At 46.4% G+C, this 71,236-nt stretch overlaps 3 protein-coding genes across 10 annotated transcripts in view; 1 reads left to right on the forward strand and 2 right to left on the reverse strand.

The window, feature by feature from the left end:
• The first annotated feature begins 12,400 nt into the window (after positions 1-12,400).
• On the forward strand, positions 12,401-37,313 carry ccdc187 (coiled-coil domain containing 187). Of its 6 annotated transcripts, none has more exons than XM_046365700.1 (12): positions 12,401-12,530; positions 13,689-13,807; positions 21,706-21,768; positions 21,878-22,016; positions 23,297-23,390; positions 27,852-27,927; positions 30,669-30,784; positions 30,903-30,986; positions 31,192-31,326; positions 34,261-34,349; positions 36,626-36,732; positions 36,830-37,313. In XM_046365700.1, the coding sequence occupies exons 2-12, from the start codon at positions 13,759-13,761 to the stop codon at positions 36,976-36,978; spliced, it is 1,101 nt and encodes a 366-aa protein (XP_046221656.1). In that variant the 5' UTR covers positions 12,401-12,530; positions 13,689-13,758; the 3' UTR covers positions 36,979-37,313. The 6 variants fall into 6 exon arrangements, with proteins under 6 accessions (XP_046221656.1, XP_046221657.1, XP_046221655.1 ...); XM_046365701.1 differs by having other exon boundaries at positions 12,417-12,508; XM_046365699.1 differs by lacking the exon at positions 12,401-12,530 and adding an exon at positions 12,628-13,044.
• Positions 37,314-38,768: 1,455 nt separating this feature from the next.
• tnfrsf9a (tumor necrosis factor receptor superfamily, member 9a) lies at positions 38,769-44,122 on the reverse strand. 2 transcript variants are annotated; one of them, XM_046365704.1, is made up of 8 exons: positions 43,365-44,122; positions 42,946-43,090; positions 42,416-42,535; positions 42,146-42,289; positions 41,885-41,957; positions 41,549-41,673; positions 41,318-41,458; positions 38,769-41,160 (listed from the first exon to the last, which is right to left on the reverse strand). In XM_046365704.1, the coding sequence occupies exons 2-8, from the start codon at positions 43,079-43,081 to the stop codon at positions 41,048-41,050; spliced, it is 852 nt and encodes a 283-aa protein (XP_046221660.1). In that variant the 5' UTR covers positions 43,082-43,090; positions 43,365-44,122; the 3' UTR covers positions 38,769-41,047. The 2 variants fall into 2 exon arrangements, with proteins under 2 accessions (XP_046221660.1, XP_046221659.1); XM_046365703.1 differs by having other exon boundaries at positions 42,946-44,116.
• A 10,592-nt stretch (positions 44,123-54,714) lies between these two features.
• Positions 54,715-71,236, reverse strand: part of LOC124045909 (segment polarity protein dishevelled homolog DVL-1-like) — a 67,835-nt gene continuing 51,313 nt past the window's right edge. For both annotated transcript variants that reach the window (XM_046365706.1, XM_046365705.1), the window contains exon 15: positions 54,715-56,529. In XM_046365706.1, the coding sequence (XP_046221662.1) occupies positions 55,967-56,529 (563 nt within the window). In that variant the 3' untranslated portion in view covers positions 54,715-55,966. The remainder of the gene's footprint in view (positions 56,530-71,236) is intronic.

Consider the following 71,236-nt stretch of genomic DNA (forward strand, 5'->3'; position numbering starts at 1 on the left):
CTGACTCTCTTCTTACAACAGATGAAAGACGTTACAGAAACACCCACCACTCACAGACCGAGCAGCGTGTGAACTGGCAGGAGCTAAAGGAGGACGTTATGGACAGCAGAAGCATGGAGAATACGACGTGGGAAGAAATCGACAGGTGGGCGGCCGACCCAGAGCGAGTGCTGGAGCCCGCCTGGGATTCGCTTCAGCAGTACGAAGAGGGCTACAGGCGAATCAAGTCAAAGAAAAAGACACGTCGGCTAAAACGGAAAGGCGCTGGTTTAAACAGGCAGCGACAGCTGGAGCAGCAAAGGGAGGATGAATTATTCAGAAAATGGACATGGGAAGACGTGTTGGATGGTAAAGGTTGTTACACTTGGGAGGAGATATTGGCCGGAAGAGATCGCCTCCCATGGGAACAGGTGGAGGCACTAAGGAGAGTAGAGGCAGCCGGAGATAGGAGCCAATGATACGAGGGAACACGGTTGGCAAGGAAACCGGAAAAGCAGCCCAAAAAGTTATTGGGGGGGGCTAGAAGGGAGAATAGTTATGCCAGGTAGGAGACCTGCGCAAACTCCCTGTGCTCACCGGTGGGCTAGAGAGACCGGGCAGGCACCGTGTTATGCTATGGAGCGCACGGTGTTTTCAGTGCGGGAGCATAGCCCGGTGCGGCACATACCAGCTCTTCCTATTGGCCGGGCTAGAGTGGGCATCGAGCCAGGTAAGCTTGGGCAGGCTCGGTGCTCAAGAGCTCCAGTGCGCCTGCACGGTCCGGTCTATCCAGAGCCCCCTCTACACACCAGTCCTCCGGTAGCAGCCCCCCGCACCAGGCTTCCTGTGCGTGTCCTCGCGCCAGTACCACCAGTTCCAGCACCACGCACCAGGCCTCCAGTGCGCCTCGCCTGTTCAGCGCAGCCAGCGCTTTTCTCCTCTCCTGCGCTGTCGGAGTCTCCCGCCTGTTTAGCGCAGCCAGAGCTTTTCTCCTCTCCTGCGCTGCCGGAGTCTCCCGCCTGTTTAGCGCAGCCAGAGCTTTTCTCCTCTCCTGCGCTGCCGGAGTCTCCCGCCTGTTTAGCGCAGCCAGAGCCTTTCTCCTCTCCTGCCCTGCCGGAGTCTCCTGTCTGTCCAGCGCCGCCAGTGCTCCCAGTCGGCCCAGCGCGGCCATTGCTCCCAGTCGGCCCAGCGCGGCCAGTGCTCCCAGTCTGCCCAGCGCGGCCAGTGCTCCCAGTCTGCCCAGCGCGGCCAGTGCTCCCAGTCTGCCCAGCGCGGCCAGTGCTCCCAGTCTGCCCAGCGCCGCCAGTGCTCCCAGTCTGCCCAGTCTGCCCAGTACTCCCAGTCTGCCCAGTGCTCCCAGTCTGCCCAGCGCCGCCAGTGCTCCCAGTCTGCCCAGCGCCGCCAGTGCTCCCAGTCTGCCCAGTGCTCCCAGTCTGCCCAGCGCCGCCAGTGCTCCCAGTCTGCCCAGCGCCGCCAGTGCTCCCAGTCTGCCCAGTGCTCCCAGTCTGCCCACCGCCGCCAGTCTGCCCAGCGCCGCCAGTCTGCCCAGTGCTCCCATTCTGCCCAACGCCGCCAGTCTGCCCAGCGCCGCCAGCGCCGCCAGTCGGTCCAGCGTCGCCAGTCTGCCAGGATCCGCCAGAAGTGCCAGTCTGCCAAGATCTTCTAGATCGGCCAGACAACCTGAATCATCCAGTTCCACCAGCCAGCCAGGATTTACCGGAGCCTACTACCTGCCTGAGCTTCCTCTCAGTACTGAGTTTCCTCTCAGTACTGGGCTTCCTCTCCGTACTGGGCTGCCTCTCAGTACCGGGTTTCCCCTCAGTACCGGGCTTCCCCTCTGTACCGGGCTTCCCCTCAGTACCAGGCTGCTTCTGTCCCGAGCTGCCCCTCAGTTCCGGGCTGCCCCTCTGTCCTGAGATGCCCCTCTGTCCTGAGATGCCCCTCTGTCCCGAGCTGCCCCTCTGTCCCGAACTGCCCCTCTGTCCCGAGCTACCCCTCTGTCCCGAGCTGTCCCGAGCTGCCCCTCTGTCCCGAGCTACCCCTCTGTCCCGAGCTGCCCCTCTGTCCCGAGCTGCCCCTCTGTCCCGAGCTGCCCCTCTGTCCCGAGCTACCCCTCTGTCCCGAGATGCCCCTCTGTCCTGAGATGCCCCTCTGTCCCGAGCTGCCTCTCTGTCCCGAACTGCCCCTCTGTCCCGAACTACCCCTCTGTCCCGAGCTGCCCCTCTGTCCCGAGCTGCCCCTCTGTCCCGAGCTGCCCCTCTGTCCCGAGCTACCCCTCTGTCCCGAGCTGCCCCTCTGTCCCGAGCTGCCCCTCTGTCCCGAGCTGCCCCTCTGTCCCGAGCTGCTCTTCAGTTATGTGGGGATCTGGGTGAGGACTATTAGGCCATGGTCGGCGGAGAAGGTGGATGATCCCAGGACGCGAAGGGGAGGAACTAGGACCTTAATGGAGTGGGGTCCACGTCCCGAGCCAGAACCGCCACCATGGACAGACGCCCACCCGGACCTTCCCTATGCTCTTGAGGTGCGTCCGGGAGTCCGCACCTTAGGGGGGAGGGGGGGGGTTCTATCACGCCTTGGTGATTGTATTTTGTGTTTTTGGTATATGTTTGGGTAGGCCAGGGTGTGACATGGGTTTATATGTTGTGTTTCGCATTGGGGTTTGTAATATTGGGATTGTGTATTGTGTAGGGGTGTGTCTAGTTAGGCTTGGCTGCCTGAGGCGATTCTCAATTGGAGTCAGGTGATTCTCGTTGTCTCGGATTGGGAACCGTATTTAGGTAGCCTGAGTTCGCGTTGTATTTTGTGGGTGTTTGTTCCTGTCTCTGTGTAGTGTTCACCAGATAGGCTGTAATAGGTTTTCACGTTCTGTTTGTTGTTTTTGTATTTATTCAGTTATTTCATGTACTGCGATTATCTTCATTAAAGTCATGAGTAACCTACACGCTGCATTTCGGTCTGACTCTCTTCTTACAACAGACGAACGACGTTACACACTTAGGTTGGAGTCATTAAAACTTGTTTTTCAACCACTCCACAAATTTCCTGTTAACGAACTATAGTTTTGGCAAGTTGGTTAGGACATCTACTTCGTGCATGATACAAGTCATTTGTCCAACAATTGTGTACAGACAGATTATTTCACTTATAATTCACTGTATCACAATTCCAGTGGGTCAGAAGTTTACATGCACTAAGTTGACTGTGCCTTTGAACAGCTTTAAACCAACAAATTATGGAATGGTTTAGAAGCTTCTGATAGGCTAATTGACATAATTTGAGTCAATTGGAGGTGTACCTGTGGATGTATTTCAAGGCCTACCTTCAAACTCAGTGCCTCTTTGCTTGACATCATGGTAAAATCAAAAGAAACCAGCCAAGACCTCAGAAAAATAATTGTAGACCTCCACAAGTCTGATTCATACTTGGGAGCAATTTCCAAACGCCTGAAGGTACCATGTTCATCTGTACAAACAATAGTACGTATAAACACCATGGGACCACGCAGGCGTCTTACCGCTCAGGAAGGAGACGCGTTCTGTCTCCTAGAGATGAACGTACTTTGGTGCGAAAAGTTCAAATCAATCCCAGAACAACAGCAAAGGACTTTGTGAAGATGCTGGAGGAAACAGGTAGAAAAGTATCTATATCCACAGGAAAACAAGTCCAATATCGACATAACCTGAAAGGCTGCTCAGCAAGGAAGAAGCCACTGCTCCAAAACTGCCAAAAACTACGATTTGCAACTGCACATGGGGAACAAAGATTGTACTTTTTGGAGAAATGTCCTCTGGTCTGATGAAACAAAAGTTGAACTGTTTGGCCATAATTATCATTGTTATTTTGGAGGGAAAAGGGGGAGGCCTGTAAGTCGAAGAACACCATCCCAACCGTGAAACACAGGGGTGGCAGCATCATGTTGTGGGGGTGCTTTGCTGCAGGAGGGACTGGTGCACTTCACAAAATATATGGCATCATGAGGAAGGACAATTTTGTGGATATATTGAAGCAACATCTATCTCAAGACATCAGTCAGGAAGTTAAAGCTTGGTCCCAAATGGGTCTTCCAAATGGACAATGACCCCAAGCATACTTCCAAAGTTGTGGCAAAATGGCTTAAGGACAACAAAGTCAAGGTATTGGAGTGGTCATCACAAAGCCCTGACCTCAATCCAATAGAAAATTTGTGGGCAGAACTGAAAAAGTGTGTACAAGCAGGAGGCCTACAAATCTGACTCAGTTACACCAGTTCTGTCAGGAGGAATGGGCCAAAATTCACCCAACTTATTGTGGGAAGCTTGTGGAAGGCTACCTGAAAAGTTTGACCCAAGTTAAACATTTTAAAGGCAATGCTACCAAATACTAATATGTAAACTTCTGACCCACTGGGAATGTGATGAAAGAAATAAAAGCTGAAATAAATCATTCGCAATACTGTTATTCTGACATTTCACATTCTTAAAATAAAGTGATGATCCTAACTGACCTAAAACAGATAATTCTTACTCTGATTAAATGTCAGTAATTGTGAAAAACAGTTTAAATGTATTTGGCTAAGGTGTATGTAAACTTCTGACTTCAACTATATTTCAGGATGTTGTGTATTCCTGGAAGTAATCAGAATTCATGTAAACATAGCTTGTCCGGGTATAGGGTACGTTTAGCAGTGGGACAAGGTAAATGAAGCCTTCTACACATTTCTGTTCTGAATGAAATATTACCACAATCACAATCACTTTTTTGTCTTTTAATAATTTGAATCATATTTTAACTCTGGCTTAACACCAAACAAACGCTTTGTGCTTTTTTTAACACTTTGAACATAGTCCAGGCAGGTAGTTACGTTATATCCCAGGGATAATGCCTTGCATTACGCCTGGGAAGAACATTTGCTCAACTTGCAATTGGCTCAACCATTGGCTCAACTTACCCCATGGTCATTGGCTCAACTCACCCCATGGCCATTGGCTCAACTTAACCCCATGGCATTGGCTCAACTCACCCCATGGCCATTGGCTCAACTCACCCCATGGCCATTGGCTCAACTCACCCCATGGCCATTGGCTCAACTCACCCCATGGCCATTGGCTCAACTCACCCCATGGCCATTGGCTCAACTCACCCCATGGCCATTGGCTCAACTCACCCCATGGCCATTGGCTCAACTCACCCCATGGCCATTGGCTCAACTCACCCCATGGCCATTGGCTCAACTCACCCCATGGCCATTGGCTCAACTCACCCCATGGCCATTGGCTCAACTCACCCCATGGCCATTGGCTCAACTTAACCCCATGGCATTGGCTCAACTCACCCCATGGCCATTGGCTCAACTCATCCCATGGCCATTGGCTCATTTACTTAATTAGCAGGATGCACTTTCATGCTAGGTTAAGGACCTCATATTGAAGTGTATAGAGACCCCAACTGATTTATAGAACAATCTTAAAAGTATCTACTTTAGATACAAGCATCATGAAACCTCTTAACATAATGAATTCCTTTAACTTGGTGAAAATGTTTTTTTCGACCTAACTTACCTCTTTTGGTATAATATTTGATCAAATTATTTATTTTGTGTATGGTTTCCGAGAAACAAGGGTGGCTTAATTTACCCCTTTGGCTCAACCCACCCCAGGATTGATGTGTTTATGAATATCAGTTTATGTGACTCTCTTGGTGGAGGTGTCATGTTGTTGTCTCACATTGGATTATTTGGACTATTCATCAAGGGCCCGATTCAGATTTAGGAAATGAACACCTTTCCTACGGTTTAGATTTAAGCACTTCTCAGTATTTTGGTATTCAGACTTATACCGGTGCGCAACAAGCTCTTTAGGAGTGGCTCCCTTATGCACACTGAGTGTGTGACAATAAAACATCCTTTTCTTCTTCTTTTTTTAACTGCTGAAAACCCTCCCACTTGCCTTCAAACAGATTTCCTCATGGAGTTTTCATTTAATGGGGTTTTCAGTACATTTATCAAAAGCCATCACTTTAAATACAGTGTGTAGCTTCAATTCGTATTTTCTCGAACAGACTCAATAATATATAGAGAGAACGGGTTCAGCAGAGCATCTGCTAAATGACTCGAATGTAATCAATGACAGAAAGCCATCAAAATATAGGCATGTGCATATCTCCGTTTCAGCAGCAATTGGTAGATTCAAAAATTCTCTAATCTTGTAGATTATTTATGGTTACAAACGTACACTGAACAAAAATATCAATGCAACATGCAACAATTTCAAGGATTTTACTGAGCTACAGTTCATAAGGAAATCAGTCAATTGAAATGTATCCATTAGGCTATGGATTTCACATGACTGGGAATACAGATCTGCATCTGTTGGTCACAGATACCTTAAAAAAAACGGTAGGGGCGTGGATCAGTAAACCATTCAGTATCAGGTGTGACCACCATTTGCCTCATGCAGCGCAACACATAGTGTTGATTGTGGCCTGTGGAATGTTGTCTCAATCCTCATCAATGGCTGTGCAAAGTTTCTGGATATTGGTGGGAACTGGAAAACGTTGTCGTACACGTCAATCCAGAGCATCCCAAACATGCTCAATGGTTGACATGTCTGGTGAGTATATAGGCGGGAAGAAGTGGGACACTTTCGGCATCCAGGAATTGTGTATAGATTCTTCCAACATTGGGCCGTGCATTATCATGCTGAAACATGAGGTTAATGGAAGCAGATGAATGGCACAACAATGGGCCTCAGGATCACATCTCCCATCTGCCCGGTACAGTTGGACCCGGCATTTATCTATGAAGAGCACATTACTCCAGCATTCCAGTGGCGTCGAAGGTGAGCATTTGCCCACTACAGTAAGGTCAAGACCCCGGTGAGGATGAAGAGCATGCAGATTAGCATCTCTGAGACGTTTCCGACAGTTTGTGTAGAAATTATTTAGTTGTGCAAGTTTCATCAGCTGTCCGGGTGGCTTGTCTCAGACGATCCCACAGGTGAAAAAGCTAGAATGGAGGTCCTGTCCTGGGCTGGCGTTGTTACACGTAGTCTGCGGTTGTGAGGCCGGTTGGATGTACTGCCAAATTCTCTAAAATGATGTTGGAAGCTGCTTATGGTAGACAAATTAACATTAACAGCTCTGGTGGACATTCCTGCAGTCAGCATGCCAATTGCACACTCCCTCAAAACTTGAGACATCTGTGGCATTGTGTTGTGTGACACGGCAGGGTAGCCTAGTGGTTAGAGCGTTGGACTAGTAACCGAAAGGTTTCAAGTTCAAATCCCCGAGCTGACAAGGTACAAATCTGCCCCTGAACAGCCAGTTAACCCACTGTTCCTAGGCTGTCATTGAAAATAAGAATTTGTTCTTAACTGACTTGTGTGGTTAAATAAAGGTAAAAAAAATAAAAAAATAAACTGCACATGTTAGAGTGGCCTTATATTGTCCCCAGAACAAGGTGCACCTGTGTAATAAACATGCTGTTTAATCAGCTTCTTGATATTGACAGCCACTGTTGTCAATGGTGGATGGATTATCTTGGCAAATGAGAAATGCTCACTAACAGGGATGTAAACACATATGGAACATTTCTCGGATCTTTTCTTTCAACTCATGAAACAAATCTTTACATGTTGCGTTTATATTTTTAGGAATATGCAGGTATGCTTCAGTTTGCTGCCATATGACTGGTTTCACATTTGTTTCCAGCGATCATAAGGTAAAATGTATCTATAACAATTGTAATTTATTTACTATTATGCAAACTGATTACTCATTTACCTAACTCTTATCAATAGCTCTTATGGAGAATGGTATTATCTGAAAATAAGATGTTTTTCTACTTGAAACCTAGAGGTTGCTCGACTTTATTTATAGTTTCCTCGCACAGAGAGCTCCACGGTGGAGGTGTCATAAACATCCCCATAAATACCCATAAAACCAAGCAGAGAAACAGGGTAATGGTTAGGGAGAAAAGTGCATTAAAAGGGAATTCAGTTCTATTTAAGTGTAACTCAGGTCTGAATTCCCCCTGAGTTGCACTGGGGCTGATGTTAAAATGTATGCAAACTTCTCTTAAAGTAAATCACATTTAACACATAACACATAAAAAAATATTTATATTCATTTTGATATTTATACTACAATACTATATCTGACTGAAATGTCCTACAGATCTTAATTTGCAACAGGAAATGTGGATTATAATTCATGGATATTTTTGTAGGGGTTGATAAAAAAATTGTAAGAGAAAATCAAGTCTGAAATTTCAAAGTGGAAATTACAAACTTTTTTTGTTTGTTTTTGTTTAAATTTTACCCCTTTTTCTCCCCAATTTCGTGATATCCAATTGTTTAGTAGCTACTATCTTGTCTCATTGCTACAACTCCCGTACGGGCTCGGGAGAGACAAAGGTTGAAAGTCATGCGTCCTCCGATACACGAGCTGTGCTTCTTAACACAGCTCGCATCCAACCCGGAAGCCAGCTGCACCAATGTGCCGGAGGAAACACAGTGCACCTGGCAACTTTGGTTAGCGCCCGGCCCACCACAGGAGTCGCTAGTGCTGGATGAGTCAAGGATATCCCTACCAGCCAAGCCCTTCCTAACCCGGACGACGCTGGGCAAATTGTGCGTCGGTTGCGACGGAGCCTGGGCGCGAACCCAGAGTCTCTGGTGGCACAGCCACCACTGCGCCACCCGGGAGGCAAAATTACAAACTTCAGTAGCCTTTAATTTCATCACCACTTATCCTGGAACGTGGTGATGAAATTCAGATCGTCTCGAGCTTGATGATGAGTTTGGAAGGTTAAATGCTGACCTGTAGTCGATGAACAGCATTCTAACATAGGTATTCTTCTTGTCCAGATGAGTTAGGGCAGTGTGCAGTGTGGTTGCGATTGTGTCGTCTGTGGACCTATTTGGGCGGTAAGGAAATTGGAGTGGGTCTAGAGTGTCAGGTAGGGTGGAGGTGATATGGTCCTTGACTAGTCTCTCAAAGCACTTCATGATGACGGAAGTGAGTGTTACGGGCCAGTAGTCGTTTAGCTCAGTTACCTTAGCTTTCTTGGGAACAGGAACAATGGTGGCCCTCTTGAAGCAATATCCCATAATGTCAAAGTGGAATCATGTTTTTAGACATTTGACAAATTAATTAAAAATGAAAACTGAAATGTCTTGAGTCAATAAGTATTCAACCCCTTTGTTATGGCAAGCCTAAATAAGTTCAGGAGTAAAAATGTGCTTAAAACCTGCGTGGGATAGGGGGGTGGTATTTTCACATCCGGATGAAAAGTGTGCCCAAAGTAAACTGCCTGCTACTCAGGTCCAGAAGTGAGGATATGCATATAAACTGTTAAAATGATGTCTGTGAGTATAACAGACCATATTTGGCAGGCAAAACCCTGAGGACAAACCATCCAGGAAATGTTTTTTTTTTGTTGAGGTGACTGTGTTTTCAATTGCTTTTCTATGGGAATCTAGATTTCTGAGGCATCTGGTTGCAGTTCCTAGGGTTTCCACTAGATGTCAACAGTCTTTAAAAATTGGTTGATGTTTTTCTTTTGAGTAATGAGGAAGTATGGCTGTTCAGACTGAGTGTCGAGTCTAGTGTACTGTTGTGTTTGGGGCACACAACCTCGCGCTCGCCCCACTTTCATTTGATCTGCTATTGAATACAGTTTATATTTGATTGATTATTTACTTTATAAAATACCTAAAATTGGATTAGAAAAGTTATTTGAAATGTTTGGACCAAGATTACAGGTAATTTAGTAAATAATGTGTAGTCATGTTGGACAAGTTGGAACCGGGTTTTTCTGAATCAAACACGCCAAATAAATGGACATTTTGGGGATATAACGAGGGAATTAATCAAACAAAAGGACCATTTGTGATGTTTATGGGACATATTGGTAAGGCATGAATTATATTGTTATTTCTGAGTTTTGTGTAACGCTTGGTGGGTTGAAATATGATTGTCATGTGTTTGTTTTATGCGGTGCTGTCCTCAGATAATAGCATAGTTTGCTTTCGCCGTAAAGCCTTTTTGAAATCTGACACGGTGGCTGGATTAACAAGAAGTTAAGATTAATTTTGGTGTTATTGCACTTGTGATTTTATGAAAGTTAAATATTTGTAATAATTCATTTTGAATTTTGCGCTCTACAACTTCACCGGATGTTGTCGAAACGTTCCGCTAGAGGAACCACTAGCCGTAAAAGGTTTTAACAAGTCTTTTGAATGACTACCTCATCTCTGTACCCCCCACATACAATGAATTATCTGTAAGGTCCCACAGTCGAGCAGTGAATTTCAAACACAGATTCAACCACAAAGACCAGGGAGGTTTTCCAATGCCTCGCAAAGAAGGACAACTATTGGTAGATATAAAATACATATAAAAAAGCAGACATTGAATATCCATTTGAGCATGGTGAATTAATTACACGTTGGATGGTATATCAATACACCCAATCACTACAAAGATACAGGCGTCCTTCCTAAGCCAGTTCCTGGAGAGGAATGAAACTGCTCAGGGTTTTACCGTGAGGCCAATGGTGAATTTAAAACAGTTACAGAGTTGAATGCCTGTGATAGGAGAAAACTGAGAATGGATCAACAACATTGTAGTTACTCCACAATACTAACCTACATGCCAGAGTGAAAAGAAGGAAGCCTGTATAGAATAAAAATATTCCAAAACATGCATCCTGTTTGCAATAAGGTACTAAAGTAATACTGCAAAGAATTATGTTACTAAAGTAATACTGCAAAGGACTCAGGGCTGTGAATACATATGTAAATTAGATATTTCTGTATTTCATTTTCAATAAATGTCCCAAAATTTCTAAAAACATGCCCCTTGTGGGGTATTGTGTGTATATGGATGAGAAAAAAAGTCAATTTGATCCATTTTGAATTCAGGCTGTAACACAACAAAATGTGGAATAAGTCAAGGGGTATGAATACTTTCTGAAGGCACTGTGTGTCTATAAAGGATTTTATACGCCTCCAGAAGGCTCATTGGCCCAGATGACATTTGAATTCAGTTTAAGTCAGAGCAGGGTTTGCCATGGGTCATTTAATCAGTTTGATTGATTCTCAAACTGTTCAACGGCCTTCTTCTGGCAGGATGTTATATTTGGGCTTTCACTTTTGCCTAGTCCTGCAATAAAACCTTTTTTATGTGTGCGTCAATACCAAATAGACCTAGACACAGGCAGACGTAGCCATTGGCTGAGAAGCTGGAGAGACAAGTGGGGGTGTGTTCATTAGAAGGTAACATTTCCCAACAAACGTACTGACGTACGTCCTCCTTTTTTAACATTTTATTAGAGGTCTCTGACGTCAGTCCCCTGGCCTCTCGTATGATAATGAGGGTGACGAAAGCGACTGGTGACATTTACTTTACTGTTGGAAGGCCAAACAATTAGTTTGTTGGTGATTTACAGACTGTATAAGTCAATGGCCATCTAATTCATCTCAGTTTTTATTGCCATTCAAAGAGCATGTTTTAATAAGTCTATTTAGTTTTAAATTGGAATGATTGTGTCCCAGTGCAAAAGGCTCAGATGATGGTCTCAACTTTGACCTGAGGAATATTTACGGACTTTGCAGCAACAGGACACATTTAAAAGAGATTTAAAAGAGAAATGGCTTGAATGTTGTATAGAGCAGAGAGGTCTACAGCATACATTAAGGAGTACAAACCCATATCCAGAGATGGCTGATGATTGTGTGAGAAACAGATGAGAAATGGTGGGAGGAAAGGCTGAGAAGTGGGTGTCACACACCACCAAAATAATTATAAATAATCTCCTTTATTTTCTATAAGGATATGGCACATATGGCACATGACCTGGTGCGATTCAGATGGAGGCTGGTAATAGCAAGGCTTAATTGTTAACATATTAATGGAGTAGCCTGGATACTATTAAATGCTAGACTATGGCCAATAGATCCTCTTGACACATTGTATTTATAAAGAATGCACATTCATGTTTGATGTATAACACTCCCCACACATTGCTAAACAGTTCCCTAAATGTTGCAGTGTGGCTGACCTTTGACCTTGTCTGTTCCACAAACAACTCAGGCCACTCACTTGTCACCCATGTTGTCATCCCATGACCACAGATTGTTGTTTTTAGATAGCACCAACAGATGGCAGAAAATACCTCATTCAAATATGCCTTGTTCAACTTTAATGCGTAAAAATATCATTCCTATTTTAAACTGTTAATTTGAACTTTGAATTAGAAGGGAACCCCTGTATCTTATAACTGGTGGCAACGTTTTTTGGGGTGAATCAACAGACAATTATTAAAACGATGTAGTGTTCAGTCCCAGCCACATACACAAGTCTGTATAATTCAAAAATAAAAATGATATTGATAATAAGCGCCTATATAAATATTTACAAGTGCGTGCACGAGTTTGTGAGAGGGCACAGGTTAAAAAAAACGGGATCCCGCACGCTGTCTATACATGGCTGTTGTCTAGTGCTACGGTCCAAGCTATCTGGAATACATGGGACTTGCTACCCCGTTGAGGTGAAAATGTAAAATGGTTAAGGTAAATGTTACGGTTAGGTAAGGGTTAAAGTTAGGAATTAAGGGTTAAAGTTAGGAATTAAGGGTTAAAGTTAGGAATTAAGGGTTAAAGTTAGGAATTAAGGGTTAAAGTTAGGAATTAAGGGTTAAAATGAGGAATTAAGGGTTAGAGGTTAAGGGCGTCCCAAGGATTCCGGATTGCTCATGTCAGTGTTTAGTGCCACGAGCCAAACAACTTGACAGAGATAGTGTGCTAAGTTTGTCCCCGCTGGCTTCCCATCAAACTACCAGACTGACGGCTTTGTTTCATTGATAAACTAAAAAGATAGTTGTATTAGGTCGAGACGCCTGGAATAGGTTTGCGAGACGTATCGGAGACTATGGCGAACATGAAAGGATAACTGCGGATAAAGTGTCTGGAAAATAAGGAACTTCGACAGAATCTCAAAGTTTATACTTTACTGTCATGTTTATTGTTGAATGCGCTTTTGTGTGCGCGAACAAACTATATTCAGGACTGTGGGCTGCGGATACAGGTAGGCTACAGCTTTAGGTTTTGTTTGTTTCGGTTGGGAATGTTTTTAGCGATTGATTGATGAGCTTGACAGACACGCATTAAACCTTTGTTGGTGTTTTTATTCATTTGACAAAGAGCACATTGTTTCGACATTATCATAATACAAATGTCATTACAATTTTGTACATTGCCTTTGGAATGGAATTGGGTCCATCTCGTAGCGATCCTGCTGTAGAAAGCCTTTGCATTTAGGTGCGCGTTTCTCGACCTTTTCACTATTGTTCAGTAGAGTGTAAGTATTACATGTGTAACAGTGTTAAACGTTACAATATTGTCTCGAGTTTAGACTTTACCTTCCAACCATAACAGCTTATGTCAGTCAACAACCTTCATAATAGTACTTGAATGTTTAACATAAACATAGGAGAGTCTATAGGAATGATGTAATGTGTGCTTCTTCAACTGAATGCCTACTGTACAGACTGTCCAAAGAAACACCTGTAAGCCAAATTAAGATTTGAGGACTATGAAAGTCCACTGCTTAAGGTGCCTGCTGTGAAGTGTTGTCTCCTGTAAGAGTTACTACTGCAGATCAGTGTTGAACATGACTTTTTTAATGATGCTGGACTCTCTTAACTTTATGATATATCCATCACTCCCCAGGGTCTTGCTGTACTGATACTGCTGTGGGCAGCACTGAGGACAATGAGGCTGTGACTGGCCTCCTGCAGCCATGACAGAGCTGGAGATTGATCAGTCCCACCTGCCACGGGTCCAGGAAGGCAAGTAGAGAACTAGACTCACTGGCCAGGTCAACAGGTGTGTGTGTGGAAGTAAAGGTGTAGCACTACAGGCCAGGCTACATATGCCCTGACCATACCACCTTGCCCTCACTTCAAATATTGTGCCAATGTGTGTGACTTTGGATTACTGTGAAACTTTAAAAAAGAAGCCAGACCCTCATTACGTGGAACTCCTGAGGGATCTCATGGAGGGAGGTGGGTGTTCGTTAGCTACTCAGAAGCCTGTAAATGTTTCAGTTGTGGCCTTGTCCTTCTCTGTCTTCCACCAGTAAGGGCTTTGCTTTTTGTCCATCTGGGATAAGAGGTGCTCGTGATGTCTTAGCAAGACAGGCAGGCAGGATTGTATACTGTCAAACCCAAGGCTGCTGTGTAGCGAGTGGCCTGTGCACTGAAGATAAGAGCCTGGAATGGGATGGCCATTCCAGAAATCCCCCCCCACCCCTCTCTCCCACTGCAGTTGAGGGTGGAGGATCGCCCCACTGGCTAGGTGCATATTAGATCTCTCTCTCCCTGCAGTTGAGGGTGGAGGATCGCCCCACTGGCTAGGTGCATATTAGATCTCTCTCCCTGCAGTTTAGGGTGGAGGATCGCCCCACTGGCTAGGTGCATATTAGATCTCTCTCTCCCTGCAGTTGAGGGTGGAGGATCGCCCCACTGGCTAGGTGCATATTAGATCTCTCCCTCACTCTCCCCCCACTCTGTATTGTTAAGCAAACTTTGCTTTTTTAACTTGCTACTATTTTGTTGGTACTTAATGCAGTACCAATACAAACTTACTGTTTTCAACCGATGGGTTTGCATTTTCTTACACTGTAATGACAGTAGTAGGTCATAGCTTTTTTTTCCTTTGGCATTTCTGCATAAAAGCTAACTAATGAGCAGGACAGCAGTAGATGTTGAGATAATTGCTCTTTCTGTACTTGTTTCCATTGACAATGGGCACAGTGTGTAAGAGAGCGTTTCCATGCTTTATTAAGCAGAGAACAGTGGACAAACAAAGCCCACTGTAGACTCTATTGCACCACTACACTACTTGCTAAAACAATAGCAGCACTCAAAGATGTCTGATCACTTTAAACTTTACCATCACAATACATTTTTACCAAAATGATTTGTCAGAATGCATTCATTGTTTTAGTTTGGTTTACTCAAAAGGTTTAAGTTATTTAATTTCCTACTGCTAGTTTGTGTTTTGCCTCTATTTCCTGAAGTGCTGTTCCCACTGTCTCAATTGTCCTTCCCAATTCTAGAAGCTCAGCCAAGTAAACTTGCTTAGTTTTCACTTCCCCCTTATCTGTTCCTGTTTTTTCTTCTCTGCTTTCCTGATATAGTCTGCCTCATCGGAGGAATGTAGCTCCCTAAGGAAGGCCCCCACCCCCCTCTGACCCCCATACCAGTTACTTGTTTTCCACTATATAGCACAGCGAAAGTCAATATTAGCTGTATTGTAAAAATTCATGAAAACAAACTTGTGCTTTTTGGTTTTAATTTAAGGTTAGGTATACTGTTAGCAGTGTGGTCAGGTTTAAAATCGCATTTTAAGGAGAGAAATTGTAGAAATGGGCGAGGGGGGTTATGACTTTGTGGCTGTGGCAACTAGTGACGACCCAGTTACTCTCTCTCCCAGTCCACACATCCCTCCCTCGCTCTTCCCCTCTGCTCTGTGACAGCTCTAGCCCACACTGATATTTACCGTACAGTGTCTGAGCACACAGGAGTTGATGGTCCCAACTCTAGTTAAAACATTCAAACTTATAGAGAGGGACGAAAGGCAGTGGCGCAGTGGTCTAAGGCACTGCATCGTCACTACAGTCCCTGGTTTGAATCCAGGCTGTATCACATCTGGCTGTGATTGGGAGCCCCATAGGGCAGCGCACAATTGGCCCAGTGTCGGCCAGCTTTGATCTGGGTAGGCAGTCATTGAAAATAAGAATTTGTTCTTAACTGACTTGCCTAGTTAAATAAAGGTTATTTTTTATAAATAAATAAAAAGAGCAAGGCCTGGTTGCATAAAACATCAAGTTTATTTCCTCATTTTTTTCCCCCTTAAAGTTTCCTTGACTTAAAGTCAGTTGCACAAAACATTTAAAGGTGAATTTTCCCCTTAAATTAAGTAAAGGTTAAGGGTGCCCATGAGGTCCCTTAAGTGCGTCATTAATTATGGATATCAATGTAAACAATGTTTGTGGCGCCGAGTATTGTTTTATTCTGCCCTGTTTTCAAAAGGAAAACGTATACCAGCATGCTAGCTGCTTAGCTAAACAATGGAAGGTGCACAATCAATGGCTACAAAGCTAGCTACTGTCGCTACCTACTCTGTAAGTTAGTGTGACATGCTAGAAATGAAAAGAAACTAGTTGAGGAGAAAAAAGTTACTAAAAGAAACGTTATCTTCATTTTGCGATCTCCCAAAATAAATGCATTCTCATTGAGACATTCATTCAGTAAATCGGGTCATCTCCATGGTAACCATAGACTTTCTGCCATACATGCCTTTAAACTACTGTAAAATCCCTTAAAATATGCAATTACCTAAGGAAATGTTTGAGGGGCTCTGTGCAACACCCTTAAGAGAAACACTCTGGGGGGGGGGGGGGGGGGGGGCCTAAAATAGAACCCCTTTTCACTTTCTCCCACTCTCCCTCCACTTCTTTTGTCAACCAGCCACTTCACATCCACAGGCCAAGTGGCTGGGGAGATAAAAGCCAAGTGTGTTTCACCAGTGGCTTCCTCTCACTTTCGGTTGGTTGGACAGATTTGCACTTTACTCATTGTTTTAACACCAGTCATTTTCCTAGTGCATGATTGACATCCCCGGTGGAGGAAGATTCATGATAAGGGAGGTTGTTTTTACCCAGAGGTCGTAAAGGTCATGGCTTCCTGCTTCTGACTCTTCACTTCAACATTTTACTGACTCTTCCTCTGGAGAGGCTGTAACAACAGACTTTGGAAAACAGCTACTGTCTGGAACCCTCATCAACCTGTTTCTCTCTTCTTCAAATGTTGGATCTATCAGAAACCCTGGATGTCGTCCCCTGACTCCCTCATCTTGACAATTTGATACCGTGTTAACCCCTACTCACCAATTTGTCCTTCCTTCAAGTGCCACTACCAATTCCACCTGATCTCTTACCCTATCCTCTTACGAAACATGCTTTATAAGTCAGTGCCTTTTGTAAAGAAGCTTAAGATCCCCTCCCCTGTAAGATAATGTAAACAACATATTTGTGCTGAATCTATTCTCCTCGCTCTGTTTTTGTTGTCACCACAGACTACTCCCTCCCAGCCCTGTCATGCAGTGTCCCTCCCCATCCACACCCCTGGATGTGGAACTTGAGCATAGTTTAAGTGTTGAATGAGTTCCAGAAAACAAGTTGGTTAACACACCTACCCAGGAAGCCCGCCAGTCACTTCCACCTCCACTGCTCTAGGGCCTGAGGGAACTGAGTTGAGCTGTCACTGCCTTCTGTTTAGCATGATGATTTTGGATTCAAATAATGTATTTCAAGATAGATGCACTTTTTCCTTGTGTGTGTGTCCCATCAATATAATTTTTCTGAGTGAGTTGAGGCCTGGAAAAAGACTTCAACTCCTGAGCTGTCCTGATTCCAAGCCAGATTAGGGACTAATCCTACTCCTTCCATGGCACAATGGGCAGTCTGGACACAAGGGCGGCTGGTCGATCAAGTTAGTGGTAAAGTCTCTCTAGCCATATGGCAGGTGTGTGTTGTCTGTCTGGATAAGGGTTAATGCTGGGCTTAAACTCTGAATACTGGCCAGACTCAGACTGGCATTCCTCCACAGTGATCGTGAAACTTAATGTGTCTCGGCTTAGTGTCAGAGAGAGTGGTCACCTTTGACCTACAGTGTTGTTGAGCACTTTTGCATGCTGCCTTCAAAAAGACTACGGCCGGTATTCAATCTGATTATGCTTTGTCGGCAATGCACGTTTTAAAGGCAATTTTCACGGCGAATGCTGCAGATGACCTTTTTAAATAAAGCAAGATCTAATTGAATCCCGGCCTAAATTGACCAACTAGAAACGTCAGTCTTTGTTGTGGTACATGGTTTGAACCCCTGTATGAAAGGCCCAGGGTCGTGGGCGTCCTCCCTTCCCTGTTTACAGAACAAGAAAAAAGGGAGACGTCCTCGATTTGACTGAACTTGGGCTGCTTGTGTAAACCCAAAATGTAACATGGCATTATTAGAGCAGGGTGTAGTGCGGGTAACTACAGGGCAACATTTCCCTGCTACTACAGTTCACCAGAGAAATGGTGGCTTCAGTCTCAACCTATTTAGAAAGGAGAGTTCGAGACAAGCTAGAGGGATACATGGAGACAGACAGAGACAGGGGTGTTGATCATTGACCGTTAACATGGGACTCTCCCAGTCGATGATGACAGCGGGTGTTTTAATTGGAATTTCACAATCTGCTCAAAGAAATGACTCCTTTTCATGACATCGGTAGTGTAGGCTATTTGATGTGTGTGTGTGTTTGAAAAAAGGACTGTAAAAGCTCCAATAGACTGTCAGAACTGAGGAACAGGAGAATGTGACTGGCTATGGGGTGGAGCCATTTGCCTGTCAAGCATGTAGTGTTTATTTTGCCAGAGTGACTTGACCATGTCAGCCCCAGAGTGAGTTTTTTTTTTTTTTTTTTTACAAATACACACTGCTGGCAGAGATGTTTAGACCCTCCTTGGGCTACTGTAAACAACCCACTGGTCTCTTAAAACTAGCTATTAAAACTAGATCAAAGGAGGGGGCAATACAGTGGTCATTTTTCCACCTAAAGTTTCAAATGTTGTGTTCCACTAAAACCATTAACAACCAGCCTCCTCACTAAAGTTCTCCTCTGCAAATCTGGTATCCCTTTCTCTCTCTGTCTCGGTCTCTCTTCTCTGTCCCTCTAACTTTCTGGTAGCTTATGGACTGGGGGGAATGGTTAACGATCTGGTTGTAATCTGATCTGGGGCATTACTATGTTCAGCAGGTGGCCGGTATATCTCAGTCACTGGGATGGGGGAGCTGTCGCTGTGTAACACTGCCGGGCCATAATGCAGCAGTTTGATTGAATTGAGGTGTCTTTAGATGCTGCTGTGGGGGCACCAACAGGCACCTCCAGGGAGCAGGCACAAGGCACTAAAGATCGATCTGTACACACTGGCCTCTCCTCAGGAAGGACTCAGACATGCTGTTTAGGGCTGACCCCATTTAGCCGACTGGTCGATTGTTTGGTCGATAGGCTGCTGTTCGAGCAGTTGCAAAGAAAAAAGGAGGGGAATGGAAAAGGGGATACCTAGTCAGAGGTGGGGGGGGGCTGTCTTAATTGACATCCACGTCTTCGGGCGCCCAGGGAGCAGTGGGTCAACTGCCTTTCTCAGGGGCAGAATGACCGATTTAAAAATAAAATAAATAAATAAATGTAAAAAGAACTTGGCACACCAGTAGTACCGTCTTGTTTAAAAAAAAAAGAAATGTACCCTTTTTTTATCCCCAATTTTGTGGTATCCAAATGTTGTAGTAGCTACTATCTTGGCTCATCGCTACAACTCCCGTACGGGCTTGGGAGAGACGAAGGTTGAAAGTCATGCGTCCTCCGATACACAACCCAACCAAGCCGCACTGCTTCTTAACACAGTGCGCATCCAACCCGGATGCCAGCCGCACCAATGCGCCGGAGGAAACACTGTGCACCTGGCTAGCGCACACTGCGCCCAGCCCGCCACAGGAGTCGCTGGTGCGCAATGAGACAAGGACACCCCTACCGACCAAGCCCTCCCTAACCCGGGCGACGCTAGGCCAATTGTGCGTCGCCCCACGGACCTCCTGGTCTCGGGCGGTTACGGCGCAAACCCAGGGACACTTATGGCACAGCTGGCGCTGCAGTACAGCGCCCTTAACCACTGCGCCACCCGGGAGGTCAGTAGTACAGTCTTCAATGTTTGGTAACGTCATTTCCTGTAACGCATTTTTTATTATTATTGTTAGTCTTTTACAATTGTCATTGTCAGTGGACACATTGTTTACAGAGCGCACAACCTAGGCTACACTTGTGAGAAACCAGGTTTGGTTCATTCCATTTACGAGTTGTCAATTTATTTGTTGTTTATTTATTGAAGCTTAGTGGTTAGAGCATTGGACTAGTAACCGAAAGGTTGCAAGATCGAATCCCTGAGCTGTCTTGATGAAAATCTGTATTTCTGCCCCTGAACAAGGCAGTTAACCCACTGTTCCTAGGCTGTCATTTAAAATAACAATTTGTTCTTCACTGACTTGCCTAATTAAATAAAGGTAAAATACATTTAGTATTTTAATAGGATCCCCATTAGCTGTTGCAAAAGCAGCAGCTACTCTTCCTGGGGTCCACTAGAGTTGTCTTTGTGGTAGACAGTCTGTAAAACGTTGTTTTATATACTGATTTTTTAATAATATATATATAAATATAAATGCAACAATTACAATTATTTTTACTGAGTTACAGTTCATATAAGGAAATCAGTCAATTAAAATGAATTAGGCCCTAAACTATGGATTTCACATGCCTGGGCAGGGGCACACAACTGTGGGTGTCTCGGAGGGCTTAGGCCAACCCAATCAGAATGAGTTTTTCCCAACAAAAGGGCTTTGTTACAAACGGATACTCCTCGGTTTCATCAGCTCTCCGGGTGGCTGGTCTCAGATGATCCTTCAGGTGAAGAAGACTGATATGGAGGTCCTGGACTGGTGTGGTGACACATTGTCAGTGGTTGAGAGGCCGGTTGGACATACTGCTAACTTCTCTAAAACAACGTTGGAGGCAGCTTATGGTAGAGAAATGACCTTTTCTGGCAACGGCTCTGGTGGACATGCTTTCGGTAATTATGCCAATTTCATGCTTTGTTTAAAACTTGAGACATCTGGCATTGTGAGGTTGTCAGACAACACATTATTATTGTTCCCACCACCAGGTGCACCTGTGTAATGATTTATTTCACCTCATGAAACATGGGACCAACACTTTACGTGTTGTGTTTATATTTTTATTCAGTATGAATACACTTTACAGATCTAAGAATTTAATATCTCTTGCATGTATTTTTGTTTCTTCACTATGTATTATTTTTGGGTGCTTGTGTAAAAGAGTGAGCACACTGCCATGAGGCAAACCTTTTTAGTGTGTGGCTGTAGGGAGGAGTGATGGTAGAGACTGAGGCCCAGACCCTACACACAGCACACAACATCGTCTGGTCTGGCGTGGTCTGCTCTGGTGCACAGTTACACTGCAGCTGCTGGCACAATTCCAGACTGGGTGTTCCTCTGAGACTCGCTGGGCAGTCCTCCAGCTCCAGCCATGAAACTCATTGACTCTGGTCATCACACTACAATAATAGACATACCCAAACACACAGGAAGGGCTTGTTTGTATAGCCTGTTTAGATGTAGTCTATGTAATGTCTTGTACCCTTTCTGTTGGCCTCTAAGTACAAAATGTGATTGGACCAGGCAGTGTAGGATGTCATGGGTGACTATTGATGTGGTCTGAGGGACTGCTGTGCCAAAAACACAACTGCCCACTACATTGTCTCCTTGCAGCGCAATTCAGCACCAGTCAGATCTTTTGTTACTGTACCACAGTGGCAGTTGCAATTTCAGTATTCTGTTTCTTTCAGTATTGAATCCCACTGTACATCGAAACAGCATAAAGTTTTTGACGTCACTTGTCTTTCTCTCATTAAAGAACAAATATTTTTCCCCTCCAAAGCTATGGTCACATTTTATGACATGGAAATAAAGATGTTTAGTCCTTTTTTTGTAGAAATAAATGCTTTTTTGTTTCTTTTGTGATTTGAAATGTTAAAATGGCTTTTGACCAACTGCCATTTTTTTCCCTTCAGTGTGCCATGTTTTTGCTGTCCTAGAGGATGGAGCGTTGGCACACAACCTACAGGAACAGGAAAGTAAGTACAACTATATCAATCACAGTCCCTCACAGTAATGAGTCAGTTACAGTAGTAGTTGGTCCACTCTATCTGTCTGCGTGTAACCCTGTGTTCCCCTCTGTTCCAGTTGAGCAGTACTACACTACCAACATGCAGAAGAACCAGCTGGTGCAGAATGATATCCGCATTGCCAAGAGGCTGCAGAATGAGGAGGAGGAACAGAGAGCTCAAGACGGAGCCCTCCTGAGCCAGGCATCTAGACAACTGTAAGGCACTGTGTTGATTTAAATAAATATTACTTACACACACACGTTCTCTACCTCATCCTCTCGATGCGCATGCACACACGTTCTCTACCTCATCCTCTCGATGCGCATGCACACACGTTCTCTACCTCATCCTCTCGATGCGCATGCACACACACACACGTTCTCTACCTCATCCTCTTGATGCGCATGCACACACACACACACGTTCTCTACCTCATCCTCTCGATGTGCATGCGCTCGCACACACACACGTTCTCTACCTCATCCTCTCGATGTGCATACACACACACACACACACACACACACACACACACACACACACACACACACACACACACACACACACACACGTTCTCTACCTCCTCTCGATGTGCATGCACACACACACACACACACACACACACACACACACACACACACACACACACACACACACACACACACACACACGTTCTCTACCTCATCCTCTCGATGTGCATGCACACACACACACACGTTCTCTACCTCATCCTCTCGATGTGCATGCACGCACACACTTTTGTTTTACTATCCCTGTGGGGACCAAAACATTAATTCTAACCCTAATTCAAACCCTAACCCCTAAACCTAAAATAGCCTTTTTCCCTTGTGGGGACTGGTGAAATGTCCCCACTTCTCTGAATTTTCCTTGTTTTACCATCCTTGTGAGGACTTCTGGTCCCTGCAATGATACTAAACCCCCCACACACACACACACACACACACACACACACACACTACCTGATACTCTCCATATTACCTCTGTGCATTTATTGTACTTACCTGCCTGTCATTATCTCAAACAGTCTAGTCCACCGGTATTCAAACTTTTCAGCGAGAACCCCATTTTTGTTTCCACCAGAATTTCTGGGGACCCTATGTTTTCGTGACCCCACTCCAAATCTAATGACGCAACCATAAAATATACACATTTCTAGTTATACGTTGACAAATAACCTTACATTCATTACATTTTAATCTCTTATCAAAATGAAAATAAAATTGTTCCAACATGTTTTATTTTTCTAATGCATCTTTCTCAACAACCCCAAAAAGAATTGTGACCCTCTGCAGTTTGACCCCGACTGATCTAGACGGTTTCCATAAACACTTCTTACATCATTTAAAATGTGTACTCTGGTATAGTGTACATATGGCTTGCAGCATGTTGTACATACTATACTGTATATGAAACACAGGGTGGTCTGATCTCTCGGTAGTAATCCTAGCCCTCTCCCCTGTCCCCTCCGTGTACACAGTCAGGAGGAGGACTCTGAGTACGCCAGGATGATCCAGGAGGAGATCTTGAGATGTGCTGATGAGGAGGCTCAGAGAAGGGAGCAGGAGGATGAGGTAAACTGCAGATGCCTTTTGATTTGAGGAGAGACTGGCGGTTCATAGTGGTTCTCTACAATACTAATTTTGTACTCACTGCTCAGTAATCCAAGTGGATTTCCTCTAGCTTCCTGTATCTACTTCAGTTCTGTGGGCTCCAAATAGCTTGATATATAATGTGGCTCTGTAAAGAATAAGGTCCCAGTGGAGCTGAATGCTGCTCTGGGCCCCTGGTTTACCCACTCAGATTTGAGCAGGGTCAAAGGCCACCAGAGTGACAACTTGTGCGCTTTTAGCGTGAATAACAAGTTGAGCAGTTTCCTGGTAATTCACTCCAGATTATGCTCCATTCCTTTTACTGTCCCACTGAAGGATCGCATGACAAACAGGCTAGATGGATGCAGAGGCTTTATCTGTACAACTTTGCAAAATATTTTGTCTAAAATGGGTGCATTGCCTTCAAAGTTCACACCCCTTTACTTTTTCCACATTTTGTTACTAAATTGAATTCAAATGTATTTGATTGTCATTTTTTGTCAACAATCTACTCAAAATACTCAAAGCATGTCAAAGTGAAAAATTCTAACATTTGTAAAAAAAATATATATATATTATGATAAATAACACTGTTTTGATTAGGTATGTATTCAACCCCCTGAGTCAATACATGTTAATCACCTTTGGCAGCGATTACAGCTGAGTGTATTTCTGGATAAGTCTCGAAGAGCTAGTGCTGAGCGATTTAACCAAAATTGTGTTTTTTGGGGGAGGTTATTAATATGGGCAGGTGGGACGGTAGCGTCCCACTTGGCCAACATCCAGTCAAATTGCAGAGCGAAATTCAAAAATACGTAATTGAAATATTGAACTTTCTTGAAAGTATGTTATAAATCAAAATAAAGCTTAACTTCATGTTAATCCAGCCGCTGTGTCAGATTTCGAAAAGGCTTTACGGCGAAAGCAAACCATGCGATTATCTGAGGACAGCGCCCCGCATACAAACACATAAATCATTTTTCAACCAGGCAGGTGTGCCACAAAAGTCCGAAATAGCGATATAATTAATGCCTTACCTTTTGAAGCTCTTCTTTTGTTGGCACTCAAATGTCCCAGAAACATCACAAATGGGCCTTTTTGTTCGATAATGTCCTTTGTCACAAAAATGTCAATTTATTTGGCGCGTTTGATTTAGAAATACACCGGTTTCAACTCGCACAACATGCTTACAAAGCATCTAATAAGTTACCTGTAAACTTGGTCCAAATATTTCAAACAACATTCCTAATCCAACCTCCGATATTTTCATAGCAAATATTCAACCTAGTTCAGCGCAGAGACATGGTAATTAATTCAATGACCATGATATCTGACTCGGGACACGGATACTCCTTTACGCATGGTACGTTAGGTTAGATACACAGACCGCATATGCTTCCGCATGAGAGAGGAATGTACACAATAAGACGATGGAGGCTTGATACCCATATGATGTAGTTTACATCATATGATGGCGCTTTTTGCGTCATATGATCCAAAAAGCATGATGCGTGAATGATTCCTGTATTTTGACAGTTTCATATCTTAATGTTATTGCTGACAAACAAAATATTTGGGACCATGTCAACAATGGCCCTTTTGACATCAGCAGTGGGTGGAATTATCCTTTAACAATTACAAGCATACCCATAACATGATGCAGCCACCACTGTGGTTGAAACTATGAAGAGTGGTACTCTGCTATGTGTTGTATTAGATTTTGTTGTCACATTAGTGTTATTTACCACTATAAATCATAGGTATCAGTGGTTTGGGCTGGATTATCCCTTTTAGATGAAGCTTAGATGCCTCACTCTCATAAAGGATCCTTGTTCAGAGTGAGTGAAGTCAGAGCAGACCGTGGGTGTGTCCATCATTCTAGGGGTAGGGTGGAAATCTTTTAGTGGCTTGGCCCAGGAACAGTAGTGTTGCTGTAAGTGGTGGTCTTTCATGTTGCCAGTCCTTTTTGTGTATACATATTCCAGTTACAAGGTTATTGCAAGTCCCCAAAAGACAGCAATTTGTTAATTTTAATGAATTCTTCAGACTTGATGTCTAAAGGTCAATGTCTTTTCTCGTCTGTAGAATCACTTGACTAAGCTTTGTCTTTACTCCATGGATTTAATAGTGCTAAATCACTTTCAGAAGCCTCAGTGTTAGCTAATTATAATGATGAGCAAACACACTCCAAGCAAATTCACCTTTATGGAAGATTGGCTGATGTAGTGTGTTGATTAAATATTAGCATCCCTGCTGACTGTTTAATTGCACAGCAGAACAGAAGGCACCAGGCGGTGCAGTCAGTCTAAATGCCAGATCCCCATGGCACTTCCTGAGCTAACCTGCCATGTCAAGCTGCTAATTGTCTGCTGAGGCTGGCTGAGCTGGCGAAGTGCTCTGTGTCTCAAGCTAGAGGAACAGTGCTTGTGCTCGTATGGTCTTTCTTAACACTTCACTTGTGTCATTAGAGATGTTGAACTGAGAACCCTCTAAACCTGCAGCGCTTGATCTACAAGTGGTGTCGAGAGGTTATACTGACAGGGATTGTAGTCCTTTTTTTGCAGACATAAAAAAGTCTCTAAACACAACTTTTTGTTTCCTATGGTGTAGCTTAGACTTTACTTTACATAATCAGTGTTGAGTCTGTGCCCACTATCGGTGGAGACACAACATGCTCTTGAATACAGGTGTCACCTAGCGCCAGAAATCACCATATTTTGCAAATAAATTCATTAAAAATCCTACAATGTGATTTTCTGGATTTTTCTCTCGTTTTGTCTGTCATAGTTGTAGTGTACCTGTGATGAAAATTACAGGCCTCATCTTTTTAAGTGGGAGAACTTGCACAATTGGTGGCTGACTAAATACTTTTTTGCCCCACTGTATTTTTATAGAGGGCTTCTTCATTACAATGGATAGATGTCTGTCTTACAGGAGGTCTATCTATCTGGAGGTCTATTAGGACTGCACTTGTACAGGGTGGCTCTGGGGATAGAAGGCATAGCCCAGGTCTCTGGAGGTCTATTAGGACTGCACTTGTACAGGGTGGCTCTGGGGATAGAAGTCATAGCCCAGGTCTCTGGAGGTCTATTAGAGCTGCTCTTGTACAGGGTGTCTCAGGCATGCCCAGTTGACAAGGTGTTGGGTGAAAGTGAAGCAGTCCTCTTAGCACTTTTTCCAGACTAGAGCCCAGTCTCTGCTTGCCCGGCAGGCAGGGGGAGATGAAAGGTTGATCTGTCTCTGGTCTGCTGGTCTGATCTGTTATTTTCCATTGAGTCAGCCCCCAGGCCTTCCTGAAATAACCAGCCTCGCCAGGCCACCAGGAGCCTGGTCCTAGATCTATTTGTGTCGTCTTGCCACATTGACCATAAGAGTTGGTAAGACGGCACAAACTGAAATGGGACCATGCTAACTCAGAGTTGGTTTTGTGCTGAGCGGCCAATGTGGACCTGCCCAATTTCACTCATAATGGAGACAAGTGACCTACTGTGACTCTGCATTCAACACTTCCTCTGTTGATAAATGCCTTTCTAATGCAGGCCACCCAGACTCTGTCTATGCAATGACAGCGGCTAGCCCTCAGTGTTTATCATGCTGCGGGTTTCCACCCATGATGATAATAATAACTGTTTAGTTGTAGTGCTCTCATTTCCACAGAACAAGGCAAAGATACATGTGTGTTGTGTTCTATGGAGTTCATGTTTTGTCATTTACTGTTTGTTTGCGTTAACCCCCTGAACCACCAGACTGAGTCATGGACCATTGTGATCCTTGTTTGTACTTAGAGTATACTTCTTGGCATTGTTCTTAATCTGTCATAATCGTCCACTAGTAGCCATGTTCTGTGGATGCTTCACATCACTCACCATTCATTCTTTGCTGATTTCTTTTGAAGGTTCTGTTAACTGCTAGTGCTTGCTTTACCATCTAGAGTAATTGCTTCGGTCTTTGTACGGTGATTGTGGGCAATATTATACTGACACCTTGTGGTGCTAATCTGTACTGCACATATTAATGACCTCTTTCATGGGCAGGAAACAGGGAAATCAGTGGAAAGGGTTTTTGAATGAAGGCTAGATGGTTGGAAACTTAATAGGAAGCACAGTCGTTGATGCCAACATTTTCCCACGTACAGGCAGAGGCCTGGTTAACCTCACCTGCAATACTTGGCTGACATTTTTGACTCCGTATGGCAACTGAGTGTGTGAAGAGTCTGTTCTGCTCTGAATTGACCTCAAATCACTCTTATTTACTTTGACATTTGATACCTGCTGAAGACAGAAACAAATGTCTCAAAACTATTCATTTTATTGACATGTGCTGACTGAATTTATTGTTACGGTTCTGGTCCCATGGATGAAAAGATAGACACAGGCGTTTTGCAATAACATCTGTTAAACATGTGTATGTGACCATTGAAATTTGGTAACATTGTTTCCACAGGAAATGGCTAAACGCATCCAGGAAGAGGAGGGGCTGAGGGTCAGACAGAGGAGTAGGCAGGAGAGCCTCAGTGACGGTACGGCCACACTTTGTTTATCTTGTATAAGGGAAGCAACTGATACTGTCACTTTCCAAATATTGCTAACCATTCCAACAATGTCTCTAACGGTGTAACTTAATGTGTAAAAGGCTCCTGTGTTGACAAGGCCATTTGTTTTAGGGTTCCTTTTTATCTTTCTGTGGCTTCTTTTATTTCTGAAATCATGTCTAAATGATTGCTTGCTTTGGTTTGAATCATACTTTGGGTGGTGCCTGTTATTCTGACCTTTCCTGATAATTCTGTTACTTCTCAATTATTATTTTTTTCAAAGCCATGATTGGGGTGCGTGTTTTCTTTTATGATCACAACGAGGACAAAATATGACACTGAGGAACTTGAAATCTTAATGAACTAAATAAACCCCACTGTTTCTAATTTCACTGAAAGTGACGAACCATCAAGCCCTCCACACCTGGATCATTGTGACCGCGTTGTAGGTGTAGATCATAGATGCTGTGTGGTCTAACGCTTGCATGGGGAGGCTGGGCCCTACTCTAACCCTGCGTTGCTCTGCATGCCTGACTGCTGTCAATCCCATCTGCATCCACTTGACCCCACAGGTCTCCTGGCAGCATAGATGGTCAGCCTTATCCCTTTGGCAATCACTCAGCTATAGCTATCTCCTTAATAACATGGACCATGGCACTGTATGTGTTTTGTCTGTCAAGCTTGTATTTGAATGTGCACTTGTAGTTAAATAATCTTATGATAATTTAATGACATGTCTCTGTTGGGCCCAATAGGGTTAAGAAGTGTTTTAAAAAAGTGCATTTAATTTAGCATGGCCCCTTGTATTTTCACACCCAGTCTGTCTTGCACTATTTACTGCACTTGCCTAATACTACATGTAAAACACAAACACCCACATTCACCTGCTTTTGTGTTTGCATGTTTGGCTTGACTAAAGACAGTGCCAGCGTCCCTGCCTCGGCTTGCCCACACCAGCCTGCTCTCAGCACCAGCCCCATACATGGAGAAGAGCTGCACCATCAGCCTGCTACCAGCAGGTGGCAGTGTTCTATCTCTAACACACAGCCACAGTCAGACTCTACAGCTGCGTCTCTGTCTGAGCCCTACAGGACAGCAGGACAGAATAACAGAACTCTATCATCACGTGATAGACACATGGATCCCCCTAGACGCATCAGAAACTACCTCGAATGCCCTCCACCTGACTATCTGAGTGATGAAGGCTCAGAGCACACAGACACTGTTTTCCCTGAACACCTCCCTCCATCCCGGCTGTGTAGACAGGAGAAACGTCTCAACACTGCCCCTACAGGACTCCTGTGCACCAGCCACAAGAGCGAACCAGTGGGAGTCTCAGCCGCCACCACCGCTTCAGAGAGGACCATGGCAAGGTTTGGGAGAGGGGCAGAGGAGAGAGGGAAGAAAGGGGGAGTCTGCAGGACAGGGATAGGATTTGGGGCATGAATCCCAGGGTAGCTCGTGATGGGGGTTATGACAGGGACCCCAGGTCAGAGGATGGCAGGGAGCGGCACTATAGAGGAAGAACTAATGACCCTGCTAGAGGGGTGCAGGATAGAGACCGAGATGAGGTCAGAAGGAGCTGGACCCACAGAGAGACCAGCGACAAGAAACAAGTCCGCTTCCAGGACGACACCAGCAGACGCTGTCATAGTTACCATGGCGATAGCAGGTGGGCAGGAAATGTCTGGGAGCTGATTGCCCATGACTTAAGAGAGCGGGGTGTGGCCTTGAGGCAAAGCTTCAATGGGGGGTCACGGTCACAGCGGGCAAGGGGTAAGGGCAGAGACAGCCAGGTGCATGATGGGGGAAATACCATCGCCTGTAACAACTCTCAACCACAGAGGGCTTTTCAAATGGCCATTTGCAACAGGCCCAGTTACCATGGAGATGTCAGGGAAAGGAGTACCTCACAAAGAGAGAGCCTCTGTCACCGTGGTCATGAGGGGGAGAGAGAAAAAATCCATGAGAACCTGACCATAGACGAGGCTAGTGGGACTGAGGTCTATGACGAACACTGTAGAAATGATAGGCTGTTCAGCAGAGAGAGAGAGGGGAGGAGTAGTGGAGACCCCAGACACAAGGTCAGCTCAGGTGGGGACAAGGAGAGGGAGGAGGGCAGGGGCGACAGGCACTACCATAGCGAGCGCAGGGTGAGGAGTGAACACCAGCATGAGGAGGATAAGCAGTACCACTCCGAGGAGGAGAGACCCCCACCCTCACAGAAAGTCTCCCAGCGCAGCCAAAGCTTCTGCAGCAGAGGGCCCTCCATCAGGGCCAGATCCAAGCACACCCACAGAGCAGGTAACACCCAGAGCTACAGGCTGCAGGTACCTCAGTGCTCTGAACAGGCAGACCTGCAGGGAGGCAGCTACTGTACTCTCCCTTTTGATTAAGGGTATTTTTTTCAAGTGTGATATTTCCTCTGTAATATTGTTGGTCATTCTGATGGTCTGGGAAATATCTTAACCTGGATTTCCTTTATTCAGAGAACAGCTGCTCTTCTTCAACCCCTCTCCAGCCTTCATCTTCTTTGTCCTCTCATCTCTTGAAATGATCTAACAGCATGTGCTGTATCGTTTCTTTCCTCTAATTACATGTCTGTCTTCATCTTCAAGGTCTGTTATTTATACACCTATATACCTTTTATCATACCACATCACAGCATCACTCCCATCACACCCCTTATTTCTCTAAACCCTCCTGACCCCAAGTCTCTCCTCCCACAGGAGCCGCACTGCAGCCGGAGAAAGGGGCGTGTCTGGACCTGGGGGAGCTGCAGCAGGTGCTGCTGGATGAGGAGCTGGCCAGGAGGCTGCAGGAGGAGGAGAAGCTGCTGAGGAGGGTAAGGAACAGGAAGGATACCACACCCACAGTGCCACCTGCTGGATGTACTTTCAGCTCCCCCGAATACTACTATGTTGCTGAGTGTTAACCACTCTTCTCTGGTGTTGTCATTGCAGAGTCCTCCAGCCCGTCCCTCCCACTATCAACGTGATTCCTATCCAGCGGGAGACTTCAGAGTGGCACAAGTGGCCCAGGATGAGGTAAGACGTTGTTTTGGAGGTACCGCAGTAAATATAATGATTTCGTCAGTTTCTTTAAGGGAGTCTCAAGTTTGTATGAACTTTTTATCACCCAATCTCACTAGTCATCAGATAAATCATAGGCTTAGCAAAACCATTAGAAAATGCAGCCTTCAAAGCCGAAGGTGTGATTATGACACTTTGTGGTCACTGTGTCCTCTGTCAGGAAATCGCCCGCTTCATGCAGAAGCAGGAAATGAAGTCAAAGCGTCGTTCACGTGACCTTGATGGCCCGGGGTCACAGCGTGAACCGCATGACCTGGCTGACCCCTATGACAGGAGAACTGCCAGAGAGAGACGGGTAGATGCTGCTGTTTTTGGGGGGGGTTTTCAATCGCTTTTTGGTGCCATTTTCACGTGTGTGTGTGTGGTGAATTTAACACTTGTAACGCAGCAGTCTCATATTAACAAGTGTTTATTGTGCATTAATTTTGAAGACTTCTTTCACCATTGATCCAAAATACAGTTGAAGTCGGTAGTTTACATACACTTAGGTTGGAGTCATTAACTCGATTTTCAACCACTCCACAAATTTCTTGTTAACGAACTGTAGTTTTGGCAAGTCTGTTAGGACATTTACTTTGTGCATGAGACAAGTCATTGTCCAACAATTACTTATAATTCACTATATCACAATTCCAGTGGGTCAGAAGTTTACATACACTAAGTTGACTGTGCCTTTAAACAGCTTGGAAAATTCCAGGAAATTATGTCATGTCTTTAGAAGCTTCTGATAGGCTAATTGACATCATTTGAGACAATTGGAGGGGTACCTGTGGATGTATTTCAAGGCCTACCTTCAAACTTGGTGCCTCTGCTTGACATCATGGGAAAATCAAAAGAAATCAGCCAAGACTTTAGATAAATAATTGTAGACCTCCACAAGTCTGGTTCATCCTTGAGAGCAATTTCCAAATGCCTGAAGGTACTATTGTTTGTACAGATGAACAAGTATAAACACCTTGGATCCACACAACCATCATACCGCTCAGGAAGGAAACACGTTCTGTCTCCTAGAGATGAATGTACTTTGGTGCGAAAAGTGCAAATCAATCCCAGAACAACAGCAAAGGATCTTGTGAAGATGCTGGAGGAAACAGGTAGAAAAGCATCTATATCCACAGGAAAACGAGTCCAATATCGACATAACCTGAAAGGCTGCTCAGCAAGGAAGAAGCCACTGCTCCAAAACTGCCAAAAAAAGCCAGACTACGGTTTGCAACTGCACATGGGGACAAAGTTCTTACTTTTTGGAGTAATGTCCTCTGGTCTGATGAAACAAAAATGGAACTGTTTGGCCATAATGACCATTGTTATGTTTGGAGGAAAAAGGGGGTGGCTTGCAAGTCGAAGAACACCATCCCAACCGTGAAGCACGGGGGTAGCAGCAGCATGTTGTAGGGGTGGGTTCTTTGCTGCAGGTGGGACTGGTGCACTTCACAAAATAGATGGCAACATCTCAACGCAGTCAGTAAGTTAAATCTTGGTCGCAAATGGGTCTTCGAAATGGACAATGACCCCAAGCATACTTCCAAAGTTGTGGCAAAATGGCTTAAGGACAACAAAGTCAAGGTATTGGAGTGGCCATCACAAAGCCCTCATCCTATAGAAAATGTGTGGGCATAACTGAAAAAGCGTGTGTGAGCAAGGAGGCCTACAAACCTGACTGTTACACCAGCTCTGTCAGGAGGAATGGGCCAAAATTCACCCAACTTATTGTGGGACGCTTGTGGAAGGCTACCCAAAACGTTTGACCCAAGTTAAACAATTTAAAGGCAATGTTACCAAATACTAATTGAGTGCATGTAAACTTCTGACCCACTGGGAGTGTGATGAAAAATATAAAATCTGAAATAAATAATTCTCTCTACTATTATTCTGACATTTCACATTCTTAACATAAAGTGGTGATCCTAACTGACCTAAAACGGGGAATTTTTACTAGGAATAAATGTCAAGAATTGTGTTTGGCTCAGGTGTATGTGAACTTCCCACTTCGGCTGTATAAGATTATAAAAACATTGCTTTAATCGTCACCAACTTAATGATATCTTCTCAATGTAGTTATTTTAACCAGTCAATCCATTAGCGATAAATGCAAGATGCATGTTTCAAAACTGCCCCTTTTGAATGTAATATGCTACAGTACATTAGGCAATGCACTACCTGTTGAAATTGACTGACCGCGTTTCCATTTCTCCCATGTTTGATCAAAGGTGTGTGTGATCATTGAAGACATCGTTCATAATCATGATGCAAAACATACAAGTGGTGTTCTGAAATAAGTGCAACATACTGTTGGTGTACTGTAATCAAATTAAACAAATGTTTCTGTCACTTATCTCAATGTTTCAGGTACTAGTTTGCAACAAGCCTGTCCTGAGTGTTCGGCCATAGGTTGATCTAAAAACATGTTGTTTTTTTTAACATAAGGAAGTGTAATGTCATCGCCTAAGCACGTTTTCACCCACTGGGTGGATAGCCTACTAATATTACAGTACTGCATTGGCCAATGCAATTTTAGTAAAGCATGTTGGACACGTTTAGAGGAGGCATTTGTTACATACACTGCCTTCGGAAAGTATTCAGACCCCTTGACTTCTACATTTTGTTACGTTACAGCCTTATAATTGTTTAAATTTTTTAAAGAAAATTCAACAATCTACGTACCCCATAATAACAAAGCTAAAACAGGTTTTTACAAATGTTTAGAAATATATTAATACTTCACAAATATCCATTTTCTTTATGTGTAGTAGACAAACCAGTTTAAAATCTATAGGTTTACCAAACTGTTAATCTGACTGCTCTTAATTGATAATCACTTAAGTCTTAGTGAAATGTATTTTTAACAAATGTGAAGAGGATCCTATCAAAAGTAATGTGAGCACCGCATTATGGAAGAATTACTTTATGAACATGTATTGCAATGTGAAACATGTGTTTCTAGATTAAACTGATTTTAAGTTTAGTGAAAAAGTGACGATGAGGATGTTATACTTAGTCAATTGAAAATGTGCTTAGTTTTAAAGTACTTGCCTTTTTGATCTGTTTTGAGTTTAATACGAAGTTGTGAATGTACCAAAGCGATTGGGGGAAGAAAAAAACAAACTGTAATGAGCCATTGCCTACGTAGTGTTAACTATTGACATTACTTTTGAATAAAGTGTCTGTCTTATTTCAAAACAATGTTTTCAATAGGAATATTGTTTATAATTACTGTCCTGTGTCTCAGATCCAGCGGGAGAGACTGGGCTCAGATGACATTCCATCTCCTACTGAAGACTGCTCTCCAGACTATCAGGCCCCTAGACCCACAACCCAGTGAGTCACTGTGTGTGTGTATAAAACTGGGAAACCCCAGGCTGGAAGTGCCCTCCTTTAGCACCTGACTGATTTATCATTTGCTGAAGAAGTATGGGGCTTTTGAAAAAGTAATTGCTAGAGATAAAAAAAAAAAAAATCTATTTAAAGTTCTTTGTTTTTCAACCAAAAAACACATTCCACATTCACAGATGTGACTGACTTAAAATAATAATAATATTTAAAACTATATATAATAATTTAAAAAATACAAAAAAAATATATATATATATATTTAATTAATTATTCTTTGCATATAAAACTTGCAGGAGCACTATCAAGGTACTTATTGGCTATTTCCAGCCTTAGCTGAGACAACCAGCAAATAATTAGTTTTTAGATTTTACAGCACCTTACACAACATATCTGCTAATTTCCCTAATCACACCATTCACTCTGTCCAATTTGAATATAGTTGTGTAGTGGAGACCAGTCTATCAAATTTGGGCTGTTCTTGCGGAGGTCATAAGTGTTGACTTTCTCCCTCTTGAAAAGCTCAATCTGGTCAATACACATTTTAAATATAGGAGGGGTATTGGAGGCCCACAATGGAAGAATAAATTTCTTAGCAAAGTATGTAATAGTCATAAGCAAATGCTGGGCATTAAGAAGATGGATACATGGGGGCATATCAAACTGTACATCTAGTATTTTCTGTGCAGCAGTATGTACAGATAGACAAAATCTGGCAATCTCTCTACAGCTCCAAAATACATGCATATAGGTTTACAGATGTACATCTTTTACAGTTTGGAGAAATGTCTGTTTTCATTCTATGGAGTCTCAAAGGAGTGTAATAAAATGTGTACAAATCTGTGTAATTAGATTATTTTTACATTAGCAGAGGAGCAGTATACCCTGTTGCAAACCTCCGCCCATAACTCATCACTGATAGTCAGACCAAGGTCATTTTCCCAGATTATTTTCAAAGGAGTAAAGGAGGAGCCTCCTTTCTCAGAAAGGAGTCTATAGATGTAAGATATTCTGCCTTTAATGGATTGTGCTGTGACAAGAAGGGTTTCAACTTCATTCAACTGAGCTCTAAACCTCCTCTTGGAAGTAAATGAGGAAATGACATGTCTAATTTGAAGATGTATAGGAAAAGGGATCTTGGCACATTGAATTCACTGCAGTGCTCTTGAAAGGATTTCAGTGTAGTGGTTTTCTGATGAAATAGGTTTGAAAAGGTCCTGATCCCTAGAATATGCCAAAGATTAAAGTTGGCACCCCTCAGGGCTTTTGGCAAGTCTGGGTTGCCTACTATAGGCGAGTGAGGACATATTTGGGAGGAAATGCCCAGGTATTTCTTACAGTCCCTCCGTTAGTAGGGTGCTGTAAATCAAAGGTTTTGGCTATGTTGCCCACTTCACTAACGTTATTAATGAATATAATTGAGCTTAGGGGCAATGAACCACAGGGTTGGGCTTCTATCTGAATCCACGTTGACTCTTGTGTGTTCGTGATCCAAGTTAGCATGTTGTGGATTTGGGCAGACCAGTAGTACAATTGAAGGGAGGGAAGGGCAAGACCACCCTGAGATTCAGGTTTCAATAGAGTGGAGAACTTGATCCTATATTTTTATTATTGCCCCATATCAATTTGGTGATGCTTTGGTTAGTTGTTTTGAAAAAGGAAACTGGGAGATAGCATGGGAGCATCTGAAATAAATAGTTCAGTTTAGGGAGGATGTTCATACGGATGACATTAATTCTTCCTACTAAGCTAATTGGGAGGGAGATCCAGGAGTGGAATAATTGTCCTTGAAAAGGCTATTCAGATCTGGTGTTATGAAGATCCCGAGGTATTGAAACCCCTGTGTTTTCCATTGGAAAGGACAGTGTCTTCATAGAGCTGGTGAGTGTAATATTGAGAGGGCAGACAGTGGATTTGTTCAAATTGATCTTATAACCTGAACTTGCCATACTGGGCAAATGTGTCTAAAATGAGAGTGAGGGATTTCTCAGGGTTGGATATGTAGAGCAAGACATCATCCGCGTAAAGCGAAATCTTGTGCTGCAGGCCGCCTGCAGAAACACCCATAATAATTGGATTGCTCCTTATCAACTCTGCCAGAGGCTCCACCCCCAAGAGTAGAGCATTGGAGACAGCGATTACCCCTGTCTTGTGCCCTGATTGCTAGAGATTTTGATATCCGTTGAGTGGGCTGCAATCATGTAGTGGTAGATTTGGCTATGAAAGTAGTTCTATATTTCAACCAACTACTCATATCTTTACAGATCACAACAGCCAATCAGAATCAGAAACATTGCAGAGGAACTGGACCCAACTTTCAAGGCCAGTAGACAAGGCAAGGAGGGCACCAGAGCAGGACCGACAATCTCTGGTAGGAATAACAACACCGCGGATCATCTCATCATAACATGTAGCTTATACTGTAGAGGTAAATGAGCAGTTCTAAAACATCCTGTTGTTCCTTATAGGCACATCCTCCTGCCAGTCTCATCCCACTCCTCACTCCGGCTTACATGATTTTATGGAGGAGCCAACGTTCATCCCGCCCACCAAGAGGCAAAGCGACAAATCTGTACGTGCCAAATCCAAAGAGAAGGAGAACTGTAAGCAGCAGTGATGTCAGTCTGAGACCATGGGCCCGGGAGTATAACCACACACCCCTCACTTTACCTGACTGCAAGAGGATTTAAAGAATTATATTTAGTTATCCCAACTAGCACTTTAACCAGATAAAAAATGTAAAAAAAAATGTTTTTGTTTTTGTTAAAAGGACTGGTCCAGATACTTTATTTTCACCCTTAAGTAGTGAGTGCATACATTTTTGTACTTTTTCTTACTGGGTTCATATAACTCAATAATATTCAAAGGGAAGAATTATACACTGAACAAAAATATAAACGCAACGTGAAGTGTTGGTTTCATGAGCTGAAATAAAAGATCCCAGAAATGTTCCATACGCACAAAAAGCTTATTTCTCTCAAATGTTGTGCACACATTTGTTTACATCCCTGTTAGTGAGCATTTTATCCGTTGTCAAGATAATCCATCCACCTGAGAGGTGTGGCATATCAAGAGGCTTATTAAACAGCATGGCGCTGAAGAGTATTTCTGTGTGTAATAAAGCCCTTTTGTGGGGGAAAACTCATTCTGATTGGCTGTGCCTGGCTCCCCAGTGGGTGGCCCCACCCATGGATGCACCCCTGCCCAGTCATGTAAAATCTAGATTAGGGCCTAATGGATTTATTTCAGTTGACTGATTTCCCTATATGAACTGTAACTCAGGAGAATATTTGAAATGGTGGCATTTATCTTTGTTCAGTGTAGTTGGCCTTGCCTATTCATATTTGCCTTCTGTGTTGATGAGAGAATGTTAATATCAGTTTGTTTTATTGCTTTCTTATTTAGTATTAAGGGAAGATCTGAGTAACACTCAATTCACATGGCAACACATTTGAAAAACCCTGTTTTAGGGATGCTATCCCCTCTTGATATCTGTCTGAGAAAGACCTGAGGGGATCTTTGAGAACAGACTTATCATGTAATTCACATCTAAAGTGTCAATAAGTTTCCCAAATGACTGGGAAATAGAATTGTCACTGTGAATCCAGTATTTCCTCTATGGGCTGTCTCAGCCTAGGCTTGTCAAGTCATACATTTATGACCTGGAATCCCCTTACTGTGCTGGAGTCATCCTCTTAACTCCACATCTTCAGTGTTTACAGTTAGGCCTGTTGGTGAACTCTTAAGTTATGCTGTATGACAGGAGGTCACGGCACACCGAGCATACTGCTGATACGAGGTAACTCCACCTTCTCCCATGAACCCAAACTTTACATTGAGTAGTTATGTAAGTGCAACTACTGAACTGCATCCTTCCTCAATCTAGTTTTCCCACCAACTCTCTTCAACGCTGCTTCTGATCATTTTGCACCACTCAAACTGTCAATTGAGTACAGAGTTCCATACTCTACATTTTCATTCCTTTTATTTAAACATACTTAAAAAAAAATATACAGCAACTACATGTTAGACAAATCACTGCTGGAACGGTTATCTTTATAGCACTGGGATCAGTGCTCTCATAGGTTTCTCTGAAGTGTTTCTGAATAAAATGAACACTCATGAAACCTCAACTGTGTGATATTAATTCCTCTTAGAGAAGCTGATGCTGACGAGGAATGTGCTGCAGTAAATGTAGCTGATCTTCTATTTTGTCAAGGTCATCAATAAGTCATATTGATGTAAGTTACAATTTTACATTTGTCATTTAGCAGACACACTTATCCAGAGTGACTTAGTCGTGAGTGCATTCATTGCAAGCGCCATGCTCTACCAACTAAGCCACGCAGGGCACATTTTCTGCCAAGATCTTTATAGTAAGATGGAAACAATAAGACAATCCAGTGGTATTTGCTAGTTCTTTATTTAAAAAAATCTCAAAATATGAAACAATATTGCTTATTTAATCAACAAAATCTATGCGCCAAAGTGAAAAGACATACAATACACAAAATCCCAGGAGCCGGCCAGTCCAAGTACTTAAGGATATTCACATGGACGGCACTCTAAAAATCCATCAATGTGACTGTCATCTTTAGTGTAACTGGCTTTCTGAAGGCCCTGTCCCCGGATTACTGTGACAGTCATTTGTGGTGGTGATGACTAATTTACACTGCTACTACTGTAGGCCCATTCCATGAGTGTGGGTTCACGTTTTCCACCATGTAGGCCCTAATTGTGAAATGTGAGATGTTCCATCTCAGTGGGCTACGCCTGTCCAAACTAGAAAAATACAGTAACTCAACGTGGGTGTGAACTGTGATGCACTATTCTGCTTCTTTGTAGACTCATGAAAAGTAAAGGTTACATTAGTACAGATCTGAATGGGAAGATTCTATAGGATCATTTGCCTGAGATGCTCTTCCAGCGTGTTTGACACGGTTTCCCCTCTTCCCTGTGTGACTCCTATTAGTCATACATCGTTCATGATTCTGTTAGCTTTATTTACACATGACCTATGCTCCTTCTTGTGTAATTTCCCAGCAGTGATGGTACAATGGGATTAATATGACACATTTAATCATAATCCTCTCGGCTTTCCTAGCTCTGCCTAACAGAAAGCCCAGAGGGAGTATTCATTTCTGTTTTACAACCAGGGCTAAGTGGGCTTGAGTTAACAAGCATTTCCAGCAAGCCGAAGGAACACCGATTTAGATCATGCTTATGATTGCAAACCTACAGTGGTGAAAGAGTTCACTCTGGTCTTGATCTTATCAGACTAGGTTAAAGGAAGCCCTTTGATCACATTCAATGCCGACATTGTAAATTGTGCGTCAAGTGCAATTAACATTTGTATTAGTTAACAGACTTTTCCAGTTACTTTAGATATGTCTGTGTAAAGGGGAAACTCCCCCCTGAGAGGATTCTCTGACCGTAGCATTTCCTCCTACATTATTTGGAATGTCCAGACCCTTTTTGAAATCTCTTCCTGGAGAAGTTGGGTAGATTAAGCTGCCTTTTTATTATAACGTCATACGGTGTCCTGCACACATTTCAATGTCCTTGTCAATGTTTATTTTACCAGGTAGGTTGACAAAACACATTCTCTCAATTACAGCAATCTCTTGGTGAATGATTACAGGGGAGGGTGGGATGAATGATCCAATTGGAATGTCCTTAACTCTATACCAGTCAACAAAAGCAGTACATTCACACAGGAAAGTGGCTCCAAGTCACATACTGTACCACAGTGGTACATTGTTATCATAAATGAAATTCTTAAAGTGCTGAGGCATTACCCTGCACTTGCTCTTCGTCATACCTTGCGCAATGAAACGTTCGTCACACCTCGGGTTGTACAGTATATTAAGTAGGGATATTCCCTTCAGCTTAAACTGTGGGCAGCTAGGTTTAGCCATTCAGGGAACTGAGAAAACGTGACTATGATACTGTATAAGCCAGTGGGAGGCATGGAGGCTGCCAGTCACAACTATACAGAACTTCCTGTGTTGTACTGCTGTACCCCCTCATTCACTGTTACATAGTCATGGCTCTGATACTACCTTCATACACATTTCAAGAGTAGTATTACATATTCAGGCCATAAAGGACACTTGCCATCAGTTTATGAAACCAGGAAATGTAAATAGTTGAACTAGTCCAGCTGCAGCCAATTGCTAATGCATATGTCATATAGTGACATCAGTGTTTTCCCCCCTAAATTTCCCCATCACTACTGACATTTGAATATCAGTTTACTAGCTAGCTGACATGATCTTAACATAGTGACCTAGTTTACCTTTCAATGTGCCTGTGAGATAAGAAAATGACTGAGGTATTAGAAATATCACAGAATAAAAATATATCACAAATTCAAAAAATGATCTAAGCCTCAATGTCATATTCCCAGCGACTCAGTAGCATGGTCCAGCAGAGCTAGAGTCCAACTGTATCAGCAGTAGCGTCAGCCCGGGCTTGAGGCTAGCAATGTGTATGCATCAGAGTGCCCGTGTGAAGTAGTGATCATTAGGTCAGACCCAGTATGACCCTGTTCCAAGTTAATTGTCACATCCACAAGTACAGTGAAATGCCTTTCCCAACAATGCAACAAATATCAGTAATACTCTTTTAAAAAATAAATTAAAGTAAAGTGGAACAAAAACACATGAAAGTAAGTCCACTGCCACTCACACAGGCAGGAGCTTGGTCTCAAAGTCTTGGGAGCACAGGATTTCAGAGCTGCTGCCCTGCTCCTGCTGAGGGTGGTGGAAACTGGTCACCACCAGGCTCCTGGGTTCATCTAAGACAGAGGGAGAGCGGAGGTGAAGATTGAGCCCTCTCAGATTAAATTATGTTGACGCTTCGTTCAGGATTACAGTTTGAAAGCTGACAAAGAACAATGTTGCACTGCTGTATGATGAGTAGGAATGAATAACATTGTATAAGCATCTAATTACCTGTAGGGGGAGTTAGCTCAGTAAGGGTTGGCTCCTTGGGGGCTGTCTTCTCTGGCTTCTTTTTGGTGATGATGATGACCAGAAACAAGACGATAAGGAGGATAAAGACCCCAAATGAGGCACTTATAGCCCAAAAAAGCCCTGTGCCATCAAAGAAAGAGGCTTTGTCATAAAAAAAAAACAAGGTGATATATCATACATTTTGCCATGGGTTAGATTCACTGGTCTTACCCTCAGGGTCCGCCTGTGTTGAAGGTAAGGTGTTGACTTCTGGCGTTACAATGTTGGCAATGCCGCACTTGCTGTCACTGACTGCATCTCCCACTGCAACAATGTGTTCACTGGGATGCAGACAGCTGGGACAGAGATGGAGAAATAAAGCTTAAGGATTGGTTCTCCAATATCAGACTATATTGAGTAGCCATAGCGGATGATTTTAGTTCTGAGTTGCTGAGATTAAGTCAAGTGTTTTGCTGCATATGGTAATTTATGCAATGGCATTAGTACTATCGGTAATACCAATATTGACACAAACTCAAGAGTTTACAGGGGGGGATTAAATCTAACCTTGTTCTCCAAGACTTGCACTTCTCATGGATTTTGTCATTGAAGGTCCCTTCTGGACAATTCCGGCAGGACCCTATGGAGACAGACATGCAGAGGGTCAGACTTGGTGAAAATGTTCCATGTGTCCTGATCTTGTGTCTTACTAGGCATGCCAGATAACTTGTTTGACTTTAAGGTCTGCAGGTACAGATGTGTGTCTTACTAGGCATGCCAGATAACTTGTTTGACTTTAAGGTCTGCAGGTACAGATGTGTGTCTTACTTGCAGCGGGAAGAGGTTCCTGGCCCGTCCCACACTCCTCAACACAGAAGGAGCAGTGGTCATCACCACATCGGAATCCTGCCCTACAGTCACATTCTGTGTCCTTGCTTTTTGTACAGGCCGCCTTAAGGAATTGGGCGCCACCTACACACACGCAAGCAAGCAAAAGAGGAGTAAAATTAATGTTAAAATGTCTCGCTCATCAACAATAGATATTTAAGTGTAGATGAGAATAGATTCTATCAAATGGGTAAATCTCTGGTGACATACCTACACACTGAGTACACCTGAGACAGGAGTGTGATGTACCATCAGTTGTATAGGTCTCATTCCGACATGGAACGCAGAGCTTTTCTGGGTCTGATCCACAGCGTGTCACCAGACGGTTCCCTACACAAAATACACCGGCAACAATTGAAAACATCCATAATAACATCACAATCGCTCCATCAGTAGCCATTGCAGTGGACGGTAAATGTATTTGATAGGAAACTATTTCCAGCCCTCTTCCACATGCCAGATACAGTTGTTTGATCATTATCCATACACCCCCTCTGGTGGTACTAATAGAAGCCACTGAAACTCAACTGGGTCACTGTGGTATACCCACTAAAGGATACATATGATTTAATTAACCTGGGATACAGTAGATTGTTCATCCCCATGAAAGAGAGAATGTAACCAGATAAAGCCTTTGGAATATACTTCTCAAAATCCAAGCCCCATTACATTAATTCTTGATTATTTCTAGGTTACATTTAAAGTTAAACCATTTACAGTAGCCTAGTTTAGACATTTACCTGGATTGCACCTTTCACAGCAGACATCAGGAGAACCAGCAGAGGTTGTCCATTGTTTACAACCTATCTCACCAGTGCTACTCAGGCAACACAGTGTGAGCATAGAGATACACAGTACCCTGAGGACCAGATGCATCTTCTCTCGCTGCCCTCCAATTCACACAGAAAATTAGGAACACAGAAGGGCTATGGATTCCAGGTGCAGTTGCAGTTGCTTGACAGTAATAATAATCCAAATGTTATAGCAACAGCAGTACCCTACTTGAAAGCACCCTTTCATATGATGAGACTTCAAACTCTCCTGGCTTTATGTGATTTGGGGGGGGCGTGGACAAAAACATTTTTTTTTGTGTGTTTTTTTTTACTAGGCAAATTGGTTAAGAACACATTCTTATTTACAGTGACGGGCAGATTTTTACCTTGTCAACTCGGGGATTTAATTCAGAAACCTTTCGGGTACTGGTCCAACGCTCTAACCACTAGGCTACCTGCCACCGACAAAATCCTAACGTTCATCTATTTGTCACCTGTTGCAGGCGTAAAATAAACTATTTCAGATGCAGATTAAGTGCTTGAAAGGGATATGTCAAAATAACTAATTACAAGCAGAGTTAAATAAAAAGTTGAAATGACAAATACAAGTAACGAAACTAAATTGGAGAATGAAAAGATTATCAACAGTTTTTCTTCCGTTTCCTATGATAACACGTTATCTTCTGTCATGTAGCCTACTCATTGAAGTTGCCGTCCACGAGTGGAGACGTGATTTGCAGTTGAACGATTCGTTCTCTTTGAACGACGTTTATTTTAGCCGTTCGCTCCTCCAGCTCAGCGGTTCCAGAGACGTAAACCGACCTCCAATGCGCGAAGGAAAATAGATCATGAGCATAGAAATACATGTTTAGAACGGATAATTGATCGCATGGTGCCAGAATGAGAAACTAAAACCTACAGCATGTGCTCAGCGAACTCGAGAACAAGTCGCATTGCGTATCATCTTGCCCGGCTACCCAGACTCCATGCTCCCGCCAAATGCTACGCCCGTTAGTTGCTTCTTTAGTTTCCGGGTCTGGGACTTCTGTTTTGTGTTTGATATTGGTGAATTATATATCCGATCTAAGGCTTATGGTATTTTCTCAATACAAATGACGAAAACCAAGTCCTGTTGTAGCGTAACTCTTTGTTCAAATTCAAGAAAAAAAGCTGTATCTAATGTCTGGTACTTTGAAGTCAAACAGGGTTGGTCTGGTCTTGGTGGGCTCGAATTGCGTTAGCACTACCTCAAGAATATAAATGATGTCATATTGACTTTTCATAGCCGGTCATTCAGAGTTAGACAAAACAGCAGGTCTGGGACAGGTAAACAGGGTTACATAGCTGCAGGCAGAACAGTTGAAACTGGAGCAGCAGCATGGCCAGGTGGACTGGGGACAGCAATGACTCATCAGGCCAGGTAGTCCTGAGGCATGGTCCTCTGAGAGGAGAGAGAAAGAAAGAGTGAATTAGAGGGAGCATCCTTAAATTCACAGGACACCGGATGAGCCAGACTAATGTTGCTAGCTAGAAATTGTAGAAAGTCCTTTGGCTACAACTAGCTAGCTAGATAACTAGCTAGCCAGATGTTGAAAAAATTGTTTAATTCACCCTCACTACTGTAACTAACGTTACCCCATACTCCCGATGCCAGCTAGCCAAATGTTTAGTTTTCTCGCTAGCGAGCGTCATTGCTAGGATAAGTTAGCTAGCTTGATGCCTAACCTTGCTTGCCCTGGCATTGGCTACTCGCTAGGAGGCTAACCAAACACACAAGATGACAGGTTTGATAGGATGTAAATAGCTAGCTACACTATATATACAAATGTATGTGAACACCCCTTCAAATGAGTGGATTCGGCTATTTGTCTCTCCCGTCGCTGACAGGTGTATAAAATCGAGCACACAGCCATGCAATCGCCATAGACAAACATTGGCAGTAGAATGACCTTATGAAGAGCTCAGTGACTGTCAACGTGGCACCGTCATGGAATGTCACCTTTCCAACAAGTCAGTTTGTAAAATGTTTGCCCTGCTAGAGCCGCCTGGTCAACTGTAAGTGCTGTTATTGTGAAGTGGAAACATCTAGGAGCAACAACGGCTCAGCCGCAAATTGATAGGCCACACAAGCTCACAGAACGGGACCGCCGAGTGCTGAAGCGTGTAAAAATCGTCCTCGGGTGCAACACTCACTACCGAGTTCCAAACTACCTCTGGAAGTAACTTCTGCTCAATAACTGTTCGACGGGAGCTTCATGAAATGGGTTTCCATGGCCGAGCAGCTGCACACAAGCCTAAGATCACCATGCCCAATGCAAAACGTCAGCTGGAGTTGTGTAAAGCTCGCCGCCATTGGACTCTGGAGCTGTGGAAATGCATTCTCTGGAGTGATGAATCACACTTCACCATCTGGCAGTCCGATGGACGAATCTGGAGAAGGAGAATGCTACCTGCCACAATGCATAGTGCCAACTGTAAAGTTTGGTGGAGAAGGAATAATGGTCTGGAGCTGTTTTTCATGTTTCAGTCCCCTTAGTTCTAGTAATGGGAAATCTTAACGTTGTAACATACATACACTGACATTCTAAATGATTTTGTGCTTCCAACCGTTGTGGCAACAGTTTGGGTAAGGCCCTTTTCTGTTTTAGTGTGAAAATGTCCCTGTGCACAAAGCGAGGTCCATACAGAAATAGTTTGTCGAGATCGGTGTGGAAGAACTTGACTGGCGTGCACAGAGCCCTGACCTCAACTCCATTGAACACCTTTGGGATGAATTGGAAAGCCGACTGCGAGTCAAGCCTAATCGCCCAACATCAGTCAGTTCCCGACCTCACTAATGCTCTTGTGGCTGAATGGAATGGCTTTCCGGAAGAGTGGAGGCTGAGAGTGTAGCACCAAATGGGGACCGACTCCATATTAATGCCCGTGATTTTGGAATGAGATGTTCGACCAGCAGTTGTCCACATACTTTTGGTCATGTAATGTATTTATCTAGCTGGTTTTGCAAACGTTAGCCTAGCTAGAATCAAGTAGAGCCGATATAAAATTGCTGTAAAAACCACTCTAGCCTAGTTTAGAAGAAAGACAGAAGTTTATTTTTTACAGGAGAGTTACTTTTGATCCACCATAGAACAAGGAGTTAGCAAAGATTTGTATAATTATCTGTGTCTGTAGCAAATATTTTCATAACTAACCCAAGATTGACCAGAGCCTGTCGTTTCCAATGGGAGCAAATTAATCATAGTGGGCAGAGCCAAGCACGAGCTAGTGAGATCCTATTGGCATGTTCTAAACATTTTATTTGCATATTTCTGTTAGGGAACGCCTACTCTGTGAGTTGCGCGTCTGCAATAACTCAATTCATCCTTGCACTCCTCCTAAACAAGGAAATATTTTGAAATGTTGGCAAAGGGTAAAGTCTACAAAACACAGTCCACTCTGTTTGTTACATATTCTAGTTTTGGAAACAGAAAACTATATGGAGATAAAAATGTTTTATCCAAGAGAAAATTAGCAGAACCTCTGCCAAAATCCATCTCATTCCATCAACTCCCACTGCCGGCCGTTGGGTGTCCTCTCGTCAACATTTTCGGTAGTGAATGGAACGCCAACCACATGCCCCACCCCCGTGAGAGGATAGGCCTTGTGGCTAACGACAATGCAGCTGAATAATTTAGTGTAAGTCTTCAGGCTACTTATCACTCTCATGGCAGTCAAGCAAGGCATTCCCCCAAGAGTTGTTCACAATCTAGTCCGGTTGCGGCCACAACTGGACCTCGTTTCAAATGTATCAATAAATAATCTTATTTGTATGCCTAGCGATCAACAAATGTACATTGTTAAAAGCACACCGTTACAACTTTTGTACCATCGGCTGCCATTTACATTTACATTTAAGTCATTTAGCAGACGCTCTTATCCAGAGCGACTTACAAATTGGTGCATTCACCTTATGACATCCAGTGGAACAGTCACTTTACAATAGTGCATCTAAATCTTAAAGGGGGGGTGAGAGGGATTACTTATCCTATCCTAGGTATTCCTTAAAGAGGTGGGGTTTCAGGTGTCTCCGGATGGTGGTGATTGACTCCGCTGTCCTGGCGTCGTGAGGGAGTTTGTTCCACCATTGGGGGGCCAGAGCAGCGAACAGTTTTGACTGGGCTGAGCGGGAACTGTACTTCCTCAGTGGTAGGGAGGCGAGCAGGCCAGAGGTGGATGAACGCAGTGCCCTTGTTTAGGTGTAGGGCCTGATCAGAGCCTGGAGGTACTGAGGTGCCATTCCCCTCACAGCTCCGTAGGCAAGCACCATGGTCTTGTAGCAGATGCGAGCTTCAACTGGAAGCCAGTGGAGAGAGCGGAGGAGCGGGGTGACGTGAGAGAACTTGGGAAGGTTGAACACCAGACGGGCTGCGGCGTTCTGGATGAGTTGTAGGGGTTTAATGGCACAGGCAGGGAGCCCAGCCAACAGCGAGTTGCAGTAATCCAGACGGGAGATGACAAGTGCCTGGATTAGGACCTGCGCCGCTTCCTGTGTGAGGCAGGGTCGTACTCTGCGGATGTTGTAGAGCATGAACCTACAGGAACGGGCCACCGCCTTGATGTTAGTTGAGAACGACAGGGTGTTGTCCAGGATAACGCCAAGGTTCTTAGCGCTCTGGGAGGAGGACACAATGGAGTTGTCAACCGTGATGGCGAGATCATGGAACAGGCAGTCCTTCCCCGGGAGGAAGAGCAGCTCCGTCTTGCCGAGGTTCAGCTTGAGGTGGTGATCCGTCATCCACACTGACATGTCTGCCAGACATGCAGAGATGCGATTCGCCACCTGGTCATCAGAAGGGGGAAAGGAGAAGATGAATTGTGTGTCGTCTGCATAGCAATGATAGGGGAGACCATGTGAGGTTATGACAGAGCCAAGTGACTTGGTGTATAGCGAGAATAGGAGAGGGCCTAGAACAGAGCCCTGGGGGACACCAGTGGTGAGAGTGCGTGGTGAGGAGACAGATTCTCGCCACGCCACCTGGTAGGAGCGACCTGTCAGGTAGGACGCAATCCAAGCGTGGGCCGCGCCGGAGATGCCCAACTCAGAGAGGGTGGAGAGGAGGATCTGATGGTTCACAGTATCGAAGGCAGCCGATAGGTCTAGAAGGATGAGAGCAGAGGAGAGAGAGTTAGCTTTAGCAGTGCGGAGCGCCTCCGTGATACAGAGGAGAGCAGTCTCAGTTGAATGACTAGTCTTGAAACCTGACTGATTTGGATCAAGAAGGTCATTCAGAGAGAGATAGCGGGGAGAGCTGGCCAAGGACGGCACGTTCAAGAGTTTTGGAGAGAAAAGAAAGAAGGGATACTGGTCTGTAGTTGTTGACATCGGAGGGATCGAGTGTAGGTTTTTTCAGAAGGGGTGCAACTCTCGCTCTCTTGAAGACGGAAGGGACGTAGCCAGCAGTCAGGGATGAGTTGATGAGCGAGGTGAGGTAAGGGAGAAGGTCTCCGGAAATGGTCTGGAGAAGAGAGGAGGGGATAGGGTCAAGCGGGCAGGTTGTTGGGCGGCCGGCCGTCACAAGACGCGAGATTTCATCTGGAGAGAGAGGGGAGAAAGAGGTCAGAGCACAGGGTAGGGCAGTGTGAGCAGAACCAGCGGTGTCGTTTGACTTAGCAAACGAGGATCGGATGTCGTCGACCTTCTTTTCAAAATGGTTGACGAAGTCATCTGCAGAGAGGGAGGGGGGGGGGATTCAGGAGGGAGGAGAGGGTGGCAAAGAGCTTCCTAGGGTTAGAGGCAGATGCTTGGAATTTAGAGTGGTAGAAAGTGGCTTTAGCAGCAGAGACAGAGGAGGAAAATGTAGAGAGGAGGGAGTGAAACGATGCCAGGTCCGCAGGGAGGCGAGTTTTCCTCCATTTCCGCTCGGCTGCCCGGAGCCCTGTTCATTTAAAAAAAAATGTCTGCCAGGACCCCATGGGGCCAAATGGTAGCTCCGTGTCTATATAATTTCAGCGTATACTGTACTACATACATCTACCAATGTGCCAAATGTTGTGCTCTTATCACATAGTGCACGATCGAGTCATTATTTTGCTTAAGCGCCCCACTAGTATACAAAATATAATTTTACATTTTCATTCGTCCCTACTAACAAAAAAATCATAGCATTCTTTATTATTTTTTGGTGACTAGTTGCTTGACAAAGTTCGAAAATTGATCAAAGAAAGGGATTCAAAATGATGCCATTTTTGACACACTGGGGTCAGAATTGAGCCCAGTTTATGCTTTTAAGCTAGGTGAATGTCTCAAGGGAATGTGATGACATTGTACTGACAGAAGAACAAAGATAAAATACGTTATAATTATTCACCCACTCACACAATGGGAAAATGGGAATGTCCTCTTAGGACAGAGAGGAAGACATTGCCAAATGTATTTCTCAGGAGAGAAAAAGGCCAGACTGAGAGACGGAGAAGGAAGCGTCAGGGCATTACATAGTATATTGTGCAGTGCAACACATGGTTTGGGAGATGGCATTACATAGTATATTGTGCAGTGCAACACATGGTTTGGGAGATGGCATTACATAGTATATTGTGCAGTGCAACACATGGTTTGGGAGATGGCATTACATAGTATATTGTGCAGTGCAACACATGGTTTGGGAGAAGGCATTACATAGTATATTGTGCAGTGCAACACATGGTTTGGGAGATGGCATTACATAGTATATTGTGCAGTGCAACACATGGTTTGGGAGATGGCATTACATAGTATATTGTGCAGTGCAACACATGGTTTGGGAGATGGCATTACATAGTATATTGTGCAGTGCAACACATGGTTTGGGAGATGGCATTACATAGTATATTGTGCAGTGCAACACATGGTTTGGGAGATGGCATTACACAACTTTTAAACTTTCCTTGTCATGCCCTTGTGCATATCAGCTGTTGTTTTGACTGACTCACCCATGTGGCTGACTCGGGAGTTTACAACTACTATAATTACTTATTATTCCACAAATAGTTGCCTGTGATGAACTGATGAAGCATGGAAATTGAAAGTGAAACAAAAAAGCAACCTGTTATGCCGTGAAAGTACCAACGACTCCTTCCAAAATTTTACTACATAAAATTCCAAGCAGACAGATCAAGCCCTCTTTGAATAGTTTGAGCCGGTGTGTGGACATGAAGCTATGGTTATGGCTAGGGTTGGGGTTGAACCGGGGTGTGGACATGAAGCTATGGTTATGGCTAGGGATGGGGTTGAGCCGGGGTGTGGACATGAAGCTAGGGTTATGGCTAGGGTTGGGGTTGAACCGGGGTGTGGACATGAAGCTATGGTTATGGCTAGGGTTGGGGTTGAACCGGGGTGTGGACATGAAGCTATGGTTATGGCTAGGGTTGGGGTTGAACCGGGGTGTGGAACCGGGGTGTGGACATGAAGCTAGGGTTATGGCTAGGGTTGGGGTTGAACCTAGGGTTGGGGTGTGGACATGAAGCTATGGTTATGGCTAGGGATGGGGTTGAACCGGGGTGTGGACATGAAGCTAGGGTTATGGCTAGGGATGGGGTTGAACCGGGGTGTGGACATGAAGCTAGGGTTGGTTATGGCTAGGGTTGGGGTTGAACCGGGGTGTGGACATGAAGAGGGTTATGGCTAGGGTTGGGGTTGAACCGGGGTGTGGACATGAAGCTAGGGTTGGGGTTATGGCTAGGGTTGGGGTTACCGGGGTGTGGGCTAGGTTATGGCTAGGGATGGGGTTGAGCCGGGGTGTGGACATGAAGCTAGGGTTATGGCTAGGGTTGGGGTTGAACCGGGGTGTGGACATGAAGCTAGGGTTATGGCTAGGGTGTTGGGTGTTGCTAGGGTTATGGCTAGGGTTGGGGTTGAACCGGGTGTGGTGGACATGAAGCTAGGGTTATGGCTAGGGTTGGGGTTGAACCGGGGTGTGGACATGAAGCTATGGTTATGGCTAGGGTTGGGGTTGAACCGGGGTGTGGACATGAAGCTATGGTTATGGCTAGGGTTGGGGTTGAACCGGGGTGTGGACATGAAGCTAGGGTTATGGCTAGGGTTGGGGTTGAACCGGGGTGTGGACATGAAGCTAGGGTTATGGCTAGGGTTGGGGTTGAACCGGGGTGTGGACATGAAGCTAGGGTTATGGCTAGGGTTGGGGTTGAACCGGGGTGTGGACATGAAGCTAGGGTTATGGCTAGGGTTGGGGTTGAACCGGGGTGTGGACATGAAGCTAGGGTTATGGCTAGGGTTGGGGTTGAACCGGGGTGTGGACAAGAAGCTAGGGTTGAGGTTAAGGTTATGGCTAGGGTTGGGGTTGAGCCCAGGTGTGGACATGAAGCTAGGGATATGGCTAGGGTTGGGATTGAACCGGGGTGTGGACATGAAGCTAGGGTTGAGGTTAGGGTTATGGCTAGGGTTGGGGTTGAACCGGGGTGTGGACATGAAGCTAGGGTTGAGGTTAGGGTTATGGCTAGGGTTGGGGTTGAGCCATGATGTGGACATGAAGCTAGGGTTATGGCTAGGGTTGGGGTTGAGCCATGATGTGGACATGAAGCTAGGGTTATGGCTAGGGTTGGGGTTGAACCATGATGTGGACATGAAGCTAGGGTTAGGGTTGGGTTTGGGGATAGCATTACAGCTGTGGAGACATTGTAATACCATTCTAAGGTTCTTTTCTCCAGTCACTTTCTTTTCTCCTGTCACTGTCTCTCTTTTTTCATTTGCTACATTTTCTCACCACTTCCCTATCTATTTGTGTATGTACCTTCGAAGGGTGAACTCTAACAGTAGGTGTCTTGTTAGATCCTATCCTTTGGAATTACTTACTCTCAACAATGACATTGTTAGATCCCATTGGGTAACCTGGTTAAACTGTTGGGGTAAACTATTTGCACCTTTGTGTGTTGCTTCTAAGTATCTGATCTTCGATCTTCTTTCTACCTTTCACACCCCCCACTTCGTCCTACACACAGGGCCGTAGGATGTAAGGTCATGGCATCAAATGTCAACACCTCATCTGCCTAAAAACCTTACGTCAATAGCAAACACCCACGTCTCCCACTCTAGACAACACTTGCGTACACAGACAGAAAGCCGTAGTGTACACCCCTAACACTACAGCTTGTAAAAGAGAAATTGAAACACTGTATGGTAGACCAAGTAAGAGCTGCTCATAGTCAGTGTATGGGCTTAGGCGGTTTGGAGTAGTTATTCACAGATAACAAAGCCTTTTTATATAGTGGGTTTAGATATGTGCACCGAACAGGGTCATACTGAGTCACTCCACATCTCTCACAATAGACTCCACCAGCTGTGCAACACAGCCATAGTAGTCACTGCGTGTTCGGATCTGTAGCCCTGGAGAACCTTGCTCTAGTGAGTCTACAGTAGAAGCTACGCCTCTGCATCTGGGGTCGCCTCTTGAGCCACAAGCAGACACATCACTTCCTGTTAGAAACACCACATCCTCCCACTCATGTGACTGTGACAGAGAGCATTTCAGCAGGGTCTCATGGCGTCAGAGCGGGGTCTGCTCTGGCCTGTTGTTAGCCTCCCTCAGGCTTACACCATCAGCCCACAGGGAAAGTACAGCAGTGTTTGTACCAGTAAGTTCCACTCAGAGGCGGGTAGATTTAACATCAAAGCAGATCATTTCATCAGGGCTTTGAGGGCAAGGACAGTAAAATAAGACGTTACAGAACTTACTCCACCCTTCCTTGACAGAAATAACACCACATTATCGAAACACAGTGTCTAGTGTAGGCCTATGTGTATGGGCTCTTACTGCTGGTTAAATATAGTAAATGCAACTGATATGGATATTGGCTTCCATTTCGATATGTACAGCACTTACCGTCATTTACTACAGTTAAAAGTTGTCAAACCAACCTTTTTACTGGTTTCTGCAAACAAACAAAAAAATCCACAACCAAACAATTGCACGGTTCACAATGTTGTCGTTGTCGTTTTTTAAGAAACTCAGACAACATCTTTGTACATATATATGTTTTATTCTTATATATAATACATTTCTATGTACAATTTATTCCTGTTTTTGTAAAGAAATAAAATGAAAGACAAAGCTTTGATTGCAAACAGTGTTTCATACCAAAGGGCCAGAGAAGAGAGAGCAAGAGAGAGAATGAGAAAGTGCTCAAATAATGATCAGAGTGTTGCGACAGAAAGGTCTTATGCATCACACCGTTTCCGTGTTGTCGATAGACTTGGGCTGGGAGTCAATTCGATTGAAGGTTATAGGCATTGCCGACTTTCAAGGCAATGTGTTCCCACGTTTGCGGAGACTACTTTCATGGTAAACATTGCATATGTCGGCTCAATCGAAAACTACCTTTACATTTCTATGGCAGAATCTGTAATCATCCGCATAGCGTTTGTTGGAAGTGGAACTACGTTAGACTTGTCAAATCCACAAGTGGATCCTGGCATTTATACCTAAATTGGACTTTGCCATTCGCTGCACAGTTATCGCCGGTTAAAGCTTGATCTTAGGCCTTAAACACAGCTTAACCAATTAACCAACCTTCACAAGAAGGACTTTCAAATCAAGGGCTGGAATTTCATAAAAAATGATCAGGTGATATCACAGAAAAATACCTACAGTGTACAGAACTACACACCTCACTGTGAGAAGCATTGGTTATCACTCTGATCTCTGTTTCAGTCAACACTTTTAAGAGACCCTGTTGACTTTAACTGATGACGATCAGATCTGTTTTAGGTAGTAGATCTGTGGTGGACGGCCACTGTTTGCAACTCTGTTTGCAGCTACACTACATGACCAAAAGTGTGGACACCTGCTCGTCGAACATCTCAATCCAAAATCATGGGCATTAATATCCAGTTGGTCCCCCCTTTCCTGCTATAACAGCCTCCACTCTTCTGGGAAGGCTTTCCACTAGATGTTTGAACATTGCTGCGGGGACTTGCTTCCATTCAGCCACGAGCATTAGTGAGGTCGGCCACTGATGTTGGGAGATTACACCTGGCTTGCAGTTGGCGTTCCAATTCACCCCAAAGGTTTTCGATGGGGTTGAGGTCAGGGCTCTTTGCAGGCCAGTCAAGTTCTTCCACACTGATCTCGACAAACCATTTCTGTATGGACCTCACTTTGTGCACGGGGACATTGTCATGTTGAAACAGGAAAGGGCCTTCCCCAAACTGTTGCCACCAAGTTGGAAGCACAGAATAGTTTAGAATGACATAGTATGCTGTAGCGTTAATATTTCCCTTCACTGGAACTAAGGGGCCTAGCCCAAACCATGAAAAACAGCCCCAGACCATTATTCCTCCTCTACCAAACTTTACAGTTGGCACTATGCATTCGGGCAGATAGTGTTTTCCTGGCATCCGCCAAACCCAGATTTGTCCGTCGGATTGCCAGATATTGAAGCGTGATTCATCACTCCAGAGAACGTGTTTCCACTGCTCCAGAGTCCAATGGCGGCGAGTTTTAAACCACTCCAGCTGACACTTGGCATTGCACATGGAGATCTTAGGATTGTGTGCGGCTGCTCGGCCATAGAAACCCATTTCATGAAGCTCCTGACGAACAGTTATGGTGCTGATGTTGCTTCCAGAGGCAGTTAGGAACTTGGTAGTGAGTGTTGCAACCGAGGACAGACGCACTGCACTGACTTGTTGGAAAGGTGGCATCCTATGAAGGTGCCATGTTGAAAGTCACTGAGCTCTTCAGTAAGGCCATTCTACTGCCAACGTTTGTCTATAGAGATTGCATGGCTGTGTGCTCGATTTTATACACCTGCCAGCAAGAGGTGTGGCTGAAATAGCTGAATCCACAAATTTGAAGGGGTGTCCACATACTTTTGTATGTATAGTGTATGTGGAAACAGTTAAAAATCTAATGTGTTCACAACACGAGTCTGTTGTGGTCAGGACTCCATTGACTGCAATAATAATGATGCATTGGACAAAGCCCAGCTAGGACAGTGGTCAAATCCTGGCCACTGAGTCACAGAGGGAAACGATGTCTGACTGAGTGTCTACGTATGAGTCAGCCATAGAGCGAGACAACGTATGACACTGACCGTCAATGCAAAATCATGATCACGTAAATAACATCAAACATTCTCCAGTGTATGGATTCTTCCTTTAGACCTTTGGCGAGAGGCCCAACCCCCAAATTTCAAATATCTAACTAAATGAATGTGTCTATTCCTTTTAAAGCAGTTGAGATAGTCATGCAGATAAGCAGCCTATAGTTTAAACTAACAACTGGTTACAGTGCCTCCCTTAGTTGGACAAATACAAGGGCTGTGAAATAGGCCGAGGCTAGCTTTGACTAGTTAGAATATGTCACGGTCCCCCTGCAGACCGGATAGCAGGTCAGTCAGTTAGAGCAGGAGTTTTGGTATGTTTTGGCCAAATAGTAGAAGTTTGTGTAAAGGGCGACATTCTAGGAAGCTGACTCATAGTCCAGAGCCTCCAGTGAGGCTTCCCTCTTCCAGAGCTCTGTGTCCGGGTGGGTCTGGGGGATTGAGATCCAGACCCAGTCAGTTGGCTTGGACGTCTGGTTCAACAAACAGCAGGTGCTTGTTCTCCACATAGAGTAACTACATGCTCTCGGGACTGGACTGTCTGTGGCAGCTCACAAGGATCACCACATTGAACACCACTCACATCAATTTCACAAACTGTTCACGTCACGTCAATACAAAAGAGCTGGCTGGGGGTTCTGATCAGACACTGAGGCTCTGTGTGTTTTTGTGATGGCAGGACTCTCTTCAGTTCTGTTGTGCTCTTGTCTCCTGTCCTCCCCTGCTCCGACATCCGAGGGGCCGTTGTTGACAGCATGGGGACGGAGGGGACCAGCGTCTACATTCTCAACTCAGGAATAGTCAGTAGCAAATGGGGTAAAGAAGAGAAGGTGAGGTGGGACGGACGAGCGGTAGGACGGGGGGGGCTTGTTTGTGCTCAGCAAGTTTTTAAAAGGCACTGTCCTGTCTGTCACATGATGTCAACAAAGAACTCGCATGGATTGCCCATAGCGTGCTGGAAGGACTGGCGGCTAGCCGTGAGCTCAGGGGGGACGGCTCCTAGCCCCCGTACCGGGGGAGCCCCGGGAGGGGTGCTGCTGCTGACGGAGGTCTTAGAGGCCAGCCGGGACAGGCAGTATGAGGGGGGCAGGCCGGGGGGGCCGTAAGAGGAGGCGTGGCTTCGCTCACTGTGGCCACACGAGCCGGGCCCAGGCTTGGTGAAAGGGGCGTGTTTGTAGATGAAGGATGTGTGGCTGTGGGTGTGGCTGTTCTGTGATTGACAGTGACTCCTGTGAGACTGAGCATGGCTGAAACCAGAGCGGGTGTGGCTGTGACTTGAGTGGGCATGGCTGCTGTGATGACTGTGATGACTCTGCTGGCTGGCGGACTTATCGCAAGGGCGCCTCGCTCCTCTGATCCCCTTTGGCTCAGTTTCACTGCATGTGGACCTGTGACCCTTCACTTGTGGGGAGGAGTTTTGATCAGGGCCCTTCCCTGTCCCTGCGCTGGGGTTGGATCCACTGCTTCTGCTTCCTAGGAAAGGAGAGGAGAGGAGAGGAGAGGAGAGGAGAGGAGAGGAGAGGAGAGGAGAGGAGAGGAGAGGAGAGGAGAGGAGAGGAGAGAGGGACACACACGTCATCTGGGCAGCCACACACCTGGTTAAACCACACCAGACACACAACAGCAGCTCCAACTCACCAGCTTCTTATTACTGATTTTGAACAGTTGGCTGAATTGGCTGCTATTGCTATGATAATCATGGAGGTTGGACATTCATTATAATTCTCATCCACTTTACAGGCCTAGATTCAATCGGTTGAAGCTTTAACCGCCGATAGCCAACAGCCGCATATAGCTGATGTTTTGGCGGTGTCGTAATGTAGGTGTAACTGCGTTGAAGCTGTCATATCAGGGAGAAGCTTCTCTTGTGATTCATTTTCAGGCAGTCATACCTGTCCCACTCCCGTTAGAAGTTCAGAATGACAAAGTACAGGCCATATAGAAGTAATGACGCTCAAATTGAAAATCATTAAATTAAATGATGAGGATTTCTATCAGCCTAATCGAGGTGTAGATTACACCACACATTCCAGTGTTCAAATTTGTAAACGAGGCTGCATGGGATTTTTGTTACTGTGACTCCGTGCAGCCAATGGCAATGTCCGCTTTAGGTACAATGCCGGGAGCCGTTGTGGATTTGACAGCTCCACCTCAAACACCATCAAAACGTCAGCTATGCAGATCTGATTGAATCAGGCCCTTCATTGCCAACAGTCACAGGCAAATGTAACGATACACCTGCATCAAAGACACATTTTAAAATTGGAACATACTGCATTGATAATATCAAAACAAATGGGGCTTTTATGATTTGCTTTTAAAAGGAAAGAGCATTCCATTGTTGAATTGTACAGAGAAAAATCACATTGATTGTATTGATACAGGTGTAAACATTACATAATTATTATCACATGATCAAACATGTTCCCCTCCTTTCGATAAGCAATGAGCACAACAGGACTGGGTAAAGTGGTTCATGACTGCCCCCTGCCAGTGAGAATGATAGTGCAAGATTTTGCCTGATTTGATCACCCTGAATCATGCACCTCTCATTCTGAGATTACAGCAGCACAGGACCAAGAGAGGGAGAACCGACGATCAGGAGAGTCACACAGACACAGCTGCAGGGGCGGAAACAGAATGGACACCAACATACTCAGAGGGAGAGGCACGGGAAAACAAAAACCTTAAGCTGTGGTATGAGGAGAATGTGGTGTATATTTATATATCAAGAGAAAGAGATATAGTGAGAGAAAGATAGGAAGAAATTGAGATGTAGAGAAGGGAGAGCGCAAAGGGCAAGAATTAAGGCAAGATAAAATGTATAGTGATGGATTGAGAGAGATAATTCAAAAGGAGAAGGAGAGAGGTAGCAGAGAGTGGGTTAGCTGTTAGCTTACCGGTTCCCCAGAGTCCTGAGACTACCTGGTCCATCAGTCTACCGTTGCCCAACAGAAACAGAGGGAACAACAGAGTTACACACACCTCCCAGCCCAGCCTAACCTGTCTAAACCCAGTCTACTGCTGTCACCTCCCAGCCCAGCCTAACCTGTCTAAACCCAGTCTACTGCTGTCACCTCCCAGCCCAGCCTAACCTGTCTAAACCCAGTCTACTGCTGTCACCTCCCAGCCCAGCCTAACCTGTCTAAACCCAGTCTACTGCTGTCACCTCCCAGCCTAACCTATCTAAACCCAGTCTACTGCTGTCACCTCCCAGCCCAGCCTAACCTGTCTAAACCCAGTCTACTGCTGTCACCTCCCAGCCCAGCCTAACCTGTCTAAACCCAGTCTACTGCTGTCACCTCCCAGCCCAGCCTAACCTATCTAAACCCAGTCTACTGCTGTCACCTCCCAGCCTAACCTATCTAAACCCAGTCTACTGCTGTCACCTCCCAGCCTAACCTGTCTAAAACCAGTCTACTGCTGTCACCTCCCAGCCTAACCTATCTAAACCCAGTCTACTGCTGTCACCTCCCAACCTAACCTGTCTAAACCCAGTCTACTGCTGTCACCTCCCAGCCTAACCTGTCTAACCCAGTCTACTGCTGTCACCTCCCAGCCTAACCTATCTAAACCCAGTCTACTGCTGTCACCTCCCAGCCTAACCTGTCTAACCCAGTCTACTGCTGTCACATCCCAGCCTAACCTGTCTAACCCAGTCTACTGCTGTAAACTCCCAGCCTAACCTGTCTAACCCAGTCTACTGTTGTCACCTCCCAGCCTAACCTGTCTAACCCAGTCTACTGCTGTCACCTCCCAGCCTAACCTGCCTATTGCTGTCACCTCCCAGCCCAGCCTAACCTGTCAAAACCCAGTCTACTGCTGTCATCTCCCAGCCCAGCATAACCTGCCTATTGCTGTCACCTCCCAGCCCAGCCTAACCTATCTAAACCCGGTCTACTTACTGTCACCTCCCAGCCTAACCTGTCTAACCCAGTCTACTGCTGTCACCTCCCAGCCTAACCTGTCTAACCTAGTCTACTTACTGTCACCTCCCAGCCCAGCCTAACCTGTCTAACCCAGTCTACTTACTGTCACCTCCCAGCCCAGCCTAACCTGTCTACTTACTGTCACCTCCCAGCTCAGCCTAACCTGTTTACTGCTGTCACCTCCCAGCCCAGCCTAACCTGTCTAACCCAGTCTACTTACTGTCACCTCCCAGCCCAGCCTAACCTGTCTACTGCTGTCACCTCCCAGCCCAGCCTAACCTGTCTACTGCTGTCACCTCCCAGCCCAGCCTAACCTGTCTTACCCAGTCTACTTACTGTCACCTCCCAGCCCAGCCTAACCTGTATACTTACTGTCACCTCCCAGCCTAACCTGTCTACTGCTGTCACCTCCCAGCCCAGCCTAACCTGTCTACTGCTGTCACCTCCCAGCCCAGCCTAACCTGTCTACTGCTGTCACCTCCCAGCCCAGCCTAACCTGTCTTACCCAGTCTACTTACTGTCACCTCCCAGCCCAGCCTAACCTATCTAAACCCAGTCTACTGCTGTCACCTCCCAGCCTAACCTATCTAAACCCAGTCTACTGCTTTCATCTCCCAGCCCAGCCTAACCTATCTAAACCCAGTCTACTGCTGTCACCTCCCAGCCCAGCCTAACCTGTCTAAACCCAGTCTACTGCTGTCACCTCCCAGCCCAGCCTAACCTGTCTAAACCCAGTCTACTGCTGTCACCTCCCAGCCCAGCCTAATCTATCTAAACCCAGTCTACTGCTGTCACCTCCCAGCCCAGCCTAACCTGTCTAAACCCAGTCTACTGCTGTCACCTCCCAGCCCAGCCTAACCTGTCTAAACCCAGTCTACTGCTGTCACCTCCCAGCCCAGCCTAATCTATCTAAACCCAGTCTACTGCTGTCACCTCCCAGCCTAACCTGTCTAAACCCAGTCTACTGCTGTCACCTCCCAGCCTAACCTATCTAAACCCAGTCTACTGCTGTCACCTCCCAGCCTAATCTATCTAAACCCAGTCTACTGCTGTCACCTCCCAGCCCAGCCTAACCTGTCTAAACCCAGTCTACTGCTGTCACCTCCCAGCCTAACCTATCTAAACCCAGTCTACTGCTGTCACCTCCCAGCCTAACCTATCTAAACCCAGTCTACAGCTGTCACCTCCCAGCCTAACCTCTCTAAACCCAGTCTACTGCTGTCAGCTCCCAGCCCAGCCTAACCTATCTAAACCCAGTCTACTGCTGTCACCTCCCAGCCCAGCCTAACCTGTCTAAACCCAGTCTACTGCTGTCACCTCCCAGCCTAACCTATCTAAACCCAGTCTACTGCTGTCACCTCCCAACCCAGCCTAACCTGTCTAAACCCAGTCTGCTGCTGTCACCTCCCAGCCTAACCTATCTAACCCAGTCTACTGCTGTCACCTCCCAGCCCAGCCTAACCTATCTAAACCCAGTCTACTGCTGTCACCTCCCAGCCCAGCCTAACCTATCCAAACCCAGTCTACTGCTGTCACCTCCCAGCCCAGCCTAACCTATCTAAACCCAGTCTACTGCTGTCACCTCCCAGCCTAACCTATCTAAACCCAGTCTACTGCTGTCACCTCCCAGCCTAATCTATCTAAACCCAGTCTACTGCTGTCACCTCCCAGCCCAGCCTGTCTAAACCCAGTCTACTGCTGTCACCTCCCAGCCTAATCTATCTAAACCCAGTCTACTGCTGTCACCTCCCAGCCTAACCTATCTAAACCCAGTCTACAGCTGTCACCTCCCAGCCTAACCTCTCTAAACCCAGTCTACTGCTGTCACCTCCCAGCCCAGCCTAACCTATCTAAACCCAGTCTACTGCTGTCACCTCCCAGCCCAGCCTAACCTGTCTAAACCCAGTCTACTGCTGTCAACTCCCAGCCTAACCTGTCTAAACCCAGTCTACTGCTGTCACCTCCCAGCCCAGCCTAACCTGTCTAAACCCAGTCTACTGCTGTCACCTCCCAGCCTAACCTGTCTAACCCAGTCTACTGCTGTCACCTCCCAGCCTAACCTGTCTAACCCAGTCTACTGCTGTCAACTCCCAGCCTAACCTGTCTAACCCAGTCTACTGCTGTCACCTCCCAGCCTAACCTGTCTAACCCAGTCTACTGCTGTCACCTCCCAGCCCAGCCTAACCTATCTAAACCCAGTCTACTGCTGTCACCTCCCAGCCTAACCTATCTAAACCCAGTCTACTGCTGTCACTTCCCAGCCTAACCTGTCTAAAACCAGTCTACTGCTGTCACCTCCCAGCCTAACCTATCTAAACCCAGTCTACTGCTGTCACCTCCCAACCTAACCTGTCTAAACCCAGTCTACTGCTGTCACCTCCCAGCCTAACCTGTCTAACCCAGTCTACTGCTGTCACATCCCAGCCTAACCTGTCTAACCCAGTCTACTGCTGTAAACTCCCAGCCTAACCTGTCTAACCCAGTCTACTGCTGTAAACTCCCAGCCTAACCTGTCTAACCCAGTCTACTGCTGTCACCTCCCAGCCTAACCTGCCTATTGCTGTCACCTCCCAGCCCAGCCTAACCTGTCTAAACCCAGTCTACTGCTGTCATCTCCCAGCCCAGCATAACCTGCCTATTGCTGTCACCTCCCAGCCCAGCCTAACCTATCTAAACCCGGTCTACTTACTGTCACCTCCCAGCCTAACCTGTCTAACCCAGTCTACTGCTGTCACCTCCCAGCCTAACCTGTCTAACCCAGTCTACTTACTGTCACCTCCCAGCCCAGCCTAACCTGTCTACTGCTGTCACCTCCCAGCCCAGCCTAACCTGTCTACTGCTGTCACCTCCCAGCCCAGCCTAACCTGTCTTACCCAGTCTACTTACTGTCACCTCCCAGCCCAGCCTAACCTATCTAAACCCAGTCTACTGCTGTCACCTCCCAGCCTAACCTATCTAAACCCAGTCTACTGCTTTCATCTCCCAGCCCAGCCTAACCTGTCTAAACCCAGTCTACTGCTGTCACCTCCCAGCCCAGCCTAATCTATCTAAACCCAGTCTACTGCTGTCACCTCCCAGCCTAACCTATCTAAACCCAGTCTACAGCTGTCACCTCCCAGCCTAACCTCTCTAAACCCAGTCTACTGCTGTCACCTCCCAGCCCAGCCTAACCTATCTAAACCCAGTCTACTGCTGTCACCTCCCAGCCCAGCCTAACCTGTCTAAACCCAGTCTACTGCTGTCAACTCCCAGCCTAACCTGTCTAAACCCAGTCTACTGCTGTCACCTCCCAGCCCAGCCTAACCTGTCTAAACCCAGTCTACTGCTGTCACCTCCCAGCCTAACCTGTCTAACCCAGTCTACTGCTGTCACCTCCCAGCCTAACCTGTCTAACCCAGTCTACTGCTGTCAACTCCCAGCCTAACCTGTCTAACCCAGTCTACTGCTGTCACCTCCCAGCCTAACCTGTCTAACCCAGTCTACTGCTGTCACCTCCCAGCCCAGCCTAACCTATCTAAACCCAGTCTACTGCTGTCACCTCCCAGCCTAACCTATCTAAACCCAGTCTACTGCTGTCACTTCCCAGCCTAACCTGTCTAAAACCAGTCTACTGCTGTCACCTCCCAGCCTAACCTATCTAAACCCAGTCTACTGCTGTCACCTCCCAACCTAACCTGTCTAAACCCAGTCTACTGCTGTCACCTCCCAGCCTAACCTGTCTAACCCAGTCTACTGCTGTCACATCCCAGCCTAACCTGTCTAACCCAGTCTACTGCTGTAAACTCCCAGCCTAACCTGTCTAACCCAGTCTACTGCTGTAAACTCCCAGCCTAACCTGTCTAACCCAGTCTACTGCTGTCACCTCCCAGCCTAACCTGCCTAGTCTTGCTGTCACCTCCCAGCCCAGCCTAACCTGTCTAAACCCAGTCTACTGCTGTCATCTCCCAGCCCAGCATAACCTGCCTATTGCTGTCACCTCCCAGCCCAGCCTAACCTATCTAAACCCGGTCTACTTACTGTCACCTCCCAGCCTAACCTGTCTAACCCAGTCTACTGCTGTCACCTCCCAGCCTAACCTGTCTAACCCAGTCTACTACTGTCACCTCCCAGCCCAGCCTAACCTGTCTACTGCTGTCACCTCCCAGCCCAGCCTAACCTGTCTACTGCTGTCACCTCCCAGCCCAGCCTAACCTGTCTTACCCAGTCTACTTACTGTCACCTCCCAGCCCAGCCTAACCTATCTAAACCCAGTCTACTGCTGTCACCTCCCAGCCTAACCTATCTAAACCCAGTCTACTGCTTTCATCTCCCAGCCCAGCCTAACCTGTCTAAACCCAGTCTACTGCTGTCACCTCCCAGCCCAGCCTAATCTATCTAAACCCAGTCTACTGCTGTCACCTCCCAGCCCAGCCTAACCTGTCTAAACCCAGTCTACTGCTGTCACCTCCCAGCCCAGCCTAACCTGTCTAAACCCAGTCTACTGCTGTCACCTCCCAGCCCAGCCTAATATATCTAAACCCAGTCTACTGCTGTCACCTCCCAGCCTAACCTGTCTAAACCCAGTCTACTGCTGTCACCTCCCAGCCTAACCTATCTAAACCCAGTCTACTGCTGTCACCTCCCAGCCTAATCTATCTAAACCCAGTCTACTGCTGTCACCTCCCAGCCCAGCCTAACCTGTCTAAACCCAGTCTACTGCTGTCACCTCCCAGCCTAACCTATCTAAACCCAGTCTACTGCTGTCACCTCCCAGCCTAACCTATCTAAACCCAGTCTACAGCTGTCACCTCCCAGCCTAACCTCTCTAAACCCAGTCTACTGCTGTCAGCTCCCAGCCCAGCCTAACCTATCTAAACCCAGTCTACTGCTGTCACCTCCCAGCCCAGCCTAACCTGTCTAAACCCAGTCTACTGCTGTCACCTCCCAGCCTAACCTATCTAAACCCAGTCTACTGCTGTCACCTCCCAACCCAGCCTAACCTGTCTAAACCCAGTCTGCTGCTGTCACCTCCCAGCCTAACCTATCTAACCCAGTCTACTGCTGTCACCTCCCAGCCCAGCCTAACCTATCTAAACCCAGTCTACTGCTGTCACCTCCCAGCCCAGCCTAACCTATCCAAACCCAGTCTACTGCTGTCACCTCCCAGCCCAGCCTAACCTATCTAAACCCAGTCTACTGCTGTCACCTCCCAGCCTAACCTATCTAAACCCAGTCTACTGCTGTCACCTCCCAGCCTAATCTATCTAAACCCAGTCTACTGCTGTCACCTCCCAGCCCAGCCTAACCTGTCTAAACCCAGTCTACTGCTGTCACCTCCCAGCCTAATCTATCTAAACCCAGTCTACTGCTGTCACCTCCCAGCCTAACCTATCTAAACCCAGTCTACAGCTGTCACCTCCCAGCCTAACCTCTCTAAACCCAGTCTACTGCTGTCACCTCCCAGCCCAGCCTAACCTATCTAAACCCAGTCTACTGCTGTCACCTCCCAGCCCAGCCTAACCTGTCTAAACCCAGTCTACTGCTGTCAACTCCCAGCCTAACCTGTCTAAACCCAGTCTACTGCTGTCACCTCCCAGCCCAGCCTAACCTGTCTAAACCCAGTCTACTGCTGTCACCTCCCAGCCTAACCTGTCTAACCCAGTCTACTGCTGTCACCTCCCAGCCTAACCTGTCTAACCCAGTCTACTGCTGTCACCTCCCAGCATAACCTGTCTAACCCAGTCTACTGCTGTCACCTCCCAGCCTAACCTGTCTAACCCAGTCTACTGCTGTCACCTCCCTGCCCAGCCTAACCTATCTAAACCCAGTCTACTGCTGTCACCTCCCAGCCTAACCTATCTAAACCCAGTCTACTGCTGTCACCTCCCAGCCTAACCTGTCTAAAACCAGTCTACTGCTGTCACCTCCCAGCCTAACCTATCTAAACCCAGTCTACTGCTGTCACCTCCCAACCTAACCTGTCTAAACCCAGTCTACTGCTGTCACCTCCCAGCCTAACCTGTCTAACCCAGTCTACTGCTGTCACATCCCAGCCTAACCTGTCTAACCCAGTCTACTGCTGTAAACTCCCAGCCTAACCTGTCTAACCCAGTCTACTGTTGTCACCTCCCAGCCTAACCTGTCTAACCCAGTCTACTGCTGTCACCTCCCAGCCTAACCTGCCTATTGCTGTCATCTCCCAGCCCAGCCTAACCTGTCTAAACCCAGTCTACTGCTGTCATCTCCCAGCCCAGCATAACCTGCCTATTGCTGTCACCTCCCAGCCCAGCCTAACCTATCTAAACCCGGTCTACTTACTGTCACCTCCCAGCCTAACCTGTCTAACCCAGTCTACTGCTGTCACCTCCCAGCCTAACCTGTCTAACCCAGTCTACTTACTGTCACCTCCCAGCCCAGCCTAACCTGTCTACTGCTGTCACCTCCCAGCCCAGCCTAACCTGTCTAACCCAGTCTACTTACTGTCACCTCCCAGCCCAGCCTAACCTGTCTACTTACTGTCACCTCCCAGCTCAGCCTAACCTGTTTACTGCTGTCACCTCCCAGCCCAGCCTAACCTGTCTAACCCAGTCTACTTACTGTCACCTCCCAGCCCAGCCTAACCTGTCTACTGCTGTCACCTCCCAGCCCAGCCTAACCTGTCTACTGCTGTCACCTCCCAGCCCAGCCTAACCTGTCTTACCCACTCTACTTACTGTCACCTCCCAGCCCAGCCTAACCTGTATACTTACTGTCACCTCCCAGCCTAACCTGTCTACTGCTGTCACCTCCCAGCCCAGCCTAACCTGTCTACTGCTGTCACCTCCCAGCCCAGCCTAACCTGTCTACTGCTGTCACCTCCCAGCCCAGCCTAACCTGTCTTACCCAGTCTACTTACTGTCACCTCCCAGCCTAACCTGTCTACTGCTGTCACCTCCCAGCCTACCCTGTCTACTTACTGTCACCTCCCAGCCTAACCTGTCTCCTGCTGTCACCTCCCAGCCCAGCCTAACCTGTCTACTGCTGTCAACTCCCAGCCCAGCCTAACCTGTCTACTTACTGTCACCTCCCAGCCCAGCCTAACCTGTCTACTGCTGTCACCTCCCAGCCCAGCCTAACCTGTCTAACCCAGTCTACTTTCTATCACCTCCCAGCCCAGCCTAACCTATCTACTGCTGTCACCTCCCAGCCCAGCCTAACCTGTCTACTTACTGTCACCTCCCAGCCCAGCCTAACCTGTCTACTGCTGTCACCTCCCAGCCCAGCCTAACCTGTCTAACCCAGTCTACTTTCTATCACCTCCCAGCCCAGCCTAACCTGTCTACTGCTGTCACCTCCCAGCCCAGCCTAACCTGTCCACTGCTGTCACCTCCCAGCCCAGCCTAACCTGTCTACTGCTGTCACCTCCCAGCCCAGCCTAACCTGTCCACTGCTGTCACCTCCCAGCCCAGCCTAATCTGTCTAACCCAGTCTACTTACTGTCACCTCCCAGCCCAGCCTAACCTGTCTACTGCTGTCACCTCCCAGCCCAGCCTAACCTGTCTTACCCAGTCTACTTACTGTCACCTCCCAGCCCAGCCTAACCTGTATACCTACTGTCACCTCCCAGCCTAACCTGTCTACTGCTGTCACCTCCCAGCGCAGCCTAACCTGTCTACTGCTGTCACCTCCCAGCCCAGCCTAACCTGTCTACTGCTGTCACCTCCCAGCCCAGCCTAACCTGTCTTACCCAGTCTACTTACTGTCACCTCCCAGCCTAACCTGTTTACTGCTGTCACCTCCCAGCCTACCCTGTCTACTTACTGTCACCTCCCAGCCTAACCTGTCTACTGCTGTCACCTCCCAGCCCAGCCTAACCTGTCTACTGCTGTCAACTCCCAGCCCAGCCTAACGTGTCTACTTACTGTCACCTCCCAGCCCAGCCTAACCTGTCTACTGCTGTCACCTCCCAGCCCAGCCTAACCTGTCTAACCCAGTCTACTTTCTATCACCTCCCAGCCCAGCCTAACCTGTCTACTGCTGTCACCTCCCAGCCCAGCCTAACCTGTCCACTGCTGTCTCCTCCCAGCCCAGCCTAACCTGTCTACATACTGTCACCTCCCAGCCCAGCCTAACCTGTCTACTGCTGTCACCTCCCAGCCCAGCCTAACCTGTCTACTTACTGTCACCTCCCAGCCCAGCCTACACCTGTCTACTGACTGTCCCCTCCCAGCCCAGCCTAACCTGTCTACCTACTGTCACCTCCCAGCCCAGCCTAACCTGTCTACATACTGTCACCTCCCAGCCCAGCCTAACCTGTCTACTGCTGTCACCTCCCAGCCCAGCCTAACCTGTCTACTTACTGTCACCTCCCAGCCCAGCCTAACCTGTCTACTGCTGTCTCTTCCCAGCCCAGCCTAACCTGTCTACTTACTGTCACCTCCCAGCCCAGCCTAACCTGTCTACTTACTGTCACCTCCCAGCCCAGCCTAACCTGTCTACTGCTGTCACCTCCCAGCCCAGCCTAACCTGTCTACTTACTGTCACCTCCCAGCCTAACCTGTCTACTTACTGTCACCTCCCAGCCTAACCTGTCTACTTACTGTCACCTCCCAGCCTAAACTGTCTACTGCTGTCACCTCCCAGTCCAGCCTAACCTGTCTACTTACTGTCACCTCCCAGCCCAGCCCAGCCTAACCTGTCTACTTACTGTCACCTCCCAGCCCAGCCTAACCTGTCTACTGCTGTCACCTCCCAGCCCAGCCTAACCTGTCTACTTACTGTCACCTCCCAGCCCAGCCTAACCTGTCTACTTACTGTCACCTCCCAGCCCAGCCTAACCTGTCTACTTACTGTCACCTCCCAGCCCAGCCTAACCTGTCTACTGCTGTCACCTCCCAGCCCAGCCTAACCTGTCTGCTGCTGTCACCTCCCAGCCCAGCCTAACCTGTCTACTTACTGTCACCTCCCAGCCCAGCCTAACCTGTCTACTGCTGTCACCTCCCAGCCCAGCCTAACCTGTCTACTGCTGTCACCTCCCAGCCCAGCCTAACCTGTCTACTGCTGTCACCTCCCAGCCCAGCCTAACCTGTCTACTTACTGTCACCTCCCAGCCCAGCCCAGCCTAACCTGTCTACTTACTGTCACCTCCCAGCCCAGCCTAACCTGTCTACTGCTGTCACCTCCCAGCCCAGCCTAACCTGTCTACTTACTGTCACCTCCCAGCCCAGCCTAACCTGTCTACTGTCACCTCCCAGCCCAGCCTAACCTGTCACCTCCCAGCCCAGCCTAACCTGTCTACTGCTGTCACCTCCCAGCCCAGCCTAACCTGTCTACTACTGTCACCTCCCAGCCCAGCCTAACCTGTCTACTTACTGTCACCTCCCAGCCCAGCCTAACCTGTCTACTTACTGTCACCTCCCAGCCCAGCCTAACCTGTCTACTGCTGTCACCTCCCAGCCCAGCCTAACCTGTCTACTGCTGTCACCTCCCAGCCCAGCCTAACCTGTCTACTGCTGTCACCTCCCAGCCCAGCCTAACCTGTCTACTGCTGTCACCTCCCAGCCCAGCCTAACCTGTCTACTGCTGTCACCTCCCAGCCCAGCCTAACCTGTCTCCCAGCCCAGCCTAACCTGTCACCTCCCAGCCCAGCCTAACCTGTCTACTGCTGTCACCTCCCAGCCCAGCCTAACCTGTCTACTTACTGTCACCTCCCAGCCCAGCCTAACCTGTCTACTGCTGTCTCTTCCCAGCCCAGCCTAACCTGTCTACTTACTGTCACCTCCCAGCCCAGCCTAACCTGTCTACTTACTGTCACCTCCCAGCCCAGCCTAACCTGTCTACTGCTGTCACCTCCCAGCCCAGCCTAACCTGTCTACTTACTGTCATCTCCCAGCCTAACCTGTCTACTTACTGTCACCTCCCAGCCTAACCTGTCTACTTACTGTCACCTCCCAGCCTAAACTGTCTACTGCTGTCACCTCCCAGCCCAGCCTAACCTGTCTACTGCTGTCACCTCCCAGCCCAGCCTAACCTGTCTACTTACTGTCACCTCCCAGCCCAGCCCAGCCTAACCTGTCTACTTACTGTCACCTCCCAGCCCAGCCTAACCTGTCTACTGCTGTCACCTCCCAGCCCAGCCTAACCTGTCTACTTACTGTCACCTCCCAGCCCAGCCTAACCTGTCTACTTACTGTCACCTCCCAGCCCAGCCTAACCTGTCTACTTACTGTCACCTCCCAGCCCAGCCTAACCTGTCTACTGCTGTCACCTCCCAGCCCAGCCTAACCTGTCTACTTACTGTCACCTCCCAGCCCAGCCTACACCTGTCTACTGACTGTCCCCTCCCAGCCCAGCCTAACCTGTCTACCTACTGTCACCTCCCAGCCCAGCCTAACCTGTCTACATACTGTCACCTCCCAGCCCAGCCTAACCTGTCTACTGCTGTCACCTCCCAGCCCAGCCTAACCTGTCTACTTACTGTCACCTCCCAGCCCAGCCTAACCTGTCTACTGCTGTCTCTTCCCAGCCCAGCCTAACCTGTCTACTTACTGTCACCTCCCAGCCCAGCCTAACCTGTCTACTTACTGTCACCTCCCAGCCCAGCCTAACCTGTCTACTGCTGTCACCTCCCAGCCCAGCCTAACCTGTCTACTTACTGTCACCTCCCAGCCTAACCTGTCTACTTACTGTCACCTCCCAGCCTAACCTGTCTACTTACTGTCACCTCCCAGCCTAAACTGTCTACTGCTGTCACCTCCCAGCCCAGCCTAACCTGTCTACTTACTGTCACCTCCCAGCCCAGCCCAGCCTAACCTGTCTACTTACTGTCACCTCCCAGCCCAGCCTAACCTGTCTACTGCTGTCACCTCCCAGCCCAGCCTAACCTGTCTACTTACTGTCACCTCCCAGCCCAGCCTAACCTGTCTACTTACTGTCACCTCCCAGCCCAGCCTAACCTGTCTACTTACTGTCACCTCCCAGCCCAGCCTAACCTGTCTACTGCTGTCACCTCCCAGCCCAGCCTAACCTGTCTGCTGCTGTCACCTCCCAGCCCAGCCTAACCTGTCTACTTACTGTCACCTCCCAGCCCAGCCTAACCTGTCTACTGCTGTCACCTCCCAGCCCAGCCTAACCTGTCTACTGCTGTCACCTCCCAGCCCAGCCTAACCTGTCTACTGCTGTCACCTCCCAGCCCAGCCTAACCTGTCTACTTACTGTCACCTCCCAGCCCAGCCCAGCCTAACCTGTCTACTTACTGTCACCTCCCAGCCCAGCCTAACCTGTCTACTGCTGTCACCTCCCAGCCCAGCCTAACCTGTCTACTTACTGTCACCTCCCAGCCCAGCCTAACCTGTCTACTTACTGTCACCTCCCAGCCCAGCCTAACCTGTCTACTGCTGTCACCTCCCAGCCCAGCCTAACCTGTCTACTGCTGTCACCTCCCAGCCCAGCCTAACCTGTCTACTTACTGTCACCTCCCAGCCCAGCCTAACCTGTCTACTTACTGTCACCTCCCAGCCCAGCCTAACCTGTCTACTTACTGTCACCTCCCAGCCCAGCCTAACCTGTCTACTGCTGTCACCTCCCAGCCCAGCCTAACCTGTCTACTGCTGTCACCTCCCAGCCCAGCCTAACCTGTCTACTGCTGTCACCTCCCAGCCCAGCCTAACCTGTCTACTGCTGTCACCTCCCAGCCCAGCCTAACCTGTCTACTGCTGTCACCTCCCAGCCCAGCCTAACCTGTCTACCTACTGTCACCTCCCAGCCCAGCCTAACCTGTCTATTGCTGTCACCTCCCAGCCCAGCCTAACCTGTCTACTGCTGTCACCTCCCAGCCCAGCCTAACCTGTCTACTGCTGTCACCTCCCAGCCCAGCCTAACCTGTCTATTGCTGTCACCTCCCAGCCCAGCCTAACCTGTCTACTTACTGTCACCTCCCAGCCCAGCCTACACCTGTCTACTGACTGTCCCCTCCCAGCCCAGCCTAACCTGTCTACCTACTGTCACCTCCCAGCCCAGCCTAACCTGTCTACATACTGTCACCTCCCAGCCCAGCCTAACCTGTCTACTGCTGTCACCTCCCAGCCCAGCCTAACCTGTCTACTTACTGTCACCTCCCAGCCCAGCCTAACCTGTCTACTGCTGTCTCTTCCCAGCCCAGCCTAACCTGTCTACTTACTGTCACCTCCCAGCCCAGCCTAACCTGTCTACTTACTGTCACCTCCCAGCCCAGCCTAACCTGTCTACTGCTGTCACCTCCCAGCCCAGCCTAACCTGTCTACTTACTGTCATCT

Source organism: Oncorhynchus gorbuscha, linkage group LG10, assembly GCF_021184085.1.
Source record: "Oncorhynchus gorbuscha isolate QuinsamMale2020 ecotype Even-year linkage group LG10, OgorEven_v1.0, whole genome shotgun sequence".
Taxonomy (NCBI): domain Eukaryota; kingdom Metazoa; phylum Chordata; class Actinopteri; order Salmoniformes; family Salmonidae; genus Oncorhynchus; species Oncorhynchus gorbuscha.

What these genes read in the sequence shown, in the direction of transcription:
- ccdc187 (XM_046365697.1), top strand. Translation starts at nt 29,382, where the DNA reads ATGAATCCCAGGGTAGCTCGTGATGGGGGTTATGACAGGGACCCCAGG. An exon ending in GCCCCTAGACCCACAACCCA is followed by an intron (nt 34,350 to 36,625) that starts GTGAGTCACTGT and finishes ATATCTTTACAG; the next exon opens with ATCACAACAGCCAATCAGAA. An exon ending in AGCAGGACCGACAATCTCTG is followed by an intron (nt 36,733 to 36,829) that starts GTAGGAATAACA and finishes TGTTCCTTATAG; the next exon opens with GCACATCCTCCTGCCAGTCT.
- tnfrsf9a (XM_046365704.1), bottom strand. Translation starts at nt 43,081, where the DNA reads ATGCATCTGGTCCTCAGGGTACTGTGTATCTCTATGCTCACACTGTGT. An exon ending in CTGTGAAAGGTGCAATCCAG is followed by an intron (nt 42,536 to 42,945) that starts GTAAATGTCTAA and finishes TATTTTGTGTAG; the next exon opens with GGAACCGTCTGGTGACACGC. An exon ending in AACACAGGCGGACCCTGAGG is followed by an intron (nt 41,459 to 41,548) that starts GTAAGACCAGTG and finishes TTGATGGCACAG; the next exon opens with GGCTTTTTTGGGCTATAAGT.